This window comes from Neomonachus schauinslandi, chromosome 2, assembly GCF_002201575.2.
Source record: "Neomonachus schauinslandi chromosome 2, ASM220157v2, whole genome shotgun sequence".
NCBI lineage: Eukaryota > Metazoa > Chordata > Mammalia > Carnivora > Phocidae > Neomonachus > Neomonachus schauinslandi.
This window is the reverse complement of record NC_058404.1, coordinates 38,494,115-38,555,169: the sequence shown is the minus strand read 5'-3', so window position 1 is coordinate 38,555,169 and position 61,055 is coordinate 38,494,115. Positions and strand designations below refer to the sequence as shown.

At 48.9% G+C, this 61,055-nt stretch overlaps 2 protein-coding genes and 1 pseudogene across 4 annotated transcripts; 1 reads left to right on the top strand and 2 right to left on the bottom strand.

The window, feature by feature from the left end:
* Nucleotides 1-3,316: 3,316 nt before the first annotated feature.
* Nucleotides 3,317-7,404, top strand: NKX6-3 (NK6 homeobox 3). The gene is made up of 3 exons (XM_021681536.1): nucleotides 3,317-3,698; nucleotides 5,659-5,828; nucleotides 7,165-7,404. The coding sequence occupies exons 1-3, from the start codon at nucleotides 3,317-3,319 to the stop codon at nucleotides 7,402-7,404; spliced, it is 792 nt and encodes a 263-aa protein (XP_021537211.1).
* A 16,136-nt stretch (nucleotides 7,405-23,540) lies between these two features.
* On the bottom strand, nucleotides 23,541-57,067 carry GPAT4 (glycerol-3-phosphate acyltransferase 4). 3 transcript variants are annotated; one of them, XM_021681592.1, is made up of 14 exons: nucleotides 56,944-56,990; nucleotides 54,254-54,350; nucleotides 43,830-44,832; nucleotides 34,916-34,985; nucleotides 34,234-34,534; nucleotides 33,374-33,448; nucleotides 32,395-32,484; nucleotides 32,150-32,243; nucleotides 31,223-31,338; nucleotides 30,329-30,384; nucleotides 30,058-30,143; nucleotides 26,683-26,811; nucleotides 26,516-26,595; nucleotides 23,541-24,573 (listed from the first exon to the last, which is right to left on the bottom strand). In XM_021681592.1, the coding sequence occupies exons 3-14, from the start codon at nucleotides 43,992-43,994 to the stop codon at nucleotides 24,465-24,467; spliced, it is 1,371 nt and encodes a 456-aa protein (XP_021537267.1). In that variant the 5' UTR covers nucleotides 43,995-44,832; nucleotides 54,254-54,350; nucleotides 56,944-56,990; the 3' UTR covers nucleotides 23,541-24,464. The 3 variants fall into 3 exon arrangements, with proteins under 3 accessions (XP_021537267.1, XP_021537266.1, XP_021537268.1); XM_021681591.1 differs by lacking the exon at nucleotides 54,254-54,350 and having other exon boundaries at nucleotides 56,944-57,067; XM_021681593.1 differs by lacking the exon at nucleotides 54,254-54,350 and having other exon boundaries at nucleotides 34,276-34,534; nucleotides 56,944-57,067.
* On the bottom strand, nucleotides 29,190-29,389 carry LOC123324117 (annotated as a pseudogene).
* Nucleotides 57,068-61,055: the final 3,988 nt, after the last annotated feature.

Here is a 61,055-nt window from a genome sequence, read left to right as displayed (position 1 = left end):
GGGCGCGCGAGCGCCGCGCTCCTCCGCGTCGGGCCGGGCGCCGGGGCCACCGCGGGAGCCGGCGGGTTCGGCCGGGGGTGGGAGGAGCGCGGCGGGCCGGCCGGCCCGGGGAAGACAGGCGCAGGGCCCGCCTCCCCTCCTCGACCCCGCGCCGTCCCCCTCAGGCCGCCGCCGCCCCCCCAGGAGCCCCTCGTGGAGCCCCGCGTGGGCCCGGCGGCTCCAGGCTATGCTTTGGCACCCTCCGCTGCGTCTGGCATGGCTGCTTGGCCCGGCGGCCCCAGGCCCTTGGCCGCATGGCTGCGCGCTCCAGTTGCTAGTAGGAGCTGGTAGGGGAGGAGTTTGGGGTCTCCACACGATGCCTAGAGAATGCTGCAGTCTGCACATTAGATGCTTTTTAGAAGTTTTGGAATTACCCTGATTTTTTTAATTGTTATGAAAATGACTCTCTTCTTGGCTCTCTCCCAAATGCTCTGTTATCAGGAGAGAATCCCCCACCCCACTCTGATGTATAGACCATTCTCGCTACACCAGCTGAACAAATGTCAAAATTAATAAAGAAATTGACTCACGGCACAGGGCTCCATCTCTCCTTCCTGGCTTGGCCTGGGGCAATCTGAGGTGCTGGGGCAAGAGTGAAGCCTGGCTTGGGGCCTGAAGGAGTCCGGGGGTGGGATCAGTCAGCAGGGAGGCCTGCATCCTGCCCCCCACCGCTCGGTGTGGGGGGGGGTTGTCCCCTTCCTGGAAACCTGGACAGCCCCTTCATCAGACCACCCATCCTGGGAGAAGCCCACCAAACCGCTGGGGTTAGTAAGACAGATTTCTGTCTCCTAAGGATTACCATGAGATGGGAGCAAGTCCAAGGTGGTGGAGGGGGGCACCACACTCCCCCAGGGTGCATGGTTGAACCCACAGCATACACTAACAGGGGACCCCCCCCCCCCAGTCCCTCCCTGTGAAGGTATCTGGTCCCTGCACTCAATGTCATTCAAAGTTCAAGAACTTTTGAGAAAATTGCCCTGTTCCTCACTAGTTCCTAACACTTCATGAGGCTGGTCACCAAGCTGGCCTCAGTTTTCTCATCTGTCAAATGGGGGAATGGATCAAACAATTGCTAAAGTCTTTTCAGTTTGCCCTCCTGGGATTCCCGAACGTGAATGCCTTTGTCACGCCTGGCAGTAAATAAGAAATCATCTGCTGCAGGTTTTCTTCCTCATAAGTTCCCATCATTAGGGGGTGACCAAGTCATATTCGCAGGGTCTGAGGAGCACGGGCGGCCCTCACTCGGAATCTGTAGCTTCTCTCTCAGAAAAACCACCCTCGACCAGGCACCAGCCGAGGCTGTGCAGCCGCATGGCCCAGAGCTGTTTCAAAAGCACAGTTTCAGGATCACAGTCGCCTGGGGGGGGGGAGGGGGTGTCAGGCGGCGACACTGGAAATTGGAATTAAGTCTCCCAAATGGTTGGGATGGGCAGCTTGGTAGCACAGGCAACTCAGAGGGGTAAGATCCTTTTTTCTTGTTTTTAGTCTAAACTTGTAGAGTTATTAACCTCCACAGCCTGTGTGAGGTCTTTCTTGCATTAGCCTACGTCATGTACGCTACAGAGAACATGGCTGCGGGCAGCCAGTTCCACCAGGAACAGATAGCAGCGTGGGGAGAGGCAGGCTCTGTGTGAGAGGGGAGCCCTCCCCAAGTCCTGGGTCCAGACCTCCAGCCGGAAGCCTGGGAGAAGGCCAGCGAAGGGCACCTCTTTTCTCCCACCTGCCACAGTGGGACCACGGGCTGTTCAGACAGCCAAGGAGCCCACAGCCTGATCAGGAAAGGCTTTGGAACTGCCCCGCGGAGGAGGGACAGAAGTCTGTCCGCCTGACAGTCACTAATGTCCTGTCATTTTACATGTTCAGACCAGTGGCACGCTGGTTTCCACTTTTAAAAACAAAACAAAACAAAAACAAGAACTGCAAGAAAGGATTCTGTCCCATGCAGAAACAACCGGGTATTCACCATGGCTTCCCTGTTTGTAAAACGGAAGATGGCCCCCAGTAGAGCCTTGTATGTTGTAAAAAAAAATTCATTAGAAAAAAAGGCATATGGGTGCTCTGCAACTCAGTCAAATAATGACTGAGCACCAACCAAGTGCCTGCCAGGGGGGCCCACCTCTGAATCAACAGCCATCTCAGCCATCACAGCTTTCCAACCCGGCTGCCGAGCCAGACAGAACATGGCAATGGGCTCCAGCAGAGGCACAAGTGATTCCTCGGAGGAGGAAGACGGGAGGAGAGAGGGAATCAGGAAAGTCTGCTCGGAGGCGGAGGTGGGAAGAGCACACACCCGGCAGGCGCAGAGCTGCTCCCCTCCCACCCCCCGCCCCAGTCTGCTGGCAGGCTCCCACTCCCAGGCTCTCAGGCCGGTCACAGAGATCCACATCCCCAGCCCCCACCCCCCAGCCAAAGCCCAGCCTCCCCACTTACCCATCCCAGCTCGGAGGAAGAGAAGCATCCACACTCAGACACCATACTCCCCCACTGGCTTGGGTATCTGCACATAAAGGGGTCTGCGCACCCCCGGACAGCAACCCCGACCCTGGCCTCCTCACCCTTAGGGGAGCGGCTGCCTCAGGAGCCTCCAGGGGGCCCCAGGTACCCACCTTTCCCTAGATGCTGGGCTTGGGAGACCAGGAGCTGGTAGACGCTCTGAGAATGAACAGAGAGCCTCCAGAGCTCATTCTCTCTCTTCTCTCTCTCTTCTCCCTCCCTCTCTCTCTCTCTCTCTCATACACACACACACACACACACACACACACACACCCTGGCTGATTTTACAGTCAATCTTTCAAAGTGCAATTTGTCTTGGAAAAGCCAATGTGAGGCCTGTGTGGGTTTCAACCAATGGCGCCGCACCTCTCACAGCTCAGCCAGTCTCCAGTCTGTATTCTAATGGGCCATATCTTTATCAGGGAAATGTTGCTTCTCTGAACTTAAAACTTCTCATGGAGGGCCCCCAGACTCACAGGCAGAGGAGGGGTCTGAGCTGAGGCGTGCGGAGCCGCCCTTCTCCAGGACGGACAGGGAGAGAGCCAAGGGGCGCTGGTGAGGCCTCTCACCTGCCCCAGGAGCACCTGACTTCCTAGCCGCTGACGTAGGTGCTGGTCCCCGGGCCAGGGCCGGGCCGGATGCCTTAGGTAGAAGGGCAGTCTGGGGCTCAGGCCGCTTTTGACCCTCCAAACCTGCCATGGGCTTCTGGGTCAGAGCTCGGGGTCTCTGGCTTTAGGGGCCTGGATTTGGGCTTCTCACCTTCCCTCACCCTGACCCGAGGATCATGGAGTCCAACCTGCAGGGGACGTTCCTGCTGAACAACACGCCACTGGCTCAGTTCTCGGAGATGAAGGCCCCCGTGTGCCAGTACTCGGTGCAGAACTCCTTCTACAAGCTCAGCCCTCCGGGGCTGGGCCCCCAGCTGGCCGCCGGGACCCCCCACGGGATCACAGACATCCTGAGCAGGCCCGTGGCCACACCGAACAGCAGCCTCCTCTCCAGCTACCCCCACGTGGCAGGCTTTGGTGGACTCGGCTCCCAGGGGGTCTACTATGGACCGCAGGTGGCGAATTTTCCCAAGGCTGGCAATGAGTACCCGCCCCGGACCCGGAACTGCTGGGCAGACACGGGCCAGGACTGGCGAGGCGGGCGGCAATGCGGCAACAGTGAGTACAGGGCAAGGCTCCATCCCCCCCCCGGCCCCCCGCAGGATCAGGGGAGGAGGAGGTGTGGGAAGGGAGGGGAGGGCTCCCAGGGTGGTGCGTACCTGCCGTCCACCTCTCCTCAGCCACCATCAGACACCTGGGTCCATGGCTCACCGTGGCGCACGACTGACTTCTCCCCTCCCGGGCCCGCCCCAGCTCTGCCTGGACAGGTGTCTTGCCCCTCACCCCTCGCCCTTACCAGTGGCTGCCTCAGCTGCCCTCCTAGAAACCCCGGAGGGCTCCAGGTCGGGTGAAGACGCCATAACCCACATTTGCCCTACGTAGGGTCCGCCTGGCAGATTAGCTTCCTTCTCCCACTCAGAGCCCATGTCACTTCTTCCTCCAAAGCAGGCAAATGCTGTCCCCAGTGAGAAGTTGCCACAGCATCACCTTCGCAGGGAGACCCACTCATGCCCTGACACCCTTCAGGGCCGCCAAATGCACTCCGACCCCATCTTGGTCCCGCCTGCGATCAGGGGGGCGGCCGTCCACCATCCTCCTCGGGGCTCACGGCAGCAGGAGCAGCGACAACTGCCCGGCCCCCGGGAGCAGCTGCCGAGTCAAGTCAGACTCGGCCCTAGTTGTTGGGGGGGGGTCTCCCTACCCCACCATGCCCAAACCTGTTTTCAGAGAACGGGTGCGGGGTCCCCAGGATGCCAGTCGGAGCCCCGAGGAGGCGGCAGGACATGCACGGGCCCGTGAGGCTCCCCTGGGAGGCAGGGAGGTGTCAGTGGCCGCAGGAGCCCTCCCTGTGCCACGGAAGCCCGGCCAGGACCAGGCAGGGGCAGAGACGGAGGGAACTTCCGCTCCTCTCGGACCTTGGGGCTGCCCCACCGCATAGGGGCTTGGCGCCCACCAAGGAAACCCCAAAACACATCTACCTCCCCATGTGCTGCACTGTTCCGGGGGGTCACACCGCCTGACAGCCCCCCCTCACTCAGCCTGAGCATGGCGAGCTCCACGTGGGTGAAGACCTCATCTCTTGGAACTGGCTTTGGGAGTGCTTTAGGCCTCAGTCTCTCCCACCTCCATCTCCCCCTCCCCCCAGCACACACACTCTCTCCACGCCCCTACTCTTCAATCCCAAGTGCACAGCCACACACAGGAAAATATCCAAGTCGGTGGCTGAATTAACACAAAGGGAGAGAGGACTGCGGATGACAGTCTCTTGGGAAGCTTCTTCCCCACCCAGTGCCTCAGTTTCCTTACCTGTAACATGAGGAGACGGGACATGGGCTGTTGGGCTGTGCTGACCAAGGCCCAACAGGTGGGCTTTCTGCCTCCCCGGAGCCCTGCCGCTCTCCAGCCCGGCTCCTGCCTGAGCGGCTGCCCTAGCTGGGCAGGGAGCAGGGGGCAGGGCCCGAGCCTCTGTGTGCAGACTGTCCCGTGTGGTTGAGGCCACATGACTTCTAGGCCTGGTGACAAGGGAGAGCAGTAACTTGGGGCCTAAAGCTCTGGTTTTCTCAGAAACCTGGAAAATGGGATCCCAAGAACAAGGGATTAGGCAGGGGAGGAATTCCCAGACCCCTTGGGGCCCTGACAGTTGGTGGAAGGTACCTAGGCTGTGTCTTGGTGAGAAAACCGAGAAGAACCTCCTGCTGGCCCTGGAGGGAAGGCAGCATCACTGAGTAGTGAAAACATTACAGAGAGAAGGAGACCGGGGCAGGCTGCAAGAGCCCTCTGCCCCTAAGTAGCTCTCCCCTGGGGCAGGGGCCCTCTCGGGGTCCCTGTCCATCCAAACGTGGCAGAGGTCACAGTCACTACTGTCAGATCACCAGGAATGCTGCTTGTTAGCGGAGTCACGATGCCCCCACCATCTCAGGGGCTTCTCTGTAGGAGGGAGCTCGCCCAGTGGGAGATGCAGGACGGGGCTAGCACCCCCACTCCTGCCGCTAACCACACACTTTCTTCCTCCCGCCAGCCCCGGATCCCCTGAGCGACAGCACCCACAAGAAGAAGCACACCCGGCCCACCTTCACAGGACACCAGATCTTTGCCCTGGAGAAGACCTTTGAGCAGACCAAGTACTTGGCTGGCCCTGAGAGGGCACGGCTGGCATACTCGCTGGGGATGACTGAGTCACAGGTCAAGGTGAGTTTGTGCGGGAGAAGGGGTCTGCCCTGCAGGGAGCAGCCTTCCAGGGGAAGAAAGGCGGCTCTCAGCGGGAGGCTGTCCTGCCCACCGCACCCCAGAGGTGACGATAATGACCATAACCAAAAAGATGGCTGTCAATACTGCTCTCTGTTTTGAGAACCTTGAGTGCAGGAGCTCATTTAAGCCTCCCAGCAACCTGGAGGTGGGGATTCGTACCCATTTCACATTGGAAGGAACAATCTCAGCTGAGCCTCTTGCTCAACGTCACCTGGCTGGTAAGTGCAGAGTTGGGGCTCAAAGCCAGATCTGTGGGGCACCCACCTAATGCCTTCCCCTCCTCTGCACAGTGTTGGCCAGAAATTTCCAGGGCTGGTAGCAGCCTCTGGCCCAGATCAGGAGTCGGTCTCGGGGCCACGTTAGAACTGGATTTATAGGTTTGTTGCTTCAGCTGGCAGGAGGAGCCGGCCTTGGTTTGCCAATAAGGTGGAGATAACACCTCCTTCCAAGTCCACCCAAAATGAAGCTCGGACGGGATATGGGGGGCAGGCAGACTCCAAGGGGCATGCAAGGGCCATGCTCACACTGCCTGTCACCCAGCTTGCAGTCAGTGAACAGGCTTCTCCCTCCAGGCTCCCACAGGCCACCGTGATGCTAGATCTCTCCTGAGAGGCTTTGGGTGGAGGGCCCCCCCAAAGAAAGCTATGCCCGAACTGCCCAGCTCTGTGACATGCTGACAGGTTTAAGGGTAGGAGAGGGAAGCACAGGGGCAGGTTGGGACCCACGTCTGGGCTCCGATAGCATCACCAGCCACCTACCTCTGCAGCTTCCGGGCCTGCTGAATGGAAGTGGAAGGAAGCCACGGGCCCTCTTACCTATTTTTCTGCCTCTTTAGGTACTTTTCCGCATTCATCAACTATCTTAAGCAACGAAAATACGTTATTTTTATAATTAGGGGGAAATTATTCCTGAAGTTCAGTGAAGGTCCATGAAGCTAAAGAAGGGACGACTCTTGAGCACCTACTGAGTTCCCTCACCTGGGCATTCCAGCATCTTCCATCCAAGTGCCCCGGGTGGCAAAAGAGAAGATCCACCGCAAGGAGGGCTATAGCTAAGCAGAAAGGGCTGCTTCACTTACAAGCATTCGTTTCTATTTTACCCCCCTCCCCCGCGCCGCCCAAATGGTGTGAATATTACAACCTGGTCTATCACTGAGCCATTTATTTTACTAGAAAAATAAGGATCGAGTGTCCTTGCCGCCCAGTGGAGTCACCCTCCTGAAGCGGGGCCCTGTGTGTGCTGTGCGCGCACGAGCCTCAGCCTCCTTCCCACCCAGGTGTGGTTCCAGAACCGAAGGACCAAGTGGCGAAAGAAGAGCGCCCTGGAGCCCTCGTCCTCCACGCCCCGGGCGCCGAGCGGCGCGGGCGCGGGCGGGGAGCGCGCGGCCTCGGAGAACGAGGACGACGAGTACAACAAGCCGCTAGACCCGGACTCGGACGACGAGAAGATCCGGCTGCTACTCCGCAAGCACCGCGCCGCCTTCTCGGTGCTCAGCCTGGGCGCGCACAGCGTCTGACGCCCGCCCCGGTCCCCCCACCCTCGTCCCCGCCCCCCGTCCCCGCCGCGCCCCGCCTGCGGCCCCTCCCCTGCCCCGCCCGGGGGGCCGGGCCCCCCCCCCCCCCCCCGGAGGCGGAGGGGGGGGGGGAGGGTGGAGGGTGGAGGGAGGAGGGAGCAAGGGGGGGGAGGGCCCCTCGCGGCCTGAGACCGGGCACCCTGTCGTCTGTCCCGCGCCTCTGGGGCCCAGGCCTGGCCCTGCCCGCTCTGCAAACGCCTGAGTGCCCAGGTAGATGAAAATGACCAGGCTCTGCGACCAGGAAAGTGGCTGTGGGGTCCCGCACGTGCCACTGTGAGCCAGCTGTTGCAGGGGGGCCCACCCCCAGGGAGGCAGTTGGCCGGGGCAGAGGTCGCCCTTCTGCTCTCGGAGCTGGGAGACCGGGGTGCTGGGTCCAGGTGGGCTCCTGGCTGACTGCAGGAGAAACGAGGGCATGACCAGGTACCCTTCTCCGACCTGGGCGCAGGAAGGATCCCACTGGAGGGGCCAGAACTAACTACAGAACCCCGACTGGAGGAAATCCACCTCAGGGAGGGGAAGAGGGTCCCAGCGAAGGAGAAACGCTCCTGACACCCTAACTCCAGGATCACACCCCTGGAGGGCCAAGTCCTCCTGGCCCCCTTTCTCCACTCTGCCCTCAGCGGGGATTCCCCCAGAATAGGAAGAGACAAGACCCCCTGCCCAACTCCACCTGGCTGGGAAAGAGGGAGGTTGGAGGCAGAGGCAGAGAAAAGATGAGAGAATCCGGGGGGCCGATGCTGCTACCCCCCAGAGCCGCCCACCTGGGTTTCCCTTGGTGCTGATACAAGGACAAGGTCACCCGGAGAGAGGGGACCTCAGACTGGGGTGCCCACACCGGAACTGAGGAGGCCCCTGCGGGGACCTCCAACTGGGGTTCTCCAAATGGGGTGCCCACTGGTGGGGTGGCATTTTTCAGCCCAGGTGACTCGTAGAGGCGGGCAGGTGGGAGGGGCGGGGGAGGCGGGTGGGGGCTGACTAGAGGAATGCAGCCCAAAAGGGACGAAGCGTTTGCCCATCTTTACTGGCTTTGAAAATATAAAGAGTAAAAATAAAAGTCCCAGAAACCTCCCCAAGGCTCCTGTCTTTATGTGACCCTGGCTGAGGAATCCCAGCCATGCGGGCTGTGAGGGGCCCTCTGAGGGCAGGCCTCTCCGCTCCCAGGGTGGGGGTCTGAGCTCTGGGAGTCTGGAAACCCTGACTCACACTGGTCACTTTGAAATCTTATGGGTCAATGCCAGGCACTGTCATAGGTGCTGAGAAACCCAAGACTTGAACGGGGTTCCTGACCTCCCGGAATTCATAGCCTAGTGGGGAAAAGGTCCATTTGGGGAACTAGGTACCATAAAGAAAAGATTAGGGGGGACAGAAATAAAAGCACTAACATTAACTGAACACCCCCCCCCCCCCACTAAATTCTCCCACATGGAAGGCCTGGATGACCTTACTTGACCTCACAAGGAACTTAAGAGGTAGGTGTTATGCTCGTCGCCTGGTTGAGGGAACCTGGGCTCAGAAGGTACCTAAGGCAAGTCCCAGAAGTGGGAAGGCGAGCAAGCCGAGAGTGAATTCCAAGGCTCTCACATCCACTTGCCCCAGGAGCAGCCCCTCAAAGCCTTTTCTGTAAAATGAGAGGCCAAAACGAGGTGTGCTTTCAGGAGCCTTCCAACTTGAATGATCCATGCAAACACCAGCACGGCCGGAGTTCCCTTTGCCGTCCCAAGTCCTTCAGTTCGTCCCTTGGGCCCCCAGGGCAGGAAACTCTGGCCTGGGGAACCCGCCTGGAGGGGAAGCAAGGGTAGGAGGAAGACTCCAGCTGGGGCCGCTTGGAAACTGAGGCACCAACCTTTCATAATAACCCTAATGGACCCAGAGGACAGGAGTGACTGACAAGAAAACACAGAATGCTTTTAATCCAAAACAATGCCCACACACAGTCTCTCTGGAGACTGCGGGAAAAGGCTGGACACCAGTTGACCCGAGCCTCTCTGGAGGTCAAGTGGGAAGGAGACAGAAGACAGCTTGTAAGAACAGAGCGCCATCTCTGGAAACTCCTGGCCACAGGCTGCACTGAGGAGCCCTCCGCTGACACATGGGGCCTGGGGGGGGGGGGGGGGGGGGCGCCTGCAGCCATGCTGTGCAGGCGGGACAACAGCCTGGGAGCACCCGAGGAGTCACTCAGCACAGCCCCCCAAGACGAAAAACCTCTGTGGGCTCTGGGAGCCAGGAGCTGCCCGGTGTCTCCCGAGCACTTTGAGGAGAGCATGGGGCTTGCAGGCCGGGAGGAGGGAGCGAACATAATCCACGTGCCAAGTCATGAAGCAGGTCTGGAGGAGGAGGCCAGTGACCCCCCAAATTGAGCTTGTTTCCTTCTTTTGTAAGCGTATTATAATCCCAACTGCTCTTGTAGAGCTGTAACTCTTGCATGTCTGATTCAAGTCGTTTGGGGTCAGTATTAAATCAAGCTTGGGGGAAGTTTTTCCCTGGGGAGACATTTGCTGAGCTAAACAAACTCTTCTCCAGTCTCCACGTTCTGGGACACCTGCCATTGGAACCTGTGGCTCAAAGACTCCATCTTCCCCGCCGTCTCGTCTACCTCCCTCCGGCTCTCACGGGCAGCCTGAGCACGGGTGCCCAGCCAGCCAGAGCTCCTGGCCCTCACTCACTCTCCCGGAGGGAAGAGCCCCGGTGAACGGCCCAGATTCCCGAGGGTAATCGGAATAAGTCTTGTTCTCAGCAGATGCGCACCTGGGTGCGTGTGCATGTGTGTATGTGTGTGTACACCTGTGTGCACGCGTGTGTGTGTTGCTGGGGAGAGCTCAAGGCTATGCCACTTCATCTATCATAAAGAAATCATAAGCCCTAGACATTTTATGCCTGATTATAAAAAGAATTTCTTGTACGTCCTGAATTCAACAAAAATCCAAAGTTATTTTGGAAATTTGTGCTTCTTGAGACTCCTCTCCTAGCACACCGCAAACTTTTCAGGGGTGAGACGAGGGGGAAGAAATTAAATCCTGTGCTCCCAATAGCCACAGAGTCCTGCTCTGATGGGCAGCCCAGTAGGCTCTGACAGGCAGGCACAAATTCTGGGCCACAGCCCTTGTATCTGTGGCTGCCAGTGTTAGAAGGACACAGGACTCGTCCCAGCGGGCTGGGGGCAAGTACGGGGATGGCAGTGTCTTACCAGGTTAAGGACGGCCACGTCCTGATCGCGACAATTGAAGAGGAGACGGGGTACTGGAATTCCACTTCTGGCAACCCCTCCCATACTCAGGCCCCCTCTAGGGGTTGAAGCTGGACACCAGTTGACCCGAGCCTTTTCCCGCAGCACCGCGTGGAGGACTGTGTTCAGTTGCCTCCTGGCTCCACCACCCTGTGGCCTGGGCTGGTTACTCAGCCGCTGAGCCTCAGTGTACCCATCTGTGGACAGGAAAAATTGCACAGACCTCGCGGGGCTCTGTGAGATCAGAGCTAATGAGTGTGCCCGGCACATGCAGACACCCGACCTGCTGCATGATCCGAAGAGGGCTTCGAGGCTCTGAGTCCTCACGTCGCCAGCGAGTAGCTGGGTCAGGTGACCAAGTTAGTTAACCGCTTGAAATCCAGTTTCCTCATCGGTAAAATGAGGCTGACGTCGCACTCCGCAAGACGGAGAAGGTGAAAGGAAATCGCGTGCAATGAACAGACCTGTGTGGGCACTTATTATGAGGATGCTGCCGCCCTCCCCCTCCTTCCCAAGTTCATGGCTTCAGGGAGCGCCTGAGCCAGTGCTGCACAGTTCTCCACCACGGACCCGCTCCCGGCTCCGGTCAGGCATTCGGCCCCGGCCGGTCACCTGCTCTCCGGGCGGCGGTGGAGGGACTCGCGTGGGACCCGGGTCGTTTACCCGACTCCCCGGCAGGCCGCTACCGGACGTGGAGGGCTGAGTGCAGCCTGCAGATGTGTTTCTTCCGGGCCGACTGTGCTTCTGTAGACACGTTAGCTGGGGCAGGGAGGGGTCCCCACCTCTTCCCGGCACCTCTGCCTGCCTGCCCCGGGGCGGCTGGATCTGTCTCTTCTGCACGCAGGCCTTGCTACTCTAGGACCTGATCTGGGCACCAGCAGCGGCCTCACCCAGGAACTCGTGGGAAACACGGACCCGCGGGCCCCATCCAGAATCTGCGTATAACCGGATGCCCGTCCGGCTCCCAGGCACAGCACGCACCGTGTGAGAGGGGCCGGGGCGGGCGTGGCTGTGTGAATGCGCAGGCAGCACTTCTCTCCTCGGAGCACAGAGGGTGGGCTCGATCAAACGTTGTTCAGGGGATGCAGTTGAGCGTAGGTACAGTCATAGCATTTGTGACCACGGAAAACACAGCTGGGACCCGATAGTGAGCAACATTGTCAAAAGTCTCGAGGACAAGAAAGTAGCTACCACGGGCCCGCACTGCTCTCCCAGGTGGCCGGAGCCCCTCGGCTGCAAGACTAGAGGCAGAGGCCCAGAGCCTAGGTGCGAGGTGGCCAGTGTACGCAGCGGTCCACGAGGAGAAAGAGGAATTCCAGAGCCTAGCCTTCTGTGGGCGTTTGGCAATAGGACTGAAAACCCGACGTAGGTCAGAGGTCTTTGAAGACAGCACTGTGGTTCCTGTTCATAACGATGTCCCAGAGCCATCAGAAAGACTAAACCCCATCCTTTGTCTTCTGCATAAGATGGCGGAAGAGGATATTTTAGAAGGATTTTCATTGGGAAATGATTTTGCTTAGAACAGTTCACTCTCTGATGATGCTCAGATAAACCAAACGGTACCAAATAAAAGAAATGTGCTGTTCTGACTATCAGATCATGTCATTTCAACTTGGTTCAGAGGGTGGGTTGGGAGTTTACAGAGGAGTTTTGTACAAACCTGTGGTGGGAAGGACTTCCGTTGTTCGGGAGGCATAGGTCATGGGAAGGAGGCTAAGGGAATCCCTGTGGTCCTCTTGTCTCCAGGCCAAGAGCTTTGGCATCAGGCCAGGATGCCAAAGAGGCATTCATCTGTTCCCTATACTGCAGAAGAAGACCCCAGAGCCTTCTATGAAAGGGACTCCTTCCAAATGCTTTACTTACACCCACTCATTTGTCTTCTAACAGCCATGTACGATTTAGTATCCCCATTTTCCGGATAAAGAAACTGAGGCAGAGAAACGAACTGATAGGAGTCTGATCCCAAGTCCATGGATACGCTATAGTGATTCTGCTTGACTTCAGAATCATGCTCTGTCCTCCATTCATTAAACACTCACGGGGCCATGCCCTGTTCCAGGGGCTTCTCTCATCTCACTGTCAAAAAAACCTTACATGAAATAAGCACCATTATGATACCCATTTTATAGCCAAGGACACTGGGGACACAGAGAAGTTAAGCAACTTGCCCTACGTCACACAGCTTAACCCAGTCTGACTCTGGAGCTTCCATTTTTAACTACCATAAAAGGGGAAAGAGAGAGGGGCCATTTGAATTAGGTCTGGGCTGTGAACTGTTTAAAAAGAAAATTAGGATTATATGTGTTCATAAATTAAAATCCATGCCGTCAACATTTGAGATCTGCTTTTTGCCTGGCACTGTGCTTGTTGCTGGGCATCTGAACAGAGAACAAGCTCCCTACCCTCCTGATGCTCACAGTCTAGAAGAGACCAGCTGCCAAGAAAGAAGGGGAACACAATGCTATTGTGAGGAACGTCTTCACAGGGAACAGAGGGACCCCCCAGGAGGCAGTGGTTAAGGATTAGAGAGCATTTAATTGATGGCAATGTACACTAACAAAAATGCAATTCCCCGTTGATCCACGTGATACCATATCTCATCAAAAGCAGTATATCCTGTATCGTATAAGGTGCACTATAGAATAAAGGCAACCTTCACTCGTGAGAATCACTGTGTCTATATGACCTAAACATTAGAATTTACAGAGTTTGAATGAAAAGCAATGACTGAATGCTCATTTGAAACGATAATACCATACTCACTACGGCCTTCCATACACTTTCACGCACATTCTTTCGTGGGGTTTTTTTTTTTTTATGTACGCACATTCTTTCATTTGATTCTCTGACAGACTGGTCATTGGATTTTATCCCCAATTTGCATATGTGGAAACCAAGATCTATGCAAGTTCAAAACTCCTTGTCTTCTAAGTCCAGGCTGCGTCTCTCTGCGGACATGTAAAGATGTGAAAGCTACAGAGGACACAAGAGGACCAGATGAAGTCCTCTAATCAAAGACACACTGATCAAATGCGTTGTAGCGCACGACTCCGGCGAACAGCGTTTCTCTTGGTGTGGTCTACAGTGCTTTGCTGTTGACGGCCAGTGTCTCTGGGAGGAGCAGATATGCCACAGCCAGAGAAGATGTTCACTGAGGCAGTTGCCCCAGCTTGCCTGACCTATGATTTGTCAGGCATACAGACCCCCAGGGCCCCTCCAGATCTGCAGACTCAGCTGGGCAAGGGCTGCCCCTGGAATGTGTCTGGGGAAAAGTGCCCAGGGCACTGGAGTGGACAAATTTGGCAAATAGTGATTTTAGAAGCCCACATTTTGGTTCTCCCTGCCGGATCTGGACTTGTTCACAATGACCTGCATTGTGGGTTCTGTAGGGTTTCCTTCCTCCCCAGGTGACAAAGATTCAAATAGTCAGGGAAGGCAGCAGGGATGGAAGCAAAGCTGCAAAGGGTCTGGATCTTCTTCCCAACGAAGGATGGAGAGATGGTAGGACGCTTCCGGTCTCCTGCTGCCGAATCCGCTCTGGGGCTGTGATACTTTCGAAAAGGTCTAATATAGTCAATCCTTCAAGGGCTCCGGGGAGAGACCCCGCTCTAACAGATTTGCTAAACCACTGCCGCTGTGTTCTGGAAAAGAAAGCAACATTGGGCTTGCGGTTCTAATACTGCTTTAGCTGGGACCATCACATGCCAAGGTGGAAGGAGCCAGCGCAAGCGGGGTCTGCGGGCGAGGTGCAGGATAACTGTAAAGTACAGTGCCTTGCTCAGTGAATGGCAGCTTCTACACTCACTGAGTAGTAAAAGGGTGCAGTGCGCGTCTGTGGTTTGGGCTGGCCTGCCACTGATCCTTGCCTTTTTCTGGTAAGGCTACCCTGATTTTTCTAGGGAAAAACAACCCTCCTGCCTCATTCGATTGATCTAGTTTGGGCGGGCTGACCCCACCCCCAGGCATACATGACTGACACAGTCCTAAGCCAATCAGCGAATGCCACCTCTCCGCTCGTGTGATGGATTGGTTCTGGGATTGGCCTGAGGCTCAATTGCAGCCAGTGAGCAAGGACCAGGTTGGCCTCAGGGCTACCTGTCTTACCTGTCTGCCTGGCGCTCTTCCGGCTGCTGTGGCGGCCCTCTTACCTCGGTGAGGGTGCGGTACGCCCGCCTGAGAAGGGTGCCAACCCCGGGGAGAAGTAGGGCTGAGAGACGGAGGGGGAGCAGGACTGAATGGGTGACACTGTTTCAGGCCCAAACTCAGCCAGGCGTAATCCACCCCTAGCCTTTTCAGGAGATAATACCCTCTTGTCTTGAGGCTGGTTGAAGTGGTTTTCTATAATTTTTAACAGCAAGAACACGAACAGCAAAAATAAATGGACAACCCTGTTGTTTGCTTACAGGCTGGTCCTTCAGGGGGCTTGCCACATGGGGGTACGTGGACAAAGGGGACCCGCCCTGGGCGAGAGTTCCCCAGCCTTCCTTCCCTCCCAGCCCGGACGGAGAGCTGGCTCCCACCCTTTCCATCTCTTTACTCCCCGCTTCCCCCCGCAGCTCGGATGGCCAGGTTGTAATGAATGGACCATCCTTAGTGACAGAATGGGGCTGGATTAAGCGTTTCCTCCCCTCCTCCGCGATTATTGGTTTGGAGTCCTGCTCAGATTCCTGCAGAGAGCAGCGCCTTGCTCTCGTGGGGAATGACACTTGAGCTCCTTGGAGGGTCTGCCGGTGAGGAAATCTGCGGAGCCCCCTGCAGAGCCCCCCTCAGCGCATGGCTTCATACCTGCAGGGCCCAGCACCACCCTCCCCGCCATCCACCTGGGCTGTGCTGCCCAGAAAGGTCACGCTGTCGGGCTCCTTCTTGCCCTGTTTGGGCTGTGCCGAGCCTGGAGCGTCACTCACAGAAGCCGCTCGGTACCAGTCTAGTGACCCCGTCACTTACAGGAGTCTGCTCCCCTGGCGGCAGTGGGCACCCTCCCTTGTCCTGAGGCTCCTCGGACAGCGGCCCCTCCTTAGAAGCCCTGGCCTGGCCAACCGCATTTGTTGCTCTTGAGGCCCCGACCTTTGACAACCCCCAGGTGTGCAAACGGGGCAAGGCCCCAGGTGGGAAGAGAGCTTCAGGTCATAGATAGGCAGGGCAGGGGAGGGGCGGGCTGGCCGCAACCCCGTGGGCAGGTGTGTTGAGAAGGTATCCTTGTCAGTAACAACCCCATGGGGGCAGGACGCAAACAGCTCATACTCTTTAACCAATAATCCTTTTGTCCCTGTTTCTTCCAGGGAAGGCTCCAGTGCCTGAATAGGGACACGATGACATTGGAAGTGGGGGAAGAGGCTGTTCCTCCTTGGTGTAGAGCAGTTTGCCAGCCTCTTTCCCCACAGCCAAGCCAGGAGGCGTGCCGTTCGCAAACCCCTCATTAGGGCCTCTCTGAGCAGGCAAACAAACATCATTAATCTTGGCAAAGTGAGTGAAAGCACATTCACCTGTCCAAGCAAGAGAATTAATGTTGTGTCAATAGGAAATTAGTATTTGCCTCTGGCCTTTACATCATCCCTTTGCTACAAAAAGCCCAGGGCGGACCAGCCCAAACGCAGGACCAGAGTCAGAGGAAAGAAAACAACGTCCCCCCACCCCGCCCCCCGCCCCCTCCCGCCAGGCCCAGGGCCCAGCCCGGGCGGCTGTGCTGGATGGGATGTCGGGTGACAGGAGAGGCCCGGCTCGGAGGGAGGTCTCTGCTGCAGGGGGAGCGGGGGAGATGTTGCCAGCCTCAGACAAGGTGAGTGGTGCCCGCAGTGCCTTGGGGCCAAGGTTCTCACTGGACTGTGAGCCCCAAGGAGACACGCACCCCTCACCGTGTGTGGACAGACGTGGCCTCAGGTGACTGTCTCCGGTACGCGGGGCTGTGATCTCTCACGCCAGGCGGGCAGCGCACTGTAGCTGCACAGGCTGAATGGAGCCCCGTTATTGGCCAAGGGGCTGCTGCTTATTGAGCACCTGCTAAGGGCCGGACACGGAGTGTGGTGATTGACAGTGCTTCCCTAAGTGTCCTGCAAAGAAGGTCTCAAGGATGATACTGCAGGGCAGAAGATCCAATAGGTTCGCCTCCAGGCCACATACAGGCAAGAGGTGGATTTGAACCCAGGTCTGACCCCGGAGTCAGTGTTTCCCCCCAGGAATGGTCACACACATTTTCACACCAGGAAGGATCAGCCCACTGCAGGTGAGGTCAAGTGTAAAGACCGGGAGTCTCTGAGGAAGCCTTCTGGGTCATTCCGTGTTCCTGCTATCCGCCAGGAGGGCCTCACTGTTGGGGGGTGGGTCAGAGAGAGGCTGGGCCGGGCCAGCCAACTTGAGAGCGCGAGGGTGTGTGCGTGCCTGTGTGCCCCGGGAAAAGAAACTAAACAAGCCGATCAGATCTCTCGTTTCCAGAGCAAAGCACCAATTAAACACAAGGCAGATGTGAGCAAATAAAGCTGTGGCGTCCAGAGAGAAAATCAATACTAGATTATACGCCCTAGCCCAATCAAATGCCAATTAATACAGAGCGGGTGGGGCTGGGTGCTGGGGGAAGATAAGTCTGGCCGGCCAGCATGCAGGGGCTGACCATGTTTGCCCCCAACGTCCCCACAACTTGGGGCTCCTGCCCTTTTCCTCCTCAGGTGGCGGCTGCCAGCCCTGATTCGCCTGAGGTGTCTGGGGGGCAGCTTGTGTGAGCGGTGCAGGGGGTTTGGGGGGGGTGGGTAAGAAGAGCTGCCCTTTAGTCCTGGGAGCAGCTCAGAAGAAAGGAAGAAGGGCGCGGAGATGCTCCAGGAGGGCGGCGCCGGGAGGGCACACACAGTTCAGAGCCTGCACACGGGCTGTTGGATGTTTAGTTCACCACATAAAAAATAAGGCACTTGCTTTTGGAGAGTGATAGAAAGTCAGGCAAAAATGGGAAAACCAGAAATCAAATCTCTACCCCTAAGAAGTGATACTCAAGCCCCTGGTTATTCTGTCCGTGTTTTTATTTAATTCAGAAAGTACAGCCAAGCAGTTAATAAATAATTTTCAGGAGGGGTGATAAAAGATAGATGGCAAAGGGTTTGCAGCACAGAACCTGGTGACTGTGGGGGTGGGGTTGTCCAGAACATTCTGTGGAAAGGCTTCAGTTCATCACCAGGGTGCCAGGGACAAGGCAGTGTGACACACAGCCACCTGCCAATAGAGAGAGTTTACCAAGTTTAGCAGGCACCCTGCCGCAGGGAGGTGGCTTTGGCAACATCAGAAGGACAAATCAAAGGTGCCGACGTCCCAGGGAGAGGAAATCTGGCTGTGGGCTGGGTGCCCGGCTGCAAACAGTTACAGACTATGAATTCCTCCCTTGTGGGGGTCAGGACACATGGTCGCAGAGCGAGTGCGCCCTTCCACCAAAATTCCCAGCGCTCTTGGGGAAAGGAGACCCAGTTGTGTGGGAAGCAGAAAACAAAAGTGGAAGGAAAGGTGGCAAATCGCTGAAAAGGGCACCTGCTTCCACTTCCCCCACAGGAAGCCTCTCTGGCCAGGGTCCCTCCTGTACCCTGAATACTCCCAGAGGTCCTTTGCAAGTGCGAGCTCTGTGGGCCAAGGACTGTTGCATGCCAAAGAAAAACGAAATTTGCTAGCCGAATATTTTTTAGACATTTTGCAAGATGCACGGCCTCCCTGACAATTTTTAATGTACTAACTGCCTGGTCCAGTGAACTGATTAATTGGTGCTGGAGAGATCAATAAAAAACAGAAAATTAAAACAATTTTAAAGTGATTAAGTAGTTTAACACCTGTCTCCCATCACGTCAGCGCAGGAAGAAAAATAAAGCAGGTGTCGAAGGGGCCTCCTGAAGCAAGAGAAAACAGCGCCTGCCTCGGAGAAATGACAAATCACAGCTGGTGGATCAATCGGAGTGCAGGCAGCCCTTCCCCAAGCCCACTGCAGCAGCGGCGGGAACCAGAGACCCCAAGAGGCTGGGCACCTCCCCCGGCCACTCCTTCAGAGCCACTCCTCAGCGAGGGAGGAACAGTGCAAACAGGGCAGGAGGGAGCACGGGGAGCCGAGGACCATCTTGGCCTGGAACTCTGGGTGCGATGAGATGGGAAAGCACCAGCTAACCTTCTTCTGACCTCACTTCCAGCCAGTCAGAGCTGAATCTGTGCTGCATGGAGGGGTTCAAAGGCAATGAATATGCATTTGGGGAGCTGTGGGGTCAAGGGAGGGAAATCCATTGTCATAGCTCTCTAGGATTACCAAATCCTCCATTCTGGAAGCTTCAGCTCTCCACCCTGACTCCCTCCCAACCTCCACCTTCCCCCCGCCTCTACTGCCTGGCTGTATCTACAGGTGTGCAGGTACCCGCTGTGATGGCCCCAAAGTCCCTTGTAACTCCTCTGGGCCAGCCTCACACCCCTAACCCCCAACCAGCTGCCCAGCAGTGAGAGTCACCCCCGTCCCAGAGTTTAATGTATTTGATTCCGAATCACCAGAAGTAAACTCATGGAGCTCAAGAAACTCTAAGATGATTCTCCTCCAACTTTCCTCACCAGAGTCCTAAAAACAGAGTGGAAAGAATATGGACAGGTCAAGGGAAGTGAGGGGCAATGAACAGAGGCTAGAGGTAAACTCCCCAAGTGAAACATTTCACAGGTCTCCTGTTTTACCTTGAAAGTGGACTTGAATTTTGCACATATCAAGTACAGAATATACTCAATATTACTCGTGTTCTAGAAAGCTAGGTGCATGCTGCCCTGTGGCTCTCCTGCCTGGGCCACCACTACATCCCCCCCTCCCCCGGGGGGTTTGGGGTGAGGCTCAAGCCTCAGGCACAGGCTCTGAGCTCCTTGGAAGGGGGAGCCGGGCTCCTTGTCCAACCTCCTGCGTGTGGGGGCAGAATGGGCCACGCCCCTGAGAACCCGCATCAATACTCACCTGCCCGGTGCGTCAAGCGTTTGTTTTCTGCTCCCCAGCTTCCTGTTCCCCTTTGAGGTTCCCTTGAAGCTTTCCCTGCCAAGACCAGGACAGAAAAGGAACTCCAAGCAACAACAGAGAAGCCTTGCAGCGGGTTTAAAACATTACATTTTAAAAACATTTAAAAATGTAATTTAAACATTAAATAACCTAAAATGTTTAAAAACATTGAAGCCCTCACCTGAACTTCTTACTAGCGGTCCCCACTTTGCACGTCTTCCTGTTAACACCTGTCACACTGACCAGGAAGGGAAAAAGAGTCACAGTAGCAGCCTGGATAGGGCCAGAGTCAAGGAGTTCCACCCGTGAGCTTTAATAAAAGCATTTTACTAGCCACATTCTCCCCCTTTCTCCTGCTTCCCTCCGGGCTGGGAGTTCTGCTTCTGTATTCAGTGCTTGGGCCTCTGTACCCATGACAAACCCTGTGGGGTATTATTCGTATTAGCCTCAACGAAAACTTGTCAACCCTTTACAGCAAATTTTAATGCCAATGACCATCTCACAAAAAAAGACCTCCAGTCTTCAGCTATTGGCCCACTTTTAAAAAATCATCCATACAGCCAGATCTCTACATAAAATGTAACGTATCTCTTGGCATTTCCTGTCACAAGATGGGACCTGGGAGATTCGGTGGGGATGGAAGCCGAAAGGCCCTGCAGTCCAACTTTTCTCATGGGTCCCCGATGTCTGCTTGTCAAGGGTGACCAGTCGGGGGTGCAGCAGGTCGGGTCGCCTCCGGGACGGCGCAGGCTCTGTGCTGCCCCCGGGTGCGTGTGCGTGTGCGTTGTGTGCATGCGCGCACGCGGGGCCCGGCCAAGGTACCTCACCGCTCTCGGAAGCAAACAAAGTTCTTGATACGGCGCCCTCCGGCCCGCCGCTGCTCCCTGCAGAGGAAAGGATCAGACTGACGAAGATAAAGTTTCCCCGGGCTCAAGTTCCACACTCGGCTGCTTTGTTTCTGTTAAAATGCAATTGTTTTTCTCTGGAGTGTGCGGTGACTGCTCGGCGTCAGGAAGATGTATGAAAGCCTCCACTTCAATTCAGCATCCCTTTTCTCCCAGACAAACACGGTCGGATTTTAATAAATCAAAGAGCCACACTGTTTAATAAAAATTTATTGACTTACAAGTGATTATTTATCAAAAGACCATTAATAGCAGGTACTGAAATGATGTGTTACTGGGTGGTGCTGGGGAGACTAATAGAAAATCAATGCAGCTGGCCGGCCGGAATGCATATGAGAAGCCCCCCCGCCCGCCCACGCCTGGCGCGATTGCACGGGCAAAATACACCAGACGCTACCCCGGCTGCAATGAAAAGTCCCCCCTTTTTATTTATCGTTTACGAATGAAATGATCAATACTTTTAATCTAGAGCAAAATTTATTAACTTTCCCATCGGAGAGAGACGTATTGACTGGGGGGGAGAGGGGGTGTTAGCGCCACGGAAGATGGATGGCCGGACGGCCGTCTCCTAGCCGGTCCGAGAGCCAGAGTGCGTGCCGCTGCCCTTCCGGCCCGCAGGTCCCAGGCCACACAGCGCGCGTGCGCCCCGGAGGCACACCACGGCGGGCTCGCTGTCGCTGCTGTGGCCCGGACGCGGGGGCACCCACCCCACGGACCACGGGGCTCGGGGGCAGTTCCCCGAAGGAACGGCAGGCTCTCCAGACCCAGAACACCTCTGCGGGTGGGCAGGGTTGGCGCCCGCTGTCGGCGGGGGGCTGCTGCCAAGGGCTGGGCACTCGGGGCACCGCGGGGCGCTCCCTGCCCCCTCACGGCCAGCCTCTTTTCCCCTCGGAAGGGCAGCCGCAGGGAGTAAAGAAGCAAGTGCTCAAGTTGGTTCTCCTGTCCCAAGGCCACCATCTCAAACTGCTCCATCAGGCTGAGCTTGCGGAGCTCTGGCCTGACTGACGGCCTTCTGCCGAGCTCCCTCTGACCGGGGAACTTTACTAGCCTTTCTGGAAAGCTCCTTCTCTAACTGGCTGGAACAACAATACCTCCGGTTGAATGGAAGCAGCTTGCCGAGATCCACACTCAAACCCACGCAGCCCCGCCTCACCTAAAACACTGAGGGACAGCCTCTACTGGAGTGTCCACTAGCCCTATGTTCTAGAGGGACTAAACCGATACAAACGGACTTACTTCTGAACCAGATGACTTTAGAACCCAGAACTAAAGTTTGAACCAGGGTTTTTTAAATTACAGACATTTGAGGTGGAAAGAGCTCTGGAGGCCATCTAGCCCAAGTCCTTAATTGTGGATCAGGAAATGGAGAAATAAAGTCAAAACAGCAAATGAGCAGCAGGTTTGGAAGTGGGATTAGAAGCTGGCCAGTGCTCATCCCAATTGACGCCGTTGGTTTTATTCCCGAATCATCCTCGTTGTTGCGAGGATCCTAAGCATCAGAGTATTCTGTACTTGACATTGCTTTACATTGATTCTGTCGTTCCTGCGTGTTGTAAGGCTTTACCACCCAAGACCTGTCCAGTTATCCCAAATCAAGCATCTGACTTAGGGGTATTGCGGGGTCTGCAGGTCCCCAATTAAAAAGGATGGCTGTGTAGTTTGATGAGTCTCCATACTTACTACAAGCACTAAATGAAAATTTTAGAAATTGCTTTTCTGGGGGTGTAACTGACATCTCTTCTCTTGGTAAAACAGTGAAATAATCTTTGCTTAGTTTCCACAAGTATTTCTTTACACAGCAGCTGATTCTAACCCAGGCTCTTCCAATCCTCTGCTAGGTCATCAACAGATAGGCATATTTTTAATACTGTTTTGATCTTTTCAGCACACCTGTGAAAATCATGATACAAACGTACTAAACAACAGAGCTTTTTAAAAAAGAACTTCTAAAAAAAGGGAACTTGATCTTCAAAACCGATTTTAAAGATCATTCTGGATGGTCTTTAAACACTATAAATATATTGCCTCCTCTAAAGGCTGAAAACCACTGTTTACTCTTCGTAAAACAGTTCATAAGAGGCTGTTCCTTACAGTCAAAACAGGGTTTTTATTGGAAAGAAAAATTGTTTTTCACTGGTTAGCGAAAGGGCAGGTAAGAGGAAATGGAAGGCTAGCAAGGGAGGCAAAGGAACCGGAAGCAGTCAGGGCAGGGCAGGCCAAGTGCTATCAAGTCAATGCCTCAGGAGCAGGGCTGCCCTCCCACCTCATCCCCGGGCACAGGCCAGAGGGCAGTCTGGGAGAGGTGACGCTTACCACGGCTGGTGCAAATCCTGAAAGGGGCCACAGCTGTGCCATGCTGGAGCCAGGGGTGGGAGTGGGGAGGGATGGAGAGATGGGTAAATGGTTGTGGGGGAAGGCAACTCTCTTGTTAGGGATGTGAAACTGGTACACCCTAGGAGCCAGAAGTGGTGAGGGTTGCTTGGCTTTGGATCCGCCTTCATGGTGACTGTAGGCGGGCGCAGGGGACCCAGGAAGCCCACAGTTTTCCTCCGGCTGTGTGGAAGCCCACAGTGCACCCAAGAGCCACCTGCCCAAGCTGTCCCCTCACTAACCCTTCCAGAGCCTCTGTTCCTACCTTGCCCCCCTATTTCCTTGCTGCTTCCCACTGTCCTTACATCCAGACTGCCCTGCCCTTGTCCCCAACAAATGGTGCCTCTTCACACGCCTCTAATGCCAGGCACCCATCGGTGGAGAAATCCACATCTCAGTCTGTGCTGGAAGTTCTAAATTAATCGGAGAGAGAGGCAAACATCTGATACGAGGAGGAGCTTCTTCTGAACACTACTATTCCTCATTCCAGAAGTCAAGTGGATTCCCTACAGTCTCGGGGCTTTGGTCGAGTCAGAGAACTATAACTGCTGTACGAAGCGTGTTGCCTAGGGCTACATCAGGGGGACAAAGAGTGAAGGGGAAAACCCCTCAATTAATTGACCATCAAAGACAATTTTATTTACTCACAAAAAGAAACTCAAAGCCCTCTGCAGCAGCTCCGAGTTCAGACCTTTTCCTGCCACGTTTCATGGACCTATACTTGTAACACTGAACAACTTGTCCTTTAAAGTAGCACTTCAATCCCCACAACAACCCTGTGAGGTAGGTATCACCACCCTTCCCCTCCTGATCCAGGTTACAGATGGGGAAACTGAGGCACCAGTTAACAAAGAGCAAGTCACATGGGAGTTCAGGGTTAGCAGTGGAGTTTGAACACAAAATGACTCTTGGTTCCCACTACACCCTAGTCACCGGTCCACCTCGCTTCCTGCCATCCCCTCTGGTGACTGCCCATGGGCAGGAGCGCAAGAATTAAAACCTCATTTTGCTGCAAGCCCCCGCAGACAGCGGTTTTCCTCTTATCCTGTCTGCAGAGCTCCGAGGCTTCGGGGGGTGATGTTGAGGCTGAAGCAAGTCACACTGCCTCGGCAGTGCCTCTCCTCACAAATGGGGGGACCCTTTCCCCAACAAAGTCTGTAACAGACGGACATGCTAATGTCCTGAACACGGGAACGTGGCTGCTTCTTCCCAACCACTCAGCCCCACACACGTACAGGTGGAGAGGTGACTTTAATGGCATTCCTCCAACGGACTTAGTGTAAAAGAGACAAGAAGGCATCTCATCCTGGGCAGCAGCCCCAGCAGCGTCCACTTCAGACGGTGCGCCCAGGGATCTCTGGGGCGGGTCTGAAGAAGCTGGAGTCCTGGGATCCAGAGCGGCCTGAGGAGCCCCGGAGTTGGAAAGGGTGCGGCGGCGGGGGCGGCGGGGGCGGCGGCAGCAGCAACTCCAGCTGGCTCGCGGGTCAGGATCTGCAAGTGGTGGCTCCAGCCAGCGCGAGGCGCAGGCTCAGGACCGGCTCCTGTCCTCGTGGTTCCCAACGATCATCTTGCTGTACAGCTTCTGCTGCTCCTCTTTGAACGTGTCCTTCACCTTCTCCCTCTTCAGACCACCATCCCTGATGAGAGAGAGTGTGATGTAATAGCAAAGACGGCCTCCTACCCACCCTTACATCACAGCACCACGCTGCTCAAAACCCCAGAAGAAGCTGTCAGAAACAAAAGCACTTCATGGTTCTTTCCCCCGTGAGGGTGACCTCAGATACTGACCCGGCACTCCCCAATTCCACCGTTTCTACCTTAAATCTCTCACTCTTGCCCTGGGCTCAGAAGTCACTCCTCACGGTCAACGTACTTTGTAATCGCTCAAACCTACCTACCAAGGAGTTTACAACGCTTTCTACTCAAACATTCACCCTCACCCGACAACAGATACAGGAGGTATTCTGGCATCACCAAAGGTGAGCCAAGCTTTAAGAACTACGGAGAAGGTAATGCATCTGTAAATCTGATCTGTGAAATAAAGTCTGTTAAGATTCAGACCCAGAGATGCACACCAACAACGAACACAAGGGGAACTGCGAGTCCTTACTTCTTCCATGCTTGAAGGATGGCGCTGGAGAGAAATCCAAGTCACTCTCAGACTCCTGGGCTGACGACTACCTCTACACTGGGATCTGCTTCTTCAAAGTCCCATTCCTAACTGGCACCCCAACTGCTCGCCTACACCCTAGAATTAGCATCACCTACCTTCAGTGACTGACGGAAACCCCAGTCCACTTTCAGGCTTTCTGCTACACCTATACTTCCCCCTTTGAGTTATGCAGGTGGTGGTGGCAGAGAAAGTCTGACGAAGCACAACCCTCCCCCCGCCCCATCACTGGACAGACCTCACAGCGAACGCTCTTCTATGTGTGATGCCCTTTACAATCCACAGCAAAGGTGCCTTTTTAAAGGTAGCCCCGTGGACAGGGAATGTGGAACAGTGGTTAAACATTCCAGCTCTAGCAGCCTGTCAGACCTGGGTTCAAAGTCTGGTGCCCTGATTCCTCTGCAACTCTGAGAAAGTTTCCGGACCTCTTCGAGTTCTGCTGTCTCATCTGTGAAATGGGAGTAACAGTTCTTACACTGCATGGGTTTACTGTGAGGATGGGGTGAGGTCATCCCCGGCAGCAGCACAGTGCCTGGCTCACAATGAGTGCTCGAGGACCATGCCATCACCTGAGAACCCACATGTCAGTTTAAAATGTGAATCTCTACTACATCCTTTTCCCATAATGCCCACTTTAGTCAAGTGCCCCATAGAGCTGACCCTTGTGCTTAAAACAAAGGGTCCTAGAGGGTGGAATGATTTCCCTGAACCAGCACTCCTCCCAAGTCAGCTCCTGTTATTTGGGGTCTAACCACCTCATACTCTAGCGTAAGGGTCCACAACTATGGCCCGTGGGCCCAACCTACCCTGACACCTGTTCTGAGAACGTTTTATTGGAACCCAGGCATGCTCATGTGTTTCCATATGGTCTCGGGTGCTGTCACACGAGTGGCAGATTGAAGCAGTCACGACAGTGGCCGCAAGACCCACAAAGTCTACAGTATTTACTGACTTCACAGAGAGAGCTCACCGACTCCTGCTCTAGTAGGAACAACTCATTGTAATAAATGAAACTTCTGCCTTTCTAAGGATGGTCCAGTTTTACCAAATACATAAGATTAGAGAGCCCAGTTTAGGCAGCTTCCAGACCAGCATCAGGTCACCCCTACCTAAAGAGACAAGGACCGTCTGGGTGCCCTGGCAGACGGGTACAGACCCCAGAAGGTACAGAGAATCAACTGCTTCAGACGAAGCGTGCTGGGCTGTGTGTGCCCAAGGTCAAGGCAGCATGGGACACTTCTGAGCTGGAACTAGGAGAAAGGAGTCACACTGCTCACTCTCCAAGGCTGGCGAGCTTAATTCTCCACACCAGGGAGAGGCGGATTCTTCGTAAAAGGAGACAATTCAGCATCTGCTTCAGAAATTCATATCCTGCTAGACTCTGCAGATAAAACCCGGCTCTGACTCACCACAGCAGGTCCACGAGCCCCCCCTGCCTGGCAATGGCGGATTTCACCCTATTTGCAAACTGGACGGCATCTTCATCTGTCTGTAAGAAAGAATAAATGAGACCACTCAACACAGGCTGGAGTCACACAGAAGGAAGCCAAGAACTCTGCACAGTGTGAGTACCCACCTCTCTGGTCATGGGAGGCAGGTACCAAACGCTGCAGACAATGGCCCAGCTGGTCATCATTCTCAGCAGGTACGTCACCATCCCATACTTGCTGCTGTTCCAGAAGGCATCACCAAATTGAGGGTCATACTGAAAAGCAGTGGAAAACTGGATGGTAAGAAGTCAGTAGTTCTAACAAAACGTGGGTGTCGCCAGCAACTTCTGTGACCACGTCACCCAGGGCAGTATCAGTTCCAGAAAGCCGCTCTCAGACCCCTCCACAAACACTTCTGAAGTAATTCTATGCCCGGGCAGTTCTGACCTCTAGCAACATGAACCTCCCGATGGACTCAAGATTCTGCTGTCGATCATCAGGGAGGACTCCCTGAACTGCTTTCCTCAAACAAATGAGCTCCCTCTTTGACCCATTTCACGCCTTCCTCACTCATAGGTGTATGTAATTCTTAACGTGTTCAAGCATATCCCAAACCGGAGAGAACAGCATAAGATACTCTCCTACCACCATTCCCCAGATTTAACCATTAGAACATTCCACCACACGTGCTTCGCCTGTCTCCAACACTGCCTCATTCATTCATCCATACTTCTACAGTACCTCACCCAAACATACCGACTTTTTAATATCATTTCTGGTGCCCCTGACCAAGGAGAAAACGACAAAGCTTCTGATATACTTCCGTGACGACAGCACGAACAAAGCTAACTGTGAGCAGGAGGCTCTGGGCTGATGGCGTCACCAGCGTTCTTCAGAGCACCTGAGGCACGCACGACAGCTCACGAGGCCTCCGCCACGCACGTGCTGCGCTTCCCACCAAGCAGCAGGCTCACCAGATACCTTCTTTTGCCAATGACTCTACTGGAAGCGAAGGCTGCATTTTGTGGGCAACGTGGCTGAAGCTGTGACCCGCAGTCTCACCCACCAGAAGAGAAAGCTAAGTGGCAAGTAAGCAGTGGGGGAGAGGTGAGGGAGGAAGTTACGTAAGAAGCAACCAAAGGAACTGAGTCCTCAAAGAGAATGCCCGAACGGAGCGTCCTGCAACTGCTAGCGAATGTCTGAGGGGCTATCACACACACGACCTCAGGCTGTGACTATAAAGCAAAGATGGGGACCAGAGTGTGGAAAAAGAAAAGGAGATGGAATGGCAAGAGTGATCCCGCAGGGGCAAGCTGCTACCGGTGTGAGAAACGCCCTCTCCCTGGAGAAGCTCGAGAGGAGCACCGGCAGGGATGCTGGAGGAGTCGCCCTTGACGGAGTGGGGCTGGGTGTGAACCACAGGATCTTTCAGGCTCCTCAAGCCTAGATTTCATGATTCTCAGAACAGAAACTGTTCACAGTTTCTGATAACTATGCCTAGCCGTGGACCTGACTACACAGGAAGGAAGACATTTAGATTAAATTACAGACTAAACTAAGAAATTTAGATTTAACTATAGAAAGTTCCGTGAGCTTACATTATAATAGCAAAGGGAAATACGGGAGAAGAATGAGTTTTAAACAGAAACGAATGCTTATGTTTTGAAGAAAATGGTGTTGTATTTTATAAAGCCCTATATGGATAAAGTAGTTGACATCAAATGTGAGAGCCCTTTGTTTAGAGCTGAATCTCTGTTCCATGCTGCGCTGACACTGTAGATAGAAAAAGGCGGCAGAAACTCAAAATTGCAATAAATTTCTCAAAATCAAATAATGGCCTAATTTTGGTGGAAACATAGTAAGAGCCTTGAAACTGCTAAGGTTATCCAAATTTGGTTACCAATGAAGGCTTTACAAAACTAGCAACGTTGCTGTAGAGCAGTTCTTAATCCTAAGTGGGCTTAAATAAATCTGTGGACAAAATGAAATTATATGTAAAGCTGACATGACTTTTTCTTTGGAGAGGAGCCATAAGTGGCCTAAGGGTCCTTGTCTCAAAACTGTTTAAGAACCACTGCTCCACAGCAGGGCTCCCCAAGTGTGGTTCTCAACCAGCCCATCTGGAGTACCCCGGAACAGGTTAGAAATGCAAGTTCAGAAACACCCAGCAATCTGCATTTTCCCAGTCCCTCCAGGGGATGCTGATACAGCTACAAAGAACTGATGTTCTGGAGCAAACAGTAAGGAAGGGCCTCTTCTAATACTGTTTTTACCGCCCATGTATGGGGAGCACTGGATACTGAAATGCAGGATGGGATGCAGGAGACAGACACCACTCCCCAGGCTCTCCTCCCATGGCAGACACCGCTAACAGACTGTTCTCTTTCATGCTGTTCCCAGAGACAGCATCCTCAACAGGTGGCCTGGGCAGCCCTAACCCATGGGTCAGCCAGTTCTCCTCCAGCCACCATGCATCTACCACTGCTGCCCCAGTGCTCGGCCTCCCTGGCAAAGGGGAGTGCTGGTAAGCATTCGTCGCCCCAAGAGAGACCCCTCTTCCTGCACTGCACTGGCTGTGCTAAGTGACACGGATCCTCTCCACAGAGTGCTCTGCAGACAACACGCGGACCCTTGCGAAAGGGTGGAGACTAAATTTTAAGTAGAACTGGCACAAATGTACTTGCTGTTCTACCCTGATCTGAGATTTCAATGTAAGCACTAAACACACTGACAACAGCCTGTAGTGTTTAGAAGTAATAATGCGAGTAATAACATTCTTTTAGGAAAAGTTTTCAATTAGCAATAATCGCACCTCGGATAAACCTCATTGGCTACGATACTGCCAACAGAAACAGTACAACGTATGGATTTATAAAACCAGATGGATGTAAAGGCGGAGAGAGGAAACGGACTAACTGAATCCCATCTTCCCAGTGAGTTTGAAGTACAAGTTCCTAAAAGGTGGGGGAGAGCCTAGACAAGCTCTTGAGATGCATTTCATCAATAGTTCCTGGTGTTTACAATGATACCACAACCCAAAGCAGTGGAGCTGTTTCTTCCTTCAGTATTAAGGACACATCTGTAGCCATCCATGCTCCCCTTTCCACCAAATGTACACATCCAGCTGGGCCATACCCCCCACTCCCTACAGCAAGCCTCCTCTTCAAGTGGAGCACCTTTCACTCCTGGAAGATTTATGAAGATGTTGTAAGCGGGGCACAGCATGCAAAGCTTGTGAAAGAGTTTGCCATTTCCTGAATCTGGTGATGGCAGTGAGGTGTGGGCTAGAATGGGCTGGTCCTCATTCAGACACCCCCTGTCCCTTCTAGCGGGCTGTGAACCGTGAACAATTCCTTTCTCCTCCTCTAGCACACTCTACCCACACTAGCCCGGCCCAAGCTGCTCCACCAGAGGACCGACCCGCTGGCCGGTGACACCACCTTCTTCCTCCCCTTTCTCTCGCTGTGTCCCATTCACGGCAGCTGTGACAATGACCACATACGCCCTCAGAGGTCTTGTACCTTGATAGCAACAGGGTAAACCGTGGCTCCAATTTCAAAACTTCCCTTTTTGAACATCATCACTGATGTATTATTGATGCAGGTTCCTAAAACACAGGAGAGTAAAATGTGCAATTTCTTTTGGTCCTTTTACCTCAGAGATTAGGAGTTTAAGAACTAAATATATTAAGAAAAATTCTTCTAATGGCTCTTCAAACAGGATAAAACCATCCTGCATGGCCTCTGGACCCTCCCACACAGAAGCTCTCTACAGGGATCGACCCCTTCTTACCCTCTGGGAAGATGAGGATGGGTAGCTTGCTTTTATCCTGCACATGCTCAGTCAGTCTTTGGAAGGGAAAAAGAAAACAAAGGTTCAGACAGCCTTACATCCATCATCATCAAAATGCACTTATAAATAAGCTATGCAGATGTCACACCGGATGGCGTATGAAAGCAAGTTAACAAATATGATGATCTTTTATAAACCCAGTCTGAATCTCATAAAGACAAAACTTATACAGACAGGGAGAATCAGATGACTATTTAACTAATCCAGCTGTTCAGTTAAGTATTAAGGTCTATGTAGAGGACACTGCTCAGGCTTGGGACGACCTAAAGGATGTGCTTGCCACAGGGCCTTGCTAACAGCACCCTCAATAAACACTTGTTACTGGATTTCTGGACTTCCTGACACCTGTGTTGGGTTAAACCTACAGTCCACCTGGCTTAGCACTGTCCCTGAGAGATGCAGTAAAGGGAATCCGGGGCATGTTCACCTGTCCCTGTAGAAGATGGTCTCAGCTGAGTCTTCATTCCTCTCGGTTTCCTGCAAAGCTCTTGCCATTATGTACACCAGCTCTACCTTTTTTCCATTGCCTTAAGTTTGTTTTTATTTGTGATAATGAGTTCACCTTGAGATTTCAAATAGCCTTAAAAGTTCATATGTGGTTTATCACAATGAGTAGAAGGAATGAAAAAGGTTGAGAGATTACTAACTTGGCAAATAATACCAAGGTTTCTATACCTTCTTATATTCCATGTCTTAGGGAAAAAAATGTTTTATTATGAAAGGAGTACAGGCTCAGTGTAGAAGACGCTATGATTCTACGGTGGAGGGATAACCACGCCTAAAATGCGTTCATTCTAACTGATCATACAGAGCAACGGCATTTTGTGGATTTACCTTTTAGCCACCAGGTGGCGATCTTTCACTTCAGAACGCTCAAACCAGACGTGCGGGCAGGCCTTCACCATGGCTCTCTGAATCACACCCATGAGTCCCCCGTGCACTTGACCCACCTAATCTCACAGAAAGGCATAACCGGGAGTGAAGCCATCCCCACACAAATCCCCCGCTCTGTGGAGACAGCCCCAGATCCCAAAAGGAAAGTACCCCAACCTCTCACCCTCTAACATTTTGACAAGCATAGGTTTCTCACTATTAAGAAACCATTATTAGGGCGCCTGGGTGGCTCAGTTGGTTAAGTGACTGCCTTCGGCTCAGGTCATGATCCTGGAGTCCTGGGATCGAGTCCCGCATCGGGCTCCCTGCTCGGCAGGGAGTCTGCTTCTCCCTCTGACCCTCCTCCCTCTCATGCTCTCTGTCTCTCATTCTCTCTCTCAAAAATATATAAAAAAAAAAAAAGAAACCATTATTAGACTCTCTGAATCTTAAATTTTGCCTTTTATTCGGTGATATCAAAGATACATCATTAAAAACATAGCTGAAAGCCCAAATAAGAAATAATGAAGAAATAATACCTTGTGTAAAAATGCTTTTCCTGGGCAAATTCTCCAATGCCCTTGAACCCAGTCCTTTCAAATCCTCCTTCCCTGTCCTTCACTCCCTTCCATGGTCTGCCTAAACATCCAAAGTCTAATCTCCAACCACACTCTTAGTACCCTGCTCAGAATACCCCCTATCAAAGTCCCAAGGATTTCTCAAAGCAACAGAAACAGAGGTGACAATCTAGATTGGAGCCCGTGTGTAAAAACGTGTTTCCACGTTTATATTCCTAAGTAAGGGCTTTCTGAAGGGTCCAGAAGCATCCCAGCCCTGAGCATTCTAAAGCTCTTACTTACCCAAGAAAGCAACAGAAAACGGTCTTACCATGGCATAATAACCATCACTGGCCAAAATGATGACATCAATTGGAGAGGTGTGATTGGCCACACAGATGCCACCGTTTCTAGGCCTGTTTTCCCTGTGTTTAAAAAGAACGCAAAACAACAAAATCCATGTGAAACAACTGATCTGGAACTCAGCCCTTACTCACCCACCTCATGGGCTCTGAGAGCTCAGAAGAGCCCTCGCTGGCCAATGCCATTTCCCCGTGTCATGCAAAGTACCCTCACCTGTCGTGGTAGGTAATGATGGCTGTCAGGGCTCGCACACAGATCCGGTAACACATTAAGTGAACATGTTTACTCAGGAACTCCTTAAACCTGGTAGGACAGGACGAAGATTTTTATTTTTACTTTATACATAGGAAGTCGGGAAAAGTTACGGCCTCTAACAATGTAACTATCACTGCCTACAGCCCTTTACAACTGCAGATGTTTTTATAAATATTACCGCATATGGTAAAACTCTTATGGTGTACAAGTTTCTTTATGCCTATGTAATGAGGAAACAGAAATGACGAGAAGTGCTTCTATTTACTGAAGTGACTGGGTTTAGAATTTATAGCCCTCAAATTTCCAGCAAAGGTGAGCCTCCTCGATTCCTTTCCTTTCCAAGGACAGAGAGTCTAACCTCACCAGCCCAGGGAAGAAGAGAGCTAGCCCCAGAACTTCCAGAAGGAACAAATTTCTCCACAAAAAAAGCCCTACCTATATTTCTTTTCCTTTTACCAATTTATCAACACAGCAGAATGCTCAAAACTAAATGACATGCTGTAAAATCTGCTGGCCCTGGGCGCCTGGGTGGCTCAGTCATTGGGCGTTTGCCTTCGGCTCAGGTCATGATCCCGGGGTCCTGGATTTGAGCCCCACACTGGGCTCCCTGCCCTGCGGGGAGCCTGCTTCTCCCTCTCCCACTCCCTCTGCTTGTGTTCCCTCTCTTGCTGTGTCTCTGTCAAATAAATAAAATCTTAAAAAAAAAAAATCTGCTGGCCCTGGACTCCATGGTTGTGAGGTTCCTCCCTTGTCTTTAAAATGGGAAGTGTGTGACTGGTGAAAAATACAATCTTAATGCTGACGCCACTGTTATCAACGGGTTATCTTATCTATCTAAGATGCCATGGGTCTGGCTGTCCCCAAAGGAGTGGTCTGGCTGGAGCCGCCATTGCAGAACTAAGTACCCTCCAGACACGGACTCTCGCAAACCACTCACCTCCCGTTTGGCAGGTATCCCACCACGGTTGTGCCTACCACCAGAAGGCTAATCCCAGTAAAAGCAAGAGCTATCCTGTAAGAAGAAGACACGTGAAAACATAGCAAACAAACCCTTGCACTACAGATAGACTGGAACGTGTGAAGATGAAAGTGAGCATCACGAAAACCAACCCCAAGACCATCTGATCACCTAGGATCCAGGTAAGAGTTTCATCTAGAAAAGAGAGCAGAAATCATTTTAATTCCAAACTGACAGTGAGCTATGGATTTGGCTCTCAGTAGATGCTATCTCCTCAGCCATCAGGCAGCCAGAATGATGGAAAAGCCTACTGTTGGCCGCTCTGCCCTCAGGCACCTGCTGTCCTGCTGTCTTACCCTTCCCTTTGGCTCCACACCCTGGCGGAAGCAGAGCTTTTCTGGGGAGCAACAGGAAGTAGAGCCTGAGGTACCGGCAGCTGGCAAGGCGTACTCAGAATAGCACGTGGTACAGAAAAACTGAGAGCTCAATATTGCCTCTGTATTAGAGAGGTAAGCTTGCAGGAAAGCATCAGCCATGCCCAGGGAAGAGTGGCCAGAAAGTACACCATGTTCCCTGTCCCTGTTTAGGCCATCTAGATGAGTAGTCTGATTTTAAGAAACCCCACGATTTCTGTCTGATATGCAGAGAATCCAAGGGCCTTTAAAAGATAACCCCCAGCGTACCCTTCCAAGGGTCAGATGGACTGGCAGGTGACAGAATCAAACTATGCTCCTTTCTAAAATGGAAAAGCAAAGCAGAGCGACACAGGGAGGCCAACCATGCCCGGGCTTAGGCAGCCAGCAGCTCAGGCCTTTAATCCCCATCCGGCCTGCCCTCACCTGAGTGGCAGAAGGAAGCAATAGCGAATCAGCACTCCTAACCCCCATAAGACGGTGAGCCGAAGGCTGATGTACTGGAAGTTATAGTTGGTTCTACTCAGCAGGTTCCAGGACTCCAATTCCTCTGCTGAGAATCTCTTTGTCACCTCATCATCCATAATGGTCTCCATTCCTTTCCGGCAAAAGTAGAAAATGTCAGAGAGCTCAAACTCTGGAGTATTATCCAGAGCCCTACTACTACCACTTCGACGAATTTCTTTGATCTCTTCTTCTAGTGAAGTGGGATCTTTTGCAATGATTCCTGCAAAAGAGAATATCCATGTCAAGCAGCATGCTGGGAGGAAGCATGCTAAAAATATTCAGAGTCCAGGGGCGCCTGGGTGGCTCAGTCAGTTAAGCATCCAATTCTTTGGTTTCAGCTCAGGTCATGATCTCAGGGTCCTGGGATCGAACCCCTCACTGGTCTCTGTGCTTAGCATGGAGTCTGCTTGTCACTCTCCCTCTGGTCCTCCCCCCGCCCGCACTCTCTCTCTCTCAATAAATAAATAAATAAAAATCATTAAAAAATATTCAGAGTCCATATCCTCCCTTTGATACAGTGAAGAGTATGTGTGGAATTAAAAGCACTTAGGAACATGTTTCAAAGGGACTGTTTGGGATAAGAAGGAAGAGCCAGTCTTACCATTGGTATAGGGCTTGTAAAGTTGGTGGTTTTTCTCCTTGGCGCCTCTCTCCATCCTCAAGGTGGCCCACTGTGGGGAGAAACGGCAACACACAGAATGAGATCCTTCTTCATACAGCGAATGACTCCATTTCCATTCTGGGAAAGCCTCAATCCCAGTCACCTGAGATCGGACTGTAGCTGAGAAAGCACCCACTCTAAAAGGAAAGTCAAAGCCTTCTCCTTCTAGAGCAGTCCCCCTCCTGATGACAAGGAACAAAAGATGAGTCACCTATAGTAAAGGCCTAGGGACTCAAGAAGCCTGGGTAAATTTCTCGGGCTTAGGTTCTCTCTGCCCAAATCTGTCTTCAGGGTACCTAAGGAATTCACTAGCTAGACCTCTCGTGTTTCTTCTTCACTGCCAAAGAGCAGCTATTCACAAACAGCAAAATCAAGCATCCTTTCAGCAACTGCCTACCACCTGATGCTGCCTACCCCCCAAATTATTCCAGAAGCAACAATTTTAGTTTTTGAGTATTTAAATATCCATGTCTAGACTGTCCATCCACCTCTGAGTAGCCTCGTAATAGGAGGACCCCACAACATGATATAGTAGGGCATAGTGTTAAACAAAAACACACAAAAACACCATATGGAAATTTCAAAAAAAAATCTGGGGCGCCTGGGTGGCTCAGATGGTTAGGCGTCTGCCTTTGGCTCAGGTCATGATCCCAGGGTCCTGGGATCAAGCCCCACATCGGGCTCCCTGCTCTGCGGGAAGCCTGCTTCTCCCTCTCCCACTCCCCCTGCTTGTGTTCCCTCTCTCGCTGTGTCTCTCTCTGTCAAATAAATAAATAAAATCTTAAAAAAAAAAAAAATCTAATTGAACACTTATGCTAAGTCCCTTAAGCAACTCATCCCAACACTCTTTTCTATCTACAAAATAGGACTGATGGTACATCAACCTCCTGCTTCATGGGGTTGCTTAGGATCAAATGAGATCATATATGTGACAGAACGTGGGAAACTGCAAAACACCCTAACTGTCCTCACTGTGAGTGAAATAATGACTCTAGAAGAGATCTAGAAAAGAAGCCTCTTCCTAGAGTCTCTCTTCCTTAACACCCATCTAACTACACTGAGCCAGGGTCTCTCCCACTATCCCATAATGAGAGGTGAAAACGAGCTCACTTATCCCTAACTGGAATACGTTATCACTGCATAAAAAGTTATGTCCAGGGGCGCCTGGGTGGCTCAGTCGTTAAGCGTCTGCCTTCGGCTCAGGTCATGATCCCGGGATCCTGGGATCGAGTTCCGCATTGGGCTCCCTGCTCAGTGGCGAGTCTGCTTCTCCCTCTCTCACTCCCCCCTGCTTGTGTTCCCTCTCTCGCTGTGTCTCTGTCAAATAAATAAATAAAATCTTAAAAAAAAAAAAAAAGTTATGTCCATGGCAAGTCAAAGAAATAGAATAGATATTTTAAAAGGTGTCTTTTCAAACTTGTTTCCACAGTTACGCAAGGTGAGAGAGAACCCTCAAGTATCAGCAAGACTGCTCTGGACGGTCCAGCAGAGCCAAAAGCAGGACATGAGTTTAATCAGTGATCTGACCTCATCTGGAAATTTCTTCAAACACCACTGTCTAAGAAAAAAAAAACAGCTTAGAGTCACCCACTCATAAGAGTTTCTAAGGCAAGAAAACCCACATAGCCCACTTTCTATACTTCGGATATTTAGCACTGATGTTTTTTGGCTCTATACATGATCTTTTCTAGAAAAAAATGTAAAAGAAATGCCTACAATGGAGGAAGGTAGACTCCACCTGGGAATTCCATCTAGGGAAGAGGGGAAGAGGGGAATAGGGGCAAGAGAGCTTATAGCAAGCCTGACATACAAACACAGGCCACTCAACTGGAGTTTGGGGTTTTCCATTCTGGCCAAGACTGCACTGGTACAGCAAGCACAGACAGAATCAGAAGAACGTGGTTCTGTACTGACAATTCTGATACTCAGATGAGGCTGCAATAGGCAGTTAATATATGACATCAAGCCTCTCGAGCACTAGAATTTAAGTCTGTACGAACTGCTTCACTGCAAAATTCAAGATGGCTGAGGTACCTTTTAACTGGAAAGGTACAGGTTAAATGAGACCCTACATCTTCTAGCTCTACCGCAGAGCTGTCATCAACATCGCCTTGCCCTCCTGCTCTGTACATCTAGCTTCGCTTTTTCACACTTCAGGTACATTACAAAATGTTTCTGTGTTTAGGAGAGAATTGTCCAGTCGCAAGGCCGGAGGGACCTGGCTGTTAGCTGGGAAGAGCCTGTTCAGGAGGAGAGCCTGATCAGTGAACCGGATCGCTTTGGCCCTGTGGAGAAGACTGAAGGAAAGGGGCGCTGCACATGAGCAATGTCTCATAACTCCCCAGCTGGCTTCTCTGAGTGGTCACTTTCAGAAGATCCAGAATAAACAGAGAATCCTAGGTTCAGAGTTCATTCCTATAACCCTCCTCTCCTTCCCCTGACATGCGATGCCATTTACCATGCTATTCAGCATCAGATTACTCAATTATTCTCGTCTCAGCTTCTCCCGGATAGAGAAGAGACCAGTTAAGGGCATTAACGATGCTGCACTCTTAGGTAACATTAAACCAAGGCAGACCTTGGCAGGTGAAAGGCAGGCCCAGCTCCTAGAAAGGCAGAGGGTGCAATGTGTACTTTTGCTAGTTATTCATTCTACTGAACACTGCAATTTAGGAATTAATCACAAGTCACATCTAACAGACTTCGCAACCTAATCTCAGCAGAAACTGCCTCCTTTTCAGTCAGCCCTCACCGCGCTGTCCCATGAACTAACCATGTATGCCCAAAGAATGAGACCCTTAGAAAATTCAGGCTCTCATCATCTAGTACCTCTATTCCCCTGCACACACTACCTCTTTGAACAACTCTCTTTTCTCTCCCTGCTTCAGCTGTAACCTCTAAGTAGCTACTAGCAGATCTGCAAATCTTCACTTCACTGAAGTGCCAACCTCACATATCCGAGCGCCTGCTGGTCATCTCCCATGCAAGTCCAACCAGCCCTCACCAGCATGTTGCAAATTAAAGACGGCACACCTCCCAACCCTGAAAGTGCTCCCCTCCCTCTGGCCCTCCTCCTATGGCACTGGTCACCAAGCTTTCAGGCTTCCCATCTGTCACCAAGTCCTCTCGCTCCTCCCGAAAGGGGACTCTTTCACAGCTGCCTCCCGTGTGATGTCATTACCTTCGCTCTCTAGCTTATTCTCTTGCCTGTATTAATACAAAGGCAATTCAACTGCCCTTTCCTCCCTTCAAGCCACCCAGACACATGCTGCCAGTCTGATCATGTCACTTCCTGGCTCAAAAAAACTTCAATGGCTTTTCAATGCCTAAAGAAACATTTGCTTCTATAATTGACCTCACTCCCTCCGCGCACCCAATGTTTTTGCTCCACTAAGCTATGTACGGTCTCTAAACAAGACTGTACTCTCTCACCCGTGTTTCTAGAATGCCTTTTCAAGATCCAATTCAAATGCCAACTCTTCTATGAAATGTTACCTACCCATTTCCTGCAGAGTTCATCTTTCCCGGTGTATCTGAATTAGCATCCAATTGTGATTTAGTTATTTATGCATATACTTGTTTTTCTTACTACACTGTAAATACCTTGAGGAACAGGAGCCAGAACCCACCCATGTTCTCACTCCAGCAGAGTCTGATAGAAGGTCTTGCACTTAGTAGGCAGTCGCTAAGGGCTGCAATTTAACTCCCAGTATTTCTCTCTATCAAGATCTCCATGTGAAAAGATACAACCTACAACTACTTCCCATCACCTTCCCTGCCAGAGTCACATTCTCACCTTCTTCAGTTCATCCTCTCAGCTCATCAGGGTTCTGTTAAAAGTCACCCTTCTCGCTGGAGTAGGGAGGACATGCCTGGTTGACATGACCGCTTTCACTACAAGCACATGAAGCAGGGGTTACGACTTCCACTCTGTAGATGAGGAAGCACATGGGAAAGTCTGATGACTTAGGTCAAGTTTCAGAGCTCATCGAAGAGCCCTGGATTTCAAGCTGAGGGCCACTGACTCAAAAACTCATGTCCATCCCACTACACACTCCCACTGTACAGCCTCTTCAATTTCCTCACAACTACCACTTTCTAGGACTCTCCAGCGGCATGTTTACAATTGTTGTAACATTTACAACAGTCTCTGACCTGACCTGATCAAGCCCTTGCTGCCCATGAAGCAAAATCACCCAGGTCATTTCTTTCCATCTCTCTATTTCCAGGCTTTCCACTTCCTTCTTTTCCAAATCATTCTCAACTCAGTGGAAAGCCACTCCCAGGACTTCTACTCCAAATAATACCATCATCACTGTATTGAGGGTAAATCTGAAGCACAAACATTAAGAAAACAAAAACACTTTTAAAGAACACTGCTGCCCTCTGCACATGAATATCTGCTGCAACTCAGCATTGACAGGACCTACACCGAGTCAAGTCTTCCAGGACAGGGAACTGAGAAGACACTGACCCACCCATATTCTCCCCTTGGCAGGGATACTGAGGTTCTTCTATATAGGATGCACTAATTATGGGAAACTAGCTGTTAAGCCAGGGCTTGCTTAGTTCTGCCAAAAGCACAGGTATAGGTACTGCATGGACCAAGAGGATATGCAGTTTTAATCATCTTTATGCAGATTACCTATTAAAAATGGCTGACAAAATCCCGAAAGAAAATATGGATACAAAACTATATATACATGCTATTAACACAACCATAAAATATGAATGCAGTGCCAAAAACTGAAAGGTAATGCACGTACAAAAATGTTAAGGTATTAGAAGCTGTGTAAACATGAATGAATGTTTAAAATTCTTTAATATTATATTATTTCTCTGGTTATCTATTGCTACATAGCAAACCACCCCCTAGCTTAGAGGCTTAAAACACCACCACCATTTATTTCGCTCATGAATCTGCAAGTTGCACGAGGTTTGACATTGGCTGCATGGCTCAAAGGCTAAGGGCTGGGATCCTCTTCATACTTGCTCACTCCTGTGTGTGGCAGTCAATGCTGGTTGTCAGGGTCTCCCTGGGGTTGTGAGCTGGAATACCTAACACATGGCCTGGGCTTCCTCACAACATGGTGGCTGGGTGCCAGGGGCAAGCATCCCAAGAGTCAGAAGTTATACTGCCATTTCTAACCTAATCTCACCTATTGCACAGTATAATTCATGTCCACTACATTCTTTTTTTTTTTTTTTAAGATTTTTATTTATTTATTCATGAGAGACAGAGAGAGAGAGAAAGAGAGAGAGGCATAGGCAGAGGGAGAAGCAGGCTCCTCGCTAGCAGGGAGCCCGACGCGGGACTCGATCCCAGGACTCTGGGATCATGACCTGAGCCGAAGGCAGACACTTAACCATCTGAGCCACCCAGGCACCCTGTCCACTACATTCTATTTGTTAGAAACAAGTCATAAAGCAGGCCCCCCTATTCACGAGGAAGTCGATCAGACTCTACCTTTTGATAGCAGACCTCAGAATCACTTCGGGAGTTTTAAAAATATACCCATCCAGACCAATTAAGTCGGAATCTCTGGGATTCCCCAGAGATTCTAGTGCTCCCAAATAAGTACTTTTATTTATTTATTTATTTATTTTTAAGATTTTATCTACTCATTTGAGAGAGAGCGAGCGAGCACGAGCAGGGTGAAGGGCAGAGGGAGAAGCAGACTCCCCACTGAGCAGGGAGCCTGATGTGGGACTCGATCCCAGGACTCCGGGATCATGACCTGAGCCGAAGGCAGATGCTTGACTGAGCCACCCAGGTGCCCCCAAATAAGTACTTTTATTGAATTCCCCAGGTAATTCAAATGTGTAGTTGGGGGATAGACCCACAGAATTAAGATGATCTCTGAGCTTTCTACAGCTCCAAAATTATACATAGCAGCCTGATTTAGGAAGGATGAAGAAGCTAAAAAAGGTAAAATAAAAGTCTATTAAAAAACACCCACAAGTGGGGCATCTGGGTGGCTCAGCTGGTTGAGCGTCTGCTTTCGGCTCAGGTCATAATCCCAGGCTTCTGGGATCGAGTCCTGCGTTGGGCTCCTTGCTCAGCGGAGAGCCTGCTTCTCCCTCTGCCTGCCACTCCCCCTGCTTGTGCTCTCTCTCTCTGACCGATAAATAAAATCTTTAAAAAATAAAAAATAAAAGATAAAATAAAATAAAACAAAACCAGTTTGGCCAAATCCAACTTGTGTCTAATACTAATGATGATATATATAGCATTCAGTTCTTACTGTCCATTAAAGGTCAACTCAGAATAGTAATAGAGTCAGAAAAGACCAGACATTCTTGCAGAGCCACCTATAACCTTGCTGGAATGGTATCAGTCCTTTCTAGCCTACCCCTGACTCTAGCTTATAGCCAAGTTGTAATTATCCAGGCAGCTCAACAGGACAGCACCCAGAGTACCCAGAACCCTTTTAGTGCCTGATGTACACATCTCTAGGAAATAAGAAGTGTAAATCCAGTTCCTGAAATCCTAAATCTTGGGGTAAAAAATGGGTACATACATAAATATACACACATATACACACATTATTTCCATAATCACTTCTAAATCACTGTGCCTCAAACTAGTGATTTTCAAGATGTGGTTGGCAAAGAAAGCCTCTGACGGGCCAATATTACCTATCCCATGGATTGGCCCAACAATATATTTAATGAATTTCAGCTATGTAATTATAATGTACACTGAAAGTCACAAGAATATAGTTTAAAAATACAGTCACAATTAGAAGGATTTTAATTGACTATGAACTTTAAAATATTAATTTGGGGGAGATATTCAAAATGGAATAGAGAATATGCATGGATTCTAGGCCTTCTGTGGCCCAAAGCGATTCAAATTAGAAAATTTTAGTTACTACAGAATAACTCAAAAGGCTGATAACTCTATGATTTCTACGTTTTAAAAATAAGGATTTCCATAGATCTATGAGTTAACCACTTGCTTCTAAACCTGAATGAAAGCTAGCCATCACTCAGTGTTGTCTCCTAAAAGTTTACTAGCTGTTCTACTGACCCTCTAACTGGTTTTCCACAGTGGCAAAAGGGCATGAGTAGTAAGTTATACAGTCCTCAGGAATCCTGGGCCCCAGTGAAGATTTTCTTGGACTGAAATTTAAGAAAATTACATTTCCTGATTAATTAAAAGAAATACTACACATAAGCAAAGTAGCTGGTCCAAAGACTGACTAGATTACCACTTCTCAAACTTCAGTGTGCATATGAATCGCCTGGATCTTGCGGCAGTGCAGATTCTAATTTAGCAGGTGTGGAGTGGGCCTGAGACTTCCATTTCTAACCAGCTCTTAGGTGACACTCAAGCTGCTGGCATCCATACTATTCCCCGAGTAGGAAGGAACTAGATAACCTCAGAGACCATCCGCAGGGCTCAAAAATCATACTACGGAAAACAGGCACTCAAACACAAACAGGTACACTCTAGCAACACTACTGACAACAGCCACAAGGTGGAAACAGCCCAGCCATGTCCGCCACTGGATGAATGGATAAGCAAATCATGGTACAGACACACAATAGAATACTATCAGCCATTAAAAAAAGTACTGAAATATGTTATAATGCGGATGAATCTCAAAAATACACTAAATGAAAGAAGGCAGTCATAAGAGAGCACGTTTTATATGATTCCATGAATATGGAATATCCAGCATAGGCAAATCCAGAGCTGGAACATAATAAACTCACGGTGGCGGGGTGGGGGGGAATGGAGGGCAATTGCTTCATGAGTGTGGGGTTTCCCTCTGCAGTGATGAAAGCGTTAGGGAACTAGGCAGAGGTGATGGCTGTACAACACTGTGAACATAATAAATGCCACTCTTAAATGTGACAAAAATCATATTCTTACAGGAATATTAAATACCCAAACCCAATATTCAATAATACACATAAAAAATATTTCCCACCATAAAGTAACATTTCATACAGCTCACTTAATCTTTCAGAGTCTCTATTTTTTCACTGACAAAATGTAGATACCCTGTCCACTGAAGAATTATAAGGAACCAAAGGAAAATGAATGAATTTATTCTGAACCATAAGATACTATATGAATAAGTAACTTCTCAAATTTTTGACTTCTCAAGTTATACATGGTCTCAGCTATGAACAAGAATAACTGAAGATTTGGTGACTACTGAACACAGATATTGCTAATAAAGTACCAACTCTCTGGATAGATATTAAAAGTCCTGTGGCAAAAATCAACTTCCAGGAACGGTTCCTTTACACTGTGGCCAGTTTTGTTCAGCGGTATAATTAGCTAAGTTCTGACATATGTTAAGAAATTGATTGTCCTTCTCCTGTCTTTAAGAAAATAAAACAATTCACCAAATGCCCTGCCCTGCTAATTTCTTCTATCTGAAATGCAAGAATCTATTTAAGATATTTAAGTCTAAACAAGAGAAAAGTCTCTCCCAAACTTATTAGTGAGGGAATATGTGAGCAGCAGCTCCGTGTTTCATTATCTGTTACATAAGCAGAGGCAGAGTCTGGCAGTGATTTTTTCTTAAATTCTAAGCCCCTCTCTTTGAAATTATAAATAGGCAAGGTGTGGAGTTATGGAATAGGTTCCCTTGCTCAGAAGAATCAAGCATACAAGGACCTTAGCTCGAAAAGAAAGTCTGCTAAAGGCTTTCACAAGTACACATTTAGGGAAGTTTTGGGGGTTTTTTTTACTAAAAATGCTACTTCCCATTCTCCCAGTTTTCTCCGTATGCAATAGAGAGATAATAATCTGCCAGGTAAGAAAAACTCTTTACTAATAACGGCATTTCCTCCATCCTCCGTGAAGCAACCATTTGTAAACAGCACAACTTACCGCAAAGATTTTTAACAAAGTTTTCATGTAGAGCTTTCGGATGCCAAAGGAGACTCCAAAAATGGCAGGAACTATGATGAAAACAAGAAGGAGGGTGAAGAGGACAGTCAGGGAGATGCCCAGAAGGTTGACAATCAGGCTATCAAAAGGCAGCAACAGGAACATGGTGGAAGATCCAGGCAAGGCCAGTGCCCTCCACCCCAAGAACAAACCACCGTCTTCAAATGGTCCTGTCAGTAGCACCGGCCTGGGAAAGAAAGCGAGTCCCCAAAGGATAGCAAACCCCGTTCCAAGTTCACATCATTTGACTGCCTGGGGGCAGGAGGACAGTAAAAAGGGCCACAGGGGGCAGCCCAAAGATGCAGCTCTCCCCAGAACCGATGGACTCTGGAGGTGAATGTGGCGGGACCAATCTTCAGTACAAGCATCTGAATCCAGGCAGAGTTTCTGTGAAAGTGAGTAGTGAGGGAGGGATCTCTGCTCTGCTACCCTTCCGCTCCTTCCAGAAGTTTTACTTTTTCTTTCCTGCTCAAGAGCATTTAGTAGATAAATCTGTTCTGAAGATCTGTCATTGCCAGAAGTACCAAGAAGAGTTCAACTTGGTGCCAGAACAATCCTGATAACTTCTGTGGAGGGGGGGGTGACTGCTGGCCTTCACACAGAAGGCTATTGAACTTGAATATGTGGAAATTAAATAACTGTTTTACTTAAAACTCCTTCATAAGCTGAAAACTGTGTTCATTGTAGAGAGTTCACATCTGGCCCCATTCGTCCTCTAGAGAGGTTCCTGGTGCATGCTGCTTCCAGGACCCTCCAACCTGGAGAGCTACAGTCTTTGCCAGCAGGACCCAGGGGCTGGCACAGAATGTCTCATGCTGCCTGCGCTGAGCGTTAACTCCAGACGTGTCTGGCATTGGTTTCCTCTGGACGGTCTTCTCCCTAAGGCCCCCTTCTCAGCGGTGACCTGGGTTCTTGGCAAGAAGTTGCTTACATGCTGCCAAAGCTGGGGGTGGAAACAGAAACACCATCAGTCACACAAATCAAGAAGAGAAACATCAATATGCTTTGGGGGTGAGGGGGACTGTTTTAGAGTAAGCCTAGAGTCCGTGCCAGCTTCTCGAGTCATCAAGGTCAAAGGGAGCAGGCACAGCGACAGGTGTCTGGCAGACGGAGAGGCGGGAAGCAAACAGAGATGTTTTGTATAGCTTTCGATTCCAACGATATCATCTGTGGCCAAGTTTTTGAAGAGAAAATATATGGATATATGCCACATTTTAGAAGTTTGGACAAAAGATCCATCATATACGGATATATGCCACATTTCATTTATACTACAAAAAGTAGATTTCCCTCCTACTTGTCCCCAGATACCCAGCAGATGCAGCCGTGTTACCAGCTTCATATTCTCCCCAAGGTGTTCTGCACTTACGTGAGGAAATCCTAACTTACCTTTACTACTCACCCCCTCATCCTGGCAACAATAATGATGCCATATTCTGCACACTGTTCTTCAACTTGCGTTTTGGGTTTGTGTCTCTAGCTTACCATATCTTGGAAGAGTACTCCATCAGCACATGCAGGGCTCCCTCTCTTTATAGGTGCATAGTTTTCAACTTTGAGACTACACCATAGGGGCACCAGGGTGGCTCAGTCTGAATCGTATTTTCAGATTGGCTTTTTCCAATTAACATAGCCACTCGTGAACTACACTACTTTAAATACCTTACAAAAGTATTTCAATTTTATATTACTTATCTCTAACCACAAGTTACCAATGCAAGTCCTGCACTTGGGAACGTCCTTTCAAATCTCTGGCAAACTCTGCGGCTTCACACCAATCACCTTCTGGCTCGCTCCTATACATTTATTTATAGAAGGTTGAGAAATTGAACAAATAAGCAGGTTACTACCTTTACCTTAAATTTTGTCCAGTACCTTTTTAGAACTCGTAGAGCCTCTTCACAGGTTCTTTCATAACCTGTCAACAGTATTATTTCTGTTTTACCAATTAGGAAACAAAGGCAGACAGAGACAGATCCAGTTCTTCAGACTCCTAACCCAGTACTGCTCCCATTACATTCCCACGCATTTAGTGATTAAATCAACAGGACATGCTATTCCGTGGCACTGAGTCACAAATACTAGTTCCTATTTTGGATCCTCCAGTTCTTCCATTTTAACATGATCATCATCACTGCTAACGTTTATTGAATACTAACAACACAAAAGACCCTGAGCTCCCATAACAAACATTTTACATATCTGACCCTCACCTAAGTCTCACAAGCCTATGGTGGAGTTCTTACTACCATTGCTATTTGACACAGGATGAAGAAATCGAGGCTTAGAGAATTAAGTAAGTTACCCAGAATGACACAGCTACTAAGTAGCAGAGTAGGTTTGGAGCAGGGGATCTGTCTCACAGCCCAGGCTCTTTAACCACTATGCCCTCCTAACTCCCAAACTACCCTGAAATAAATTAACACTTCCTTCATGCCAGGCCTGCTCTACAGAACTTCTTGCGGTCAGAGAAAAACCACAAGGCCAATCTGGATTCATGTATCAGAATTTGGTGTTCTCAGAATCCAAGGTACAAACCTACCCTTTCATTTTTATAAACTGGCCAAACTGACTCTACATGCCAGATTTCTAACAACATCCCAGCAGAGGCTGAGGAAATTAGAAATATTTCTGAGACTTAATTTGCTGAGTCACTGTATTCTTTAAACCTGTTTAATTCCAGCCTAATTCTAGGGCCACATCTCTGTCCCACTCTTCCGTCCCTGTCCCCCTTGTCCAGCATTCCTGTGGAAAAGAAGCAGCAAAATCCCTCTGTCCCACTAGCCATGGTTACCCTGAGTTCCATGGACTCAAGATGACAGACACTGGGGTCATTGTGACTTCCCATGCCAGAGTTTAGATCTCTTTTCTTCAAATCACAATCAACTGAGAATTCCCAAGGTTATTCTGGGTTCATGTCCCCAAAACATTAAACATATTATTGCTATAAACTAATTTCCTCTCTTAGTTCAGGGACTGGCGAACCACGGCCCATAGGCCAAATCTGGCTTTGGCCTGTTTTTCTAAGACTCTTAGCTAGGAATGGTTTTTACATCTTTAAAGAATTGTAAAAAACAAAGAATAATTTGTGACAGAGACCACGGCCAGAAAGCCTAAAATACTTACTATCTGACCCTACAGTTTGCAAACCCATGATCCAGCCACTCCTTTCTCCCCCCAGAGGCACTGAACTCCCCTCTAGGGTCCTGCCCCACCCCTTGAGTTCATGTTCATGAGTGCCAGACTCCAGAACAGAGAGAACAGTAACCTAGCCAAACAAGTTATCTGGCCAATGCTAAACAATCCTCACATAAATTCTTAGAAGTAAAGAGAAAAAGCAAGCCAACTGCAGTTATCAGACAGAGTTCCAAACATCTTGCTGGATTAGCAGAGCGGCCATTAAAGCCAGAAGACTGGTGTCTTAGGCGTCCTTAACACAAACTTTGATCTCTGGAAATATTATCAAAAAATTAGTCACAGCAGAGCTCTACCACACCACAGTTTCCAGATAACTGCTCATTTAGGAGAGGGTATCACTTTGCTTCCAGTAAATATAACCATGACTCCATAAGCATGAGGTAGTATTTGCTCATTCTCTTAATTTCCACAGCTTTCAGCCAAACTTACGGAGAGTTATTTGGACCAAAGTTCCCCTAACAGCCCAAAGGGTCCAGAGAAAAATCTAAGAACCAAGTAGTTCTCAGCCTTTTAGAAGGGAATGTGACAGAGCCCATCATCACTAAGCTAACTAAACTCTTCAACCCACTGAATGGCACACCTGGGCCTTTAAGCCCCCAAACGACCCAATTTCCAGTGCTCCTCAGTTCTCAGAGTGACGAGTTCATTCATTCAACAAATATTCACTGGGCACATACTATGTGCCACACATTATGTCAGGCGGTATTTAGTAGTGAACAAATATGCCTAGAGACAAGCATTAAGCAAATAAGCATACACACAAAATCATAATTTTACACTCTGATGATTGTTAGCAAGAAAAAGAGGATCCTGGAAGAAAAAATAACAGAGGGAACTCCATTTAAATCAGTTCTGACCCAATCACAAGACAGGGACTATTATGATTCTAACTGCAGAGTCAAATACAGTTGACCCTTGAACAGTAGTACAGGTTTAATTGTGCAGGTCCACTTATATATGGATTTTTTTGATAACCACAGTACCATAAATGTATTTTCTCCTTATGATTTTTTAAAAATTTTATTTATTTTGAGGCAGAGTCCGTGCACGCACGCACGCACAAACGAGGGAGCAGAGGGGCAGAGGGGGAGGGAGAGGGAAAGGGAGAGAATCTCAAACAGACTCCATGCTCAGGGCAGAGTCCAATGCAGGGCTCAACCTCACAACCCTGAGATCACGACCTGAGCTGAAACTAAGAGTCAGACACTTAACCAATCAAATGAGCCACCCAGGCATCCCTCGTTATGATTTCCTTAGTAACATTTTCTTTTTGTAGCTTACTTTTTTATAAGAACACAGCATATGACACATACACACAAAATACGTGTTAACCTAATTGACTGTATCGGTAAGACTTCTGGTCAACAGTAGGCGATCAGTTAAGTTTTAGGAAGGTTAAAAGTTACACGCAGATTTTAGACTGTACAGGGAATCGGAGTCTTTAAAGCCCATGTTGTTCAAGGGCCAATTGCATTTCTTTTCAGCTAGCTCTCTGTGACACGTCCTACTTCAGGAGACCATGACTACCAGAATATGTCTAGAGAGAGGTCACATACCAACTCAAAGAAAGTATACCATTTCATTAAACATAAATGCTTAGGCAACAAAGGGATAATGCATTTTTTAAGCACACCAAGCACAATGTCTGTCACATATTAGATTTCAATAAATGGTATGTACCATCATTCCATTGGGATCAGAAGAAACCCAGGGTATTGTCTTCAGTTTTTTTCTTTAAAGATTTATTTATCGATTTTAGAGAGAGCACGCGCGTGCGCAAGAGAGAGCGAGAGCACATCAATGAGTGGGGGGGCGGGGCAGAGGGAGAGAGAGAGAGAATCCCAGACTCCCTGCTGAGCCCAGAGTCTAACATGGGGCTCGATCCCAGGACCCTGAGATCATGACCTGAGCCAAAAATCAAGAGTCGGCCGCTCAACTGACTGAGCCACTCAGGGGCCCCTGTCTTCAGTTCTAAATACCAAACTTTAAGAGAGCTAGATAGAGAGGAAAGCATTTCAAAGTATATCACAAAATCCACAGGCCAAAAAATACTACATGCCTAACAAGCACTAGGTGCTCAGTAAAAAGGTTAGTTGTAAAGCACATAAATGTTAATTAAAACTAGTGAGATGGCAAAAAAAATTATTTTATAAACCACCATACTGGTGACAATGAGAAAATATTCTCAAATACTGCTGGCTAGCGTATAAAAATGGTACAACCTCTTCAGAGAACAACTCAGTAAAGGCTATCAGAATTTTACTTTTTAAAGATTTTATTTATTTATTTGACAGCAAGAGAGGGAACACAAACAGGGGGAGTGGGAGAGGGAGAAGCAGGCTTCCTGCTGAGCAGGGAGCCTGATGCAGGTGATCGATCCCAGGACCCTGGGATCATGACCTGAGCCGAAGGCAGATGCTTAACTGACCAAGCCACCCAGGCGCCCTGGCCATCAGAATTTTAAATGCACAAAACCTTAGCTCCAGCAATCCTACCTCTAAAAATGTATCCTAAAGATAAACTAGAGGGGTGCTTGGGTGGCCTAGTCAGTTGACCATCTGACTCTTGATTTCGGCTCAGGTCATGATCTCAGGGTCCTGAGATTGAGCCCCCCGTCAGGCTCCACGATGGGCATGTAGCCTGCTTAAGATTCTCTCTCTCCTTCTTTCTCTGCCCCTTCCTGCTTGCACACACTCTAAAAAAACAAAAAACAAACAAGCAAAAAACAGGTAAATTAGAACAGTAGTTTTCAACCAGGGGCCATTTGCCCCCCAACCTCTCCCCTCTCCCCCCAACACTCCCCCTACCATTTGGTAATGTTTGTAGACCCTGTTAGCTGTCAGGACTCGGGATGGGGAGCTACTGGCAACGAGTACAAAGACGACAGGGATACTGCTAAACATCCTGTAATACGAGGTCACCTCTTACGGCAAAGAATTATCCAGCCCTAAATGACAATGGTGCTGAGGCTGAGAAACCCTGTACTGATGCATATACAAGACGATGTACGTGCAGGGTTACTGACTGCAGCACTGTTTTGTAATATCCAAAGAAACATCAACGTCCACAATTAACAGAAGATACAATGGAATGCTATTCATCTGTTAAATGAAAAAAGACATTTACTTGTGCACTGATAAAGAAACAATCTACCAGTTAGATGCAGAACAATGTCCACAGTAAATACCAATTGAGAGGGAAGAAAAGGAAAAATCTACAGTTTATATGTATTTGCAAAGATACAGATCTCTGGAAAGATACAAGAAGGGCTACAGCTGCTGCCTCTAGGAGTGTGAGGGCAAGGTCACTTTATCTTTTTTGCTACCTTTAAAATTTTATTTACCATTTTGAATAGGTAATAGTGCTGGGGGGAACTGAATGTCAAGTGTATTAGAGTAGTGGAGTATAAGAAATTTGCTTGAATGGAATGCTGGTGCTTAGGAGAAAGTATACAGTGTTTCCAAGGAAACACGTTAGCACTCAGAGCTACTAGGTTGAAGTGAACCTGAAGTGCTAAAAAATCAAGACTATACATGGAGCTGACATCAATCCTAGATAAAATAAATGGTTCAAGACAAAGTCAAGATAGAGTAAGCTAAAGGATAACTCAACTCACCAGAAAGACGACAGTAACAGGGTCAGTTTTGGGGTCCTGATCTTAGCTAAGGTCACCCTGACCTTACGTACCTTTCCCCTTGCCTACAAAGGACTAACTTGAGTTGGAACTGGGTAGTAAGAAACCTGGTACCAAGTTCCCCCAGAGTAACATGAAGTCTTCGAAGCTGGAAAAGAAAAAAAGGACAAAGGACACAGGATATTTTGATATTCAGGGGCAATCAGCCTAAGAAAGGACAATTTAACTTTCTGGGGTTTTTAAGACCCAAGAAGTTTCATTACCCAACCTGAATGCTGCTCTGTGAGCTCCATCTCAGAGATGGTGTTTTTACATTTGAGTACTGTATATGTAATTGCATATTACATATACAGTATGTATATGTAAACTGTATACAGTTTCTGGCCTTTTTTTTTTTTAATCTTTTTTTGTCTGGCTTATTTCACTCAGCACAATTATTCTGAGAGTCATTCATATTGCAGCACATGTCACGAGTTCATTCCTTTTTACTGCTGAGCTGTAGCCCAAGGTATGGATATACCACATTCGCTTATGCATTCACCTACCGATGAACAACTGGATTGTTCCAGTTTGGGCCTGTTACAAATAAAGCTGCTATCTACAAGTCTTCATATGGACATACATTTTAATTTCTCTTAGGTAAATACCTAGGAGTGGAATGACGGAGTCTAAAGCAGGTGTATGTTTACCTGCCAAACTGTTTTTTTTTTTAAAGATTTTATTTATCTGTCAGAGAAAGAGCACAAGCAGGGGAATGGCAGGCAGAGGGAGAAGCAGGCTGCCCACCAAACAAGGAGCTCAATGCGGGACTCGATCCCAGGACCCTGGGATCATGAACTGAGCCAAAGGCAGACGCTTAACTGACTGAACCCCCCAGGCATCCCGCCAAACTGCTTTCTAAACTGGTTGTACCATCATTTTGCATCCTCACCAGCAGTGTATGAAAGTTCCATTTGCTCTACAACCTTACCGCCACTTGATGGGATCAGTCATTTTTTTTTTTTTTAAGATTTTATTTATTTATTTGACTGATAGAGATACAGTGAGAGAGGGAACACAAGCAGGTGAGGTGGGAGAGGGAGAAGCAGGCTTCCCGCGGAGCAGGGAGCCCAATGCGGGGCTCGATCCCAGGACCCTGGGATCACGACCTGAGCCAAAGGCAGACGCTTAACAACTGAGCCACCCAGGCGCCCTAGGATCAGTCTTTTTAATTTTAGACACACTAATCGATGTGAAGTGGTATCTCATAGTTTTGACTTGCATTTCCCCAATGACCAATGATATTGAGCATCTTGTTTGCTTATTCACCATCCATCTATCTTCTTTGGTGAAGTGTTCAAATTCTTACCTATTTTTTATTAGGTTATTTTATTACTTAGTTTTGTTACTGGCTATTTTTTTTTAAAAATCAAGCTTTTTTCCCCCCAATGACTAAATAGTGTTAAAATGAGAAAGCATTATTATTGGACTACACACTTAAAAATGGTCAAGATGGTTAAAAAAAAAGAGAGAGGGAAAAGATTGATCCCACAGACCAAGAGAGCATTTCATCACAAAGGTACAAAATTTGTGAACCATCAGACTTCTTTGTTCAACTTGCTACAAACTTGAAACAATCGTAATTATGCAAAGAAAAATCACTAAGACATGAAACAAAAAAACCAATGAATACAAGCACAAACTATTTTAACCTCAGAATTATTACCAAGAGTCTAAAATGCTCCTTTATCTTTATGCTCAGCTGACAGTGATTCTGTTGTCCAACACAGCAGCCACTAACCACATATAACTCTTGAGCACTTGAAATGTGGGTAGTCCAAATTGAAATATGCTGTAAATGTAAATAAGATACACATTGGATTTGAATGTTCTCTGAAAAACTGAATGTAATCACTAATAATCTGTATATTGATTACATGTTGAAGTGATATTCTGGATAATTTGGATTAAATAAAATACATGATTAAAATTATTTTCGTGTGTTTCTTTGTACTTTTTAAAAAGTGGCTCTTACACGGGATGCCTGGGTGGCTCAGCTGGTTAAGTGTCTGCCTTCGGCTCAGGTCATGATCCCAGAGTCCTGGGATCAAGTTCCGCATCAGGCTCCTTGCTCAGTGGGAAGCCTGCTTCTTTCTCTGCCTGCCACTCCGCCTGCTTGTGCTCTCTTTGACAAATAAATACTTCGTGGAAAAAAAAATTAAAAAAAATAAAAGTGGCTATTACAAAATGTAAAATCATATATATGGTGTGTATTGTATTTCTATTGGACAGCACTGATCAAAAACGTTTATTTTTTATTTATTTTATTTAAGTAGGCTCCACACCCAGCGTGGAGCCCAACACAGGGCTCGAATTCACGATCCTGAGATCAAGACCTGTGCTGAGATCAAGAGCCGGATGCTTAACTGACTGAGCCACCCAGGCGCCCCTGATCAAAAACTTTTAAAGCAGACCCTGAAAATAAAATATGTGTAACTGGTAAAGAAAAAAACACATACATAAATATTTTTTCCCTCCCCATTCCTCTGCCGTGTGAAGAAAATGATACCGTAGAGGAGCTTAGAATTGGAACTCAGGAGTCTCCTTAGCTAAGAGTTCAGGCACAGCTTTGTTACTATCTGGTCTGTAAGTCATTCAGCTTCCCTGGATTTCAATTTCCTCATCAGTTTTTTGGTATTTTAATTCAAAAGGTCAACAAAAATTTACTATGCTCCTACTTTTTACAAAGCATTATTCTAATATTGCAGATCTTGGGCTTATAGTTTAAAAGGAGGTGCAATGCAAACACAAGGCAAACCAAAAGAGTGCCCAAAGAAAGGAGACAAGGCCCTGTGACTGGGTGGCAGGTGCACGGGTATGCATGTTTTATAGGACAGAGAGTACCTTTAAAGGAGTTAGGAAAAACTGCAAGCTTTTTAACATTCCTATTAAGTCCAAAATTCAGTGCTTTTAAAAAGCATTCATCATGCTATCCTAAGTATTTTGTAGTGTAGTGATACATGGAATTGATGATATTTGGTCAAGTCCTCCCCTGAGCATAATGATACAGAAAGATATAAATGCCACTCCATAATGAGGTTCTAATATACTTGAAAAAACAGTTTTGTAGTACAGTTCAACCATGATCAAATAATCTCAGCTTCTAGCTCCAGAAAGCAAGAGATTTTTAATAAAAGGTAACATTTTGTGACATGCATACAGATAAGTGGTTTATTCTTCAGCAGAAACCAGTTACCAGGCTAGACTCCTAGCTAACCACTGTACTCTTTCCGATACCACAAACACAAAAAAAACCCACACAAGGGGTGGGTGACTCAGTCAGTTAAGTGCTGACTCTTGATTTCGGCTCAGGTCATGATCTCAGGGTCCTGAGTGTAAGGCTCTGTACTTGGTATGGAGCCTGCTTAAGATTCTCTCTCCCTCTTCTCCCTCCCTCTACTAAAAAAACAAAACAAAAAAACAAAAAACCCACAAAACCCACACAAAATATAAAAGTTCTCCCTGCACCCATGTCTGTAGGGTAATGATTTACCAAGACACCCCGATGCTGTTATCTCAGCAGTTATTTCCATAAGCTGGATGCATGCGACGACCACTGTATTTAAGGCACAAGCTGACAAAAGTCCATCCTGAAAATAATTTATAAACAACTATGTTACGTCATATAAACCAAACTTAAAAGCAAACTCGATGAACTCTATATACAAAGATTCCTTTGCTCACAGCATTCCTTGGAGGTACAATATCCCCTCCAATTTTAAGGGTGAAGACTGAGGTACAAGTACTGAATTTACCTGTCTTTCCTGGGATAAGGAAACTTAACAGCACAAAATGTGCTAAGAAATACATACTACGGTTTTGTAAAAACAAAAAAAGAAAAGAAGGCAAACACCTAATCCATGTTACACCCAGCCTAGGATTTTTATCTGTTAATGGCAAGAAAGGATGTTCTATGGAAGGGTACAATCGTTCTCTCTGCTATCAAGAGCAAAACTTCAGGAGTGCATGCCAAATCATCCCAGTTTCCCTTAGTTACTCTTTGTTAAATAGCTGTGAATGTTATCTACATCTGTTAAAGTTTGTAATTATTCTCAGTCTGGTATTCCCCTTCTAAGGTCACAAGTTTCCCATGTTTACTAAAAGCTGTGATTAGAATTTCTCATTTGTCCCATATCTGGCTTAAGAAATATTTTAAGACATATCCCCTAGTTTTATTATTCCAGAATTTGATGGGAAAGTTCCTATTAACCCATCCAAACCTTTCATTGTAAAAGTCTTCATTATAGCCCTCCCACACACTTCCCTTTCCTTAAAGAAACAACTTAAAAGTAGTACTATGGTACAGGAGAAAAAAGACTGAATGTGGAGTTGGGAGAGGTTTCCAGCCTCTTTGGACTCTTATTCCCGGTTGATCTGGACAAATCTCTGAACATCTATGGACCCTGAGGGTGCATTAAAAATGAAAAAGTTAGGGGCGCCTGGGTGGCTCAGTCGTTAAGTGTCTGCTTTCGGCTCAGGTCATGATCCCAGGGTCCTGCTCCCTGCTCCGCGGGAAGCCTGCTTCTCCCTCTCCCACTCCCCCTGCTTGTGTTCCCTCTCTCGCTGTCTGTCAAAAAAAAAAAAAAAAGTTAGAAAGATGACCTGGAAGTTCTCATCCACATCTGAAGACTTTTTGTTTCAACCTGTCCTCCAGCACTTTGATCATTTTAGGTGTCCTTTTCTGGCCCTTCTCCAATGCTATTACGTATTTCTTAGTTGAACAACTTCCAATAGTAGACTATGTCCCAAAAAAGTACATTATGATTTTACACAACAGTACGATTTTTATTTTGAATCTCAAGCTGCTTTTTTTTTTTTTTTAAGATTTTATTTATTTATTTGAGAGAGACAATGAGAGACAGCACAAGAGGGAAGAGGGTCAGAGGGAGAAGCAGGCCCCCCGCTGAGCAGGGAGCCCGATGCGGGACTCGATCCCGGGACTCCAGGATCATGACCTGAGCCGAAGGCAGTCGCTTAACCAACTGAGCCACCCAGGCGCCCTTTCAAGCTGCTTTTGATATCAAGGATTTATCCCAGAGCTTAGGGAAGGGGGACATGGATGGGACAGGCTTAACCTGAAGATCAGTTGTTGAGGCTGGATGATGGATACATGCTGGCTCACTATTTTATCTATTTTTCTATGTCTGAAAGTCTCTATAATACAAAGTTGGTAAAAAAACAAACAAAAAAACACTATCAAAGTGAGAAGACAATACCAGACTGGCATTATTACAGGACTCATTTCTACAGTCTCTGGCATACGGGTAACTGCTTTCACACCATTTCCCTTGGGTTGAGAGAGAATCTACAGGAGATGAAACTAAGCAGAGGCACTCAAAGTTCAGTCAAAATTAAGGAAAATGAACCAGAAAGGAAATGCTGTCAAGAAGGTTATCACTGAGAAGATCCATGGCACTGAGGGCATGAGCAGTGAGAGGCACTTATAGCTAGTATAGTATGGAACTTATTTCCACAGAGTAATACCATATGTTTCAAACAGTATGTTTTCTCTAACTTTGAAACTGCAAAAGTTAAAACCCTACGTGAAACGAAGTGAGTAAATAAACAAGACCCTTTGGTAGGAGGATGCCTTGCAGGGCGTGAAATCAAAACGGAAAGATAAGGGATTTCGGGGGTTAAGAAATTCTAAAGAAAGAAAAATGGGTTCCTCTGGAGAACAAGCGAGAAAATCTACATCCCAGCGAAGCCAAAGGACATAAGAAAAGAAATTACAAGAGAAGGCGCCTCCTCGTGATCTTTCATACCCCCTCAGCCCTCCCGAGCTCCACTCCTCCACGCTCGGGGAGGACGGGCTGCAGAGCACCTGGGATGCGGGGGAAGCCCGGAGAGCCCATCCGGAGGGGGACCGGACCGAGCAGGGAGTGGCGGGAGCCGCCCGACACCGGCCTCCGGGGCGCTGCGGCGGGACCCGAGGGCGGCGCAGCGAGCTCGCCCGGGGAGGGGCGCGGACTGTTCCACTGCGGCCGAGGGGGCGGAACGTTCCGACGGGCCGGGAAACCCCAGGAAGCGGCAATGGTGTCTCCTGACGCCGCAGCGGCGTAGGGACGGGGTTCCCAGACCGCAGGCCGCTCGCGGGGTGCCTGGCCCCGAACCCCCGGGCCCGCTGCCGGCTCCCCTGGGGCCAGTGACCTTCAGAACCGGCGGGAACTCGGTCATACTCACCGACCGCGAGCCTCCGGAGCTGCCAATCCCTCCGCGGACGATCCCTCCCGCCCTTGGCCGCCGCCGCTGGCCGAAGCGTGCGTAAAGACGTGCGCGCGCCCGCCCTTTGTCTACGCCGCTTTGACGTGACCCCTCGCGTCCCATCCCCACCCCTCCCGCCGTTTAATCTCTCGCCCGGCACCCGCGCGCCGGGCGCGCGCCGGGCGCGCGCCGGGCGGGGACCCCGAGGGGCGGGGCGCCGCGTCACCTGCCCGCGGTCGGGAGCGCCTGGGACGGACCGAGGCGCCCCCTGGCGAGCGAGGAGCCGTTACCGCGGGCTGGCGGAGCGCTACGGAGGCTGATGCTGTGCTTCGAGGGCCCTGGTCCCCGGCCCCTCACCGTGGCGCGCGTCCCTCGGGATTCCTGCTCCAATAAGGGGAGCGCTTCCGAAAGAGGGGTCTCCACGTTTCTGAGCTGTGCCCGGGCCCGAATACTGGTTACTTCCCCCAAGGTGCTCTCGTGTAGGTTCTAGAGAGGGTGAAATCTGTCCTGATCAGCGAGAAAGGCTTGAGTCACAAAATTATCTTGTCGTCTTGGGGCTGTTGTGAGTATGCGGTGAGATAGGGTTCTGTATGTAAAGAACCTAGCTCAAGGCCTGGCACGCTCAAGAAACAGCTGCCACTACATCACCATCACTGCCACCACCATCACCATCACTCATCATCCCTGAGTGTCATTTGTCTTACTAATGAAGCCGCGGAGTGCAAGGGGTTTGTGTGGACAATCTCCCTGTTCCCTCACAGCTGGAACTTTGCAACGTCCACCTCAACTCGGAAGGGATCTCTCTGCTTAAGTCTAGCTGGTGCCTGCTGGAGTTTGCCTGTGTATTTCTCACCAGCACTTCAGACTTCAAATGCCTAACCCAAGGACCCAAGTTTATCATCTTCTCTCAAATGGATTCTCCTTAGGAAGAAAAATAGCCCTTCTCCTTGTTCTTAAAAGACATTTTTACCTCCAATACCAAGCCCCCCTCCCCCAGTTTATTCTGTGTACTAGTGTCGGATTGCCATTCCTTGCTAAATAACTTGATAATAAATCTTCAGGGTAAAGTCCACATTCTTAAGCCTCAAAATCTGACGATAAGAATGACGGCTCTACTCCAAAACACTGGACCACTCATTTCCACTCATCACCACACCTGTTTGGGATTTATCACATATTTTAAACTCAATCATTTATCTATTCATTTAACAAATCTTCACCGAGTCCTTCCCATGTGGCCAGTTTTTGCCACTGTCCCAATGGCAATACAAAGTTGAATAATTCATGGCCTTGGAAAATCTTCAACTAGATTAAATTCCATAAAGGAAACTGGACATCATACATTTTTGTGTCCTCCTCAGTGCTAGGGCTAGAATTTTAAAGTGGTCACTACCATCTTAAATGCTTTTTGGATTCTGATATCTTGTCTCCTTTCCTGCCTCCAGAACCAGTCAAAACTTAGAAGTAGTCTGTGCTCTGCTTTTGTGTATTTGTGTTTATGTTTTCTTACAATTCCCACCATATATTACTGTTCTTTCTATATGATAATTTTGAAATTAAAAAATGTTTCACACATTTTAGAGACTCAACACAAATGACATTGATTGATTCTTTGCCCAGCCAAGTAGTAGACTCAGTTGTTGGGTATCAACACACACACACACACACACACACACACACACATTCCTTGACACATTCTCTAAACTTCTTTAGTGCGTGAAGGCAATCCCAAACTTCCTTTTGAAGAGGGAGCCAAAAAGAACTGGGTTAATATGGTTCCCTCAGGTTCCAGAATTTTGTTTTCAAAGGTCAATGATACAGGCAAATCTCTGTCATACCCATTTCTAGGCAGAGGAATAAATGAGAGAGATAAGATGAGCAAATAATGCTTGAAAAGTTGGACACAAAGTAGGTTTATCTATAGAGAAGGCCCACTGCCTATAGCATTAATAGGCTTACATCCAACACTAAATTCCTTGTCACTCCGAATTTGGACTGTCTTTAGATTATTGTTGAGGTATTTCCCCATTTTAGAATGAAAATACTCTTAATACAAAAACTATGTGAGTAATCTTAAAAACCTGATGGATAGTCCATTAAGAAAGGGGGATCTTGGGGCACCTGGGTGGCTTAGTTGGTTAAATGTCCGGCTCTTGATTTGGGCTCAGGTCATGATCTCAGGGTCATGAGATGGAGCCCCGCCTGGGCTCTGCTATCAGCAGGAGTCTGCTTGAAATTCTCTCTCTCCCTCAGCCTCTCCCCTCCCCCAATCCAGGCACACACATTCTGTCTCTCTCAAATGAATAAATAAATCTTTAAAAATATATAAATAAAAAAATTTAAAAGGGGGATCACAGTGTTAACAACCCCCACGTCATTCTGACTTTGAGCTAATTTCCCAAAATGTGCCTCTATAATCATTGTGTTTGCTGTGTGTATGGCAAATGGGAAGATATTCCTTTTAAAGATGCTCTTTCCCCTAGTAGAATATTCCCATAAGTGTGCTGCATAACTTCTTTCCCTTCCACAGATACCTTTTCATGTATAAAGCCTTTGACATTAAGAGGTGAACCACAACTATTTACTAAACAACTAGCAATACCAATGCTCATTTCCAAGCACCAAGAGAAAAAGACAAATTAAGCAAAAGGTGTATTCTTTTTATTTATTTAATTTTATTTTTTAAAGATTTTATTTATTTATTTGAGAGAGAGGGAGCACAAGCAGGGTGAGGGGCAGAGGGAGAGGGAGAAGCAGGCTCCCCGCTGAGCAGGGAGCCCAGGACCCTGGGATCATGACCTGAGCCGAAGGCAGATGCCTAACTGACAGCTACCCAGGCGCCCCAAGGTGTGTTCTTTATAAAAAATTTTTTAATTGTGGCAAAATACACATAAAATTTACCATCTTAACCATTTCTAAGTGTACAGTTCAGTGGTGTTAAGTATATTCACATTATTGTGCGATCAGTCTTTACAAATTTTTCGTCTTGAAAAACCAAAATGTATACCCATTAAACAAAAACTCCCCATTCCTCCTCCCCCCAGCCTAGGCAACCACCATTCTACTTCTGTTTCTGAGTTTAATTACTCATACTTCATACTCATATCTAAGTGAAATCCTATAATATTTGTCTTTTCGGGACTGGCATATTTCACTTAGTCTAATGCCTTCCAGGTTCAAGGTGTCAGAATTTCCTTCCTTTTGAAGGCTGAATAATGTTGTGTTGTAGGTACATGCCACATTTACTTTACCCACTCATCCACTGATGGGCATTTGAGTTTCTTCCCCCTTTTGGCTGTTATGAATAATGCTGCTGTGAAAATGAACGTACAAACATTTGAGATGCTGCCTTCGGTACATTTGGATCTATTCCCCAAAGTGGGATTGCCGGATCCTGTTGTAATTCTGTTTTTAATTTTGGGGGGAACCACCATTTGTGATGCTGGTGTTTGATATAGGAGTCTAAAGTTGGGAGGAGAGATCCAGTGATTTAAATCTGAGAGTCATCAGAATATGGCTGATACACATGTTGGATCAGATCAATACAAGAACACTCTGACTTAAGAAGTAGAGACTTTGTAGTTAAGAGCAAAATGAAGAAGACAAGTTTTTCAGTCTGCACCCACACTGTGGTCCTCAACTTGAAAATTCACAGACCCAACTTTTTCAGTTCACAGCAAGATGATCTGTTTCTGGGGACTGATTTATAGTAATCAAATCTGCAGGAGACACTGATAAAGGGGACTTATTTATTAAATTAGGTGGATCATTAAAAATGCAAAATTAACTGGAATAATAGAATCCATAGGTCAGTTCATACCCTTATAGCAGTGTCTACTTGGGAAACCAAATCAGCATCAATAGGTTGATGATAAAGTTTAAAAAAAAAAGAGAAAAGGAAATGTATGTCTCTAAAGGCTCTGGCAATTTGATATACCTTGTGCTTATATGGGGCTCTAGCTGCTAAACAGCCAAAAACAGTTGGCTGAACAGAACGTCCTCTTGGATGAATATGGCCATACCCTCCTCTTTGCCCAGCTCTCCGTTTTCCAAAATTCACTCCTGCCGGCCATTATCACCTCCATTAAAAC

What these genes read in the sequence shown, in the direction of transcription:
- GPAT4 (XM_021681591.1), bottom strand. Translation starts at nt 43,994, where the DNA reads ATGTTCCTGTTGCTGCCTTTTGATAGCCTGATTGTCAACCTTCTGGGC. An exon ending in GTGATGGTTATTATGCCATG is followed by an intron (nt 31,339 to 32,149) that starts GTAAGACCGTTT and finishes CTGTGAGATTAG; the next exon opens with GTGGGTCAAGTGCACGGGGG. An exon ending in TGCCTCCCATGACCAGAGAG is followed by an intron (nt 26,596 to 26,682) that starts GTGGGTACTCAC and finishes TCTTTCTTACAG; the next exon opens with ACAGATGAAGATGCCGTCCA.
- NKX6-3 (XM_021681536.1), top strand. Translation starts at nt 3,317, where the DNA reads ATGGAGTCCAACCTGCAGGGGACGTTCCTGCTGAACAACACGCCACTG. An exon ending in CGGGCGGCAATGCGGCAACA is followed by an intron (nt 3,699 to 5,658) that starts GTGAGTACAGGG and finishes TCCTCCCGCCAG; the next exon opens with CCCCGGATCCCCTGAGCGAC. An exon ending in TGACTGAGTCACAGGTCAAG is followed by an intron (nt 5,829 to 7,164) that starts GTGAGTTTGTGC and finishes CTTCCCACCCAG; the next exon opens with GTGTGGTTCCAGAACCGAAG.